Consider the following 54,761-nt stretch of genomic DNA (forward strand, 5'->3'; position numbering starts at 1 on the left):
TTTAAGTGTCCTTTTAATAGTTTGGATACAAATCTTTTATCTGATATGTGCCTTTTGCAGAAATTTTAATTTTAATGAAGTCCAACTTGCCGACTTTTTCTCTCATGGGTTTTGTTTTTGGTGTTGTACCTAAAAAAGTCATCATCAAACCCAAGGCCACCTTGATTTTCTCTTATGTTACCATCCGGAAGTTCTATAGTTTTGCACTTTACATTTAGTTCTAGGATTTGTTTTGGGTTAATTTTTTGGATAAAAGTTGTAAGGTCACTATCTACATTTTTTTTTTTTTTTTGCATGTGGACATCCAGGTGTTCCAGCAGCATTTGATGAAGAGAATGTCCTTTCAATTTAAGAAACAAACCAGATGAATATAGGGGAAGGGAAGGAAAAATAAGACAACGTCAGAGAGGGAGGCAAACCATAAGACACTCTTAATCATAGGAAACAAACTGAGTGTTGCTGGAAGGAGGGGGGTGGGAGAATGGGGTGACTGGGGGATGGGCATTAAGTAGCACGTGATGGACTGAGCACTGGGTGTTCTATGCAATTGATGAATCACTAAATTCTACCCCTGAAATGAACAATACACGATATGCTATTTAAATTGAACTTAAATTTTTAAAAAAGGGGAAAAAGAAAGAACATTTTATCATGTGCCTTTTAGCCATTTGTATGTCTTCTTTGGAGAAGTTTCTGTTCATGTCTTCTGCCCAATTTTTGACTGGATGTTTTCTTACTGTTGAGTTTTAAGTGTTCCTTTCTCCATTGTATTGTCTTTGCTTCTTTGTCAATAATTAGTTGCCTGTGCTCACATGGGTTTGTTCTGTTTCACTGATCAATTAGTCTGTTCTGTCACCAGTGCTAAGCTGGCTTGATGACTGTAACTTTACAGTAAGTGACGTAACGTAGTCTCAGTCTTCTCACTTTGTCCTTTTTGTGAGGGCTACATTTTAGAATCAGTTTGTTGATATCTGCAAGTTAACTTGGTGGAATTTTGATTGGGATTGCTTTGAATTTATAAATAAAATTGGGATGAATTGACATCTTAACAATACTGAGTCTTCCTATGCACCAGCATGGAACATCTTTCCGTTTATTTAGATTTTCTTTGATTTCTTTCTTTGGAGTTTTCTATTCTTTTCTCATGTAGAACTTACATGTATTTTGTTTGATTTATACCTAATATTTAATTTTTGCCAATGTAAATGCTAGTGTGTTTTAAATTCTATTTTTTTATTGCTGAGATATTGGTAATATATAAAAGCAACTGACTTGTACATTGAACTTACATTTTGCACCCTTGTTGGAATTACTTATGTTACAGGAGTTTCTTTGTCTTTTTTGGGGGGATTTTCTACATAGACAATCATGTCATCTGAGAACTTGAATTTTCTTTCTTCCCTTTCAATGTGTATACTTTTATTTCCTTTTCTTGTCTTATTACATTAGCTCAGTCTTCCAGTGAGATGTTGAATGTAAGTAACAAGATGGGCTATCCTTCCCTTTTCCCAGTCTCAGGAGGGAAAGCATCTAGTTTCTCATCAGACATTAGCTGTAGGTTTTTTTTAAAATAAATTATTCTTTATCAAGTTTATCAAGTTTTGTAGACTTTTTTCAAAAAAAGATTTTATTTATTTATTTGACACACAGAGAGAGATCACAAGTAGGCAGAGAGGCAGGTAGAGGTAGAGAGGAGGAAGCAGGCTCCCTGCTGAGCAGAGAGCCCAATGTGGGGCTCGATCCCAGAACCCTGAGATCATGGCCTGAGCCAAAGGCAGAGGCTTAACCCACTGAGCCATGCAGGTGCTCAAGTTTTGTAGACTTTTTAAAAAATCAAGTTTGAAAGTACTTTTATAAAAGGTTTCACACCTTGAAAGCTATAAGCAAATGTGAGTATCAGGAAATATTAAAATAGGCTGCATTTTTAAAATGCCTTTTTGAGGGGCGCCTGAGTGGCTCAGTGGGTTAAAGCCTATGCCTTCAGCTTGGGTCATGATCCCAGGGTCCTGGGATCGAGCCCCGCATCAGGCCTGCTTCCTCCTCTCTCTCTGCCTGCCTCTCTGCCTACTTGTAATCTCTGTCTGTCAAATAAATAAATAAATAAAATCTTAAAAAAAAATAAGATGCCTTTTTGATATCATATATAAACATATGTATACATAGAATAAAAATTCAGGGGTATGTAGACTTGAGTTCGTAAAAAATATTCCTGGGTTATTGGAATACTGATGATACATATAAATGCTATATACACACAAATATAATTTAATTATTAATTTTTAATACCATTTCAGATTTTCTTGTGAATATTTTGTGAATATTTAAGTAATAAATAAATAAGTGAATATGAAAATAAAAAAAATCAAGTTTATCCATTCCAAGTTTGCTGAGTTTTCATCATGAATGGGTGTTGGATTTTCTCAAATGATTTTTCTGTATCTATTGATATGATCATGTGATTTTTCTTCTTAGCCCTTAGATGCAATGGATTACATTAATTGATTTTCACAGGTCTCATCTTATATACCTGGAACAAATCCCACTTGATTGTGGTGTATGATTTTTTGAAAGAAATTGTTGGATTTATTGGATTTTATTTTTGAGGATTTTTATATCTGTGTTCCCAAGAGATTTAATCTATAGTTTTTCTTTCCTGTAATGTCTTTGTCTGGTTTTGGTATTAGGGTAATGCTAGATTTATAGAATGAGTTAGGAAGTGCTCCCTCTGCTTCTAGTTTCTGGAAGAGCTTTAGAGAGCTAGTATCTTTTCCTTCTTAAATGTTTGGTAGAACTTAACAGTGAAACCATCTGGGTCTGGAGCTTTTTCTTTTTGAAGGTTATTAATTAGTGGTTCACTTTCTTTAATAGATATATGAACTTTTTAAAAAAAGATTTTATTTATTTATTTGACAGATAATAAGTAGGCAGAGAGAGAGAGAGAGAGAGAGAGAGAGAGAGAGGCTTCCTGCTGAGCAGAGAGCCCGATGCAGGGCTTGATCCCAGGACTCTGAGATCATGACCTGAGCCGAAGGCAGAGACTGAATCCACTGAGCCACCCAGGCACCCTGATATATGAACTTTTTTAAGGGGACAAATAACCTTACTTTTTTCCCTTATTAGTAAAGCATATATGCTCAAGGGCAGTTAAGAAATAACCACATTTGAAATGCTTTTCTAAGTATATTCTCACTCTTATAAAAATATTATCACAGGATATCAAAGTTTGAAACCTTAATTTCCATTTAATATATGAATATATGTATTTTCATATCAACAAATAACAGTTCTAAGTCTTATTTTTTAATTAGTTGTCTTTCTAGTAAATCAATACCATCATTTGTTTCACCAACTTCCTACTAATTGGCACTTAGTGGATCTCAGTATTTTCCCCTTATGGACAATACTGCAAAGAATGTGCCTGAACGAGCCTCTTTGGACTCCTGCTTGATTCTTTGACAAATTACTGACTAGTTGCCTCAGGAGGCTGTGCCAGTTTATACCCCACAGTACAAGAAGGTCTGTTTCCTATGCTGTTGACCTGGTGAATGTAAGCAGCAGTTACCCCTCACGTGTGGTCTGGTCATTACATTTTATAGATAATTTCGTGCCCACAGCTTCTCTGAAAAGTAGGCCAGGCAAGTTTACCGTCTTGTTTTGCACACAAGGTAAGACCAGGCAGAGGCCAGCACAGCCAGCCAGTCTGCAAAGTTGCACCCAGACCTTCCCCATGAGGCTTCATCACCTAGCTTACTATCCCTCCTTCCTCCAGAAAACAAACAAACTTAGTTAAAGTTCAAACAATTGAAAACACAGGGGAAAGTGAAACCTTCCCTTTGGTGCTTCTCCTCGCCTCTTTCCTGGTACACCGCTATTTGCAGCTCTGCCAAGCCCAGGGGAGAATCTCTTCCCCTGATCTGCCAATCTTGGATGCCCACTGAGCCCACACAGACAACTAAAGGCTTTTCTGGTGAGTTGTCATGTTGCCCAAGGCCTGGGTCCCCTTTATTCTGTCCCTCATCTCTCCACCCCCTGGAGAGCCCCTCAGGGACGGACAAGCCCTTGTGAGGAGAGAGGCCATCCAGGTCCTGTCTGGTGCATGAATCCTTGTATGCACCCACACACACCTCGCCTGTTCATACTGTGCCTCTGAGGTCTACTTATATTGCAGGGTTTATCTTCTGACCTGTCTCCTCAAGTGTTACCACTGACCCTAGTGGTTTTTCAGCTTCTTTCTGTTCACTGATTGTTCCCAAGTGTTCCCTTCTTGTGGAATTACTTGTCCAGCTACCTGGTGGAATGTCCAGTTGGATTTCAGATTCCACAGGTCAAAAATGTAACTCTCTTCTCTCAAACTGGTTTATTCGTCTGTACTTCCAGTCCTCATAGCAGCAACCATGGAGCATGGGACTCTCCACTATCTCATAAAATGTTTTGGTGTCTTGCTGTTCCAGGTGCTGATTGGGTCTGGGGGAGACACCAGAAACACATGAGGTCAGCTCTTGCCCTTTGAGACAGATTTGTAGGTCATTAGGACAGACTGTGGAAGGTGACCAAGACTGACAAGGCTAAGTTGCCATGGGGACTCCAACCTCAGCTGGGGACACTAGGGAGTGTGACACTCAAGCTGAGGCTGGAGGGGAGCACAGATGACCAGTAGGTCCTGAGAGCGTCCCAATGACCTCCACATGTGTCTGTGCCCAACTTCACCACAAATAGGGTGCAGGCACCATTGCAGTGCCATGTGATGGGATCACAGCAGGAAGACCAAATGACATTGGGGACTGGCCAGCAGCATCTGACTGTGGGCAGAACTCACAGCTCCACCTGGAAGCTTCCTGTGTCTGGAGGGAGAAGTGAGTGACGTCCAAAGGAACCGGAATTTTAGAAATTGCTCTAAGCTTGGTCTGGGGACAGACTGGTACTCCAGCATCATCAGGGGAACATTAAGGTGTGGTGGAAATGTGAGACTGGGGGCAAGCATTTGGGATGGAGATCTGAGGGGTGGGGACGTATCTGATGTAGACTGAGGAGGGGATGACCCAGATGGTTCTTGGGTCACTGGTTGGGTGCTGGTGGGTGGCTCCAAACATTCTGAAAACCCATCCTCTCTTATCACCTTGGCCATGCCAGTATGGACACACAGATGGTGGTGTGGCTGTTCTGAGACCTGGCTCCTCTCTGGTTTGTGTTTTCTCATTGATCTGTGTTCTTGTTGTGCTGTTCCCACTCTCAGGGACACCATTTCCTCTTGTGCAGGTTCAATGTTCTTTTCTAGAGTTCAGCTCCTGGGTGGTCTTCTATGTGCTCCCAGGAGCCCCATGTCCATTGTCTGGGCACCCAAGGCAGACCCAAAGCCTCAGGGTCAGCTGCCCCTCATCCACATCAGGGCTACTCATACTCATGGCATGCCTCCTGCCTCTAGGCTACCCTGAGGTTTGACCTGTGGCTGCAGAACTCCACTGGCTTTTGAGGAACTCCCTACCCAAGTGCAACTTGGTGACCCAGGTCTTGAGTTGGGACTCCTTGTCTTGTGGACCTGGAATCATCTGGTTAGGATGGCTGTCTCTGAGCCTGTGCTTAAAGCCCACTCTCTTCTAAGCTTTTTGGGTGACTCCTGACTCCATCTCAAGCCACCTTTTCCTGGCAAAAGGAAGTCACAGTGTTTATTTATCAGTGTTGATTCCTCCTGTGAGCTCCTTGAGGGCAGAGGCCAGTGGCTCTTATTTGTGTCTGTACCATCAACCCTCTCATCTGCTTATTTACCAGCCTGATGACTCACTTTCCACCCATCCATCCATCTATCCACCTTATTTCCATCCACTCATCCGTCTACCATCCATCCGTCCGTCCATTCATCCACCTGCCCACTCGTCCACCACCTATATGTCCACCATCCATTCACACATTCATCCTTTCACCCATCCCCCCACCTGTTGATCCATCTGTCCACCCACCCATGCTCTCCTCTTCCATTGTTTTGAGTCCTTCCCTTCCCCCTCCACCCTTTCCTCTTCTACAGGGAAGGAGCGTTTCCGGGGTGTTTGAGAAACAGCTGTGGAGCTTGTGTGTCTGGAGTGAGGTGATAGGAAGATATGGCAGGAGAAGATGACGTCAGGGTGGAGGAGACCCAGGTTACGTAAAGCCTTGCAGGTCCTGATGAGGACCTTAACTGTGATCTGAAAGGGTTGGGAACCTTTAAGTATTATGAGTGGAGGGGTGATGAGCTCCATCTCACATTTGGAAGGACCCCTTAGCAGCTGTGTTGAGGAGACACTACAGTGTAGAGACAGGGAGCCCAGTTGGGAGGCCATTGCAATAATCCAAGTGTGAGGTGGTGGTGATGGCAGCAGTGAAGGAAGAAGCCAGTGGGGTCTAGATACATTCTCAGAGTAGATCCAATAGGACAGCTGTGGGATATGAGGGAAAAAGAAGGAGCAAGAATGACTCAGGGTTTTGGCCTGAGCAACTAGAAGATGGATTCCATTAATAGAGATGGAAAAAGCTATAGATAGAGCAAGTTTTGTTGGGGGGGATTTAAGGGTTCTACTTTGGACACATTACATCTGTGAGGTGAGGAGACATCTGAGTGGAGTCGGTCAGTGAGCTGCTGGACACAGGTCTGGACTTTAGGGAGAACCTAGGCAGTGGCACTTACTTGAGAATGTTGCTGTGGAAGTCACAAGACTGGTTAAGACCTCAAAGGAAGAGCTAGAGAGAGGAAAGAGAAGGGGGATGATGAGCCCGAGCCCTCTGATGCTAAGAGATCAGGAACAGGATGGCACCAGCGCGGGAGACTGGGAAGGGCAGGCGCCAGGAAGGTGGAGGGCCAGCTGCTGCTGATGGCGCCTTCCTATCCTCAGCTTAACCATGGCGGAGGCCACATGACTGTGACAGAACAGTTTTGGTGAGGTGGTCGAGACAGAGTCTTGGAAGAGGGTGAGCAGAGAGGACACATTGATACCCCATCAAGGGGCCAGGAAGTGGCAACAGCTGGAGGAGGAAGTGGAGTGAACCTACAGAGATAGTGTCACTGTTGATGGTGATGTCTAGTCCTGAGCACGATTTCGGTGTCACGGGAATAAGAGAAGATGAGTGCTGGAGAGACCTCCTATCGGGTGAGAATGGACGTCGAATGAGGGGCTGTGTGGGGTGTCCTGCATTGCTCCAGGCCTAGGTTGAAGGTTAGATAGTTGAGACCTTTGGACTGTTTCAGTAATTCCTTGAAGACCAGGTGGAAATGCGGTGGCCTGTTTACCCTGGATCTGCAGACATGGGAATCCTGTGCTCACTCTCAATAGGGACTCGTAGCAAACAGCTCGGCAGGTGCTGGAGCTTGGCATTTGGCCACAGCTTCCTTCCCGGGTGGGTGCTGGCCAGGAGGCACCTGCTGGGCCGGGAGATGCCAGGCCCTCCCTGGAAGCAAGGACCCCGGACACACCCGAGTCTCTGCCCATAGCTGGTTTTCATGCTTTGGAACTTCGGCCTCCTGGTGGCTACGAGTTGCCAGGCATCTTCAGGTAGCGGCTTGGCATGTTTTCCACCTGCAAGGAGCTGAGGTGTGGTGACGGCTCTGCCCCTCCTGGGCTATTCTCCAACACAACTCAGCTCCTGCAGCTGAGCCCCTGCTCAGCCTCTGGCCCTTCCCTGACCCACTTCCCCCAAAGGAACGTATTTTAGTTTGAGCTCTGTTTCTGACAAAAAGTTTGTGTTCTTTGGGCAATTGGGGAATCATTCATAAACCTCATGGCACCCAATCAAATTGATAGTTTACAAAGACTGCAGGCAACTTTGGTGGGAGAAGTTTTACGAGCTGGGAGACCAAAGTGCTCTCTTCCCAGGGGCATCATTAAAAGGAGGTCAGGCAAGGCTTCGGCAGGCTGAGCAGCCGCCTGGGGGAGGTGCCTTGCCAGGCCCCAGGCGACAAGAAGGCTGGGGGGTTCTGGCTCGTTAGGCTCAGGGAGAGTCAGGACCCGGGACTCCAGGGCGTCCTCATGGGGGTGATGACGTCTCTCCCAGTTACGAACCACAGCAGATTCACTCAGAGGAGCTCAGCTCAGAGGAGTCAATTAGTTTCAACAAGCAATTATGTATGTGGCTCGCAAGCTCCTGAGAGCTGTGGTGACGGCCGCACGGGAGCTGGAGCCAGGAGGCAGGAGCAGGATGGCGCTGAATGGGAAACTCCTGCATGAAGTTTCCACCTTCTGGAGTTTGAGCGGGGCTGGGGGGCCATGGGAGATGAGGTGTGCTGACTGCTTCCTGGCCTCAGCAGACCTTGGATTCCCTGGTTTCCGTGGGATTTTCCTGCAAGGAGCCTGGTGACCCCGCACCGTTCTGACGGGGTCTGTGGGCTGTGCCAGAGCCTCACACGGCATGACCGTGACATGTAAACACTGGTGTGCTGCAGATCACGTCGGGGGCCCACTGTCCTCTGCCTGTGGCCGGAACACAGCCTGGCCGTGCAAATGGCTGCTGGACCTCTCATTTTGTAGTGTGTTGGTTTTCAACCATTTCTGTATTCTCTCACTATCATATTTCAAAGGGATTAGACTTTTTGTGGTGTGTCAACTTTTTTTGATTTGTAGTAGGCTATAGATTGTGAGCAAGTATGTGACAACACAAAAATTTGACAGTCCTTGTGTTTGTTTATTTTTTATATTGAGATATAATTGACACATAACATTGTATTAGTTTCAGGCATCCTGCATAATGACTTACATCCGTATAGACTGAGAAATGATCACAATAAATTTAATTGACGTCTGTCACCACACACAGTTACAATTTTTCCCTTATGATTAGAACTTTTAAGATCTACTCTCTTAGCAATTTTCTTTTTTTTTTTTTAAAGATTTTATTTATTTATTTGACAGAGAGAAATCACAAGTAGATGGAGAGGCAGGCAGAGAGAGAGAGGAGGAAGCAGGCTCCCCGCTGAGCAGAGAGCCCGATACGGGACTCGATCCCAGGACTCTGGGATCATGACCTGAGCCGAAGGCAGCGGCTTAACCCACTGAGCCACCCAGGCGCCCCAGCAATTTTCTTTTTAATTAATTAATTATTCATTATGTTCGTTAGCCAACATATAGTAATTCTCAAATGTAAAACATAGTATTATTAAGTGTGCCTTACATCGGTGTGCAGACTTTTGTGAATCACACAATGAGTACACGGAAATGCCCACATTTGAAGTGGACGGTTCGATGGGTTTCTGTCAACGGCACACATCAAAGAAACCAATGCCCAGTCTAGAACCAGATGTGCCAGAACCCCACAGCCCCACATGCCCTTCCTCCCGCAGCTCCCAAAGGTAACCGTGGTCCTGACCACCTGCCACCACAGATTAGTTTTGCTTGTTTCTAGTATTTATGTAAGTGGAATCACACAGAATGTGCTCCCGTCTGCTTGGTGTTTCACTCTAGGTCCTCTCGTGTCTCACGATGTCGTATGCAACAGCAGTTCATGAATTCTCGCGACTCATCCACTCGGCTGTTGATGGACATCTGGGCTGGTTCTGTCTTTTGGTCAATGTAAGTAATGCTGCTCTGACGATTCTCATACATGTCTTTTGGGGAGAATATGCATGCGTTTCTTTTGGGTATAAATCCAAGAGTGGGATTGCTGGGCCAAAGGTCTGTGTCTGTTCAATTTTACCAGGCAACAGTCTTTCTTTCTTTTTTTAGGTATTTATTCATTCATTTATTTTAGAAAGCAAGAGAGAGCACACATGCAAGCACGAGTGGCAGAAGGGGCGGAAGAAGTGGGGAGAGAAAATCTCAAGCAGACTCCACGCTGAGTGCAGAGCCCAGGGTGGGGGTCGATCTCATGACCCCGAAATCATGACTTGAGCCAAAATGAAGAGGTGGATGCTTAACGGACTGAGTCACCCTGGTGTCCCAACCACAGTCTTTCTGGACTGTAGGGTGCTCTGCAACCTTGTTAGCACTTAATGTTGTCTGTCTTCGTTTTAGCCATCCTGGAAGATGTATCCCATTATGGCTTCAATTTACATTTCCTGGTGACTAGGAAGTTGGGCATTTCTTCATGCTCATTTGCCATGGAGATGTGAGTCATGTCTCTCTTGATCTTGGATTTGAGAGAGCAGGATAGGGCCTCCGTGGGACCCGTTTACCGCACTGGACCACAGGGCTACGTTCAGACGCTTCTGCGGAAGCCCAGCTGTGCACCCCTGTGTCACCTTGGAGGTGGTTGACCAGGCCGGCACCTCTGTCCCCAGCACATCCCCTGAAGCCTCCCTGTTTGAAGGGCACATGGTTGGCTCACAAGTCCTCTTAAATCTGAGGCAGTGTGGGGTCAGAGCACTGCTGCGGGTGTCTCTCTGCCAGAGGCTGCACGTCAGTGCTCACTTGACGCAGCACAGCCTTGGCCGGGAGCGGGACGGGTCCTCCCTGCAGTGGCTCCGCCATCATGCCCATGTGCACGGTGGGAGTGACCGCCACACTTGCCCTGTGGCACTGTGGGGACTGGGCACCCCCTCATTTGTCCCATGGGCAGCACACAGTGGGGACAGAATCCCCTTTGGTGGTGGGTACTAAGGAGGGCACCTGTTGCATGGAACCGGGGGTGAGGTGCATAAACAGTGAATCTCGGACACTGCATCAGAGACTAATGATGTATTTTATGGTGACTGACATAACACAATAACAATTTTTAAAAAAGAAAGAATTCCCCTTTGGTTGAAGAGACCGATGGTCACGGGGTGAGCGCACTGCAGACCCGTGACTGTGGGCCTCTGCTCACCTTCCTTCCCCCTCTTGAGTGAAACCACTCAGCCCGGCAGCCAGGAAGGGAAGCAGCCACCATGGCGGTGGCCAAGAGTGTCTTCTGTGGGACGCTCATGGGCGGACCAGCTGTTGAGCTCTTTGTGCTCCCGCGCGGGGGCGGGTGCTGTCCACCACGATTTCTAGTCTGAGGACCACTGAGCTGCTCTGAGTACAATTCTTTCAGAAAATATTCCTTTTGGCATAAAGCATCCTGTATGATTCTACCTTAGTCCCTGTGATCACGGTCACTGATTCATTCCTGCTGATGTGAACAGGGCGCCTGTGTGTGTGCAGTACGCCTTTGCTCGGCGAGCAGAGCGTGAGCCCTGGGCTGCTGGGTCGCCGATGTGGCTGGGACCCCAGGCCACAGGTGCGCCAGCTAGCTGGGTCCCGAGAGGCGGGGGGGAAACCCTGCTTGTCCCCTGCTGCTTTGACACCGGCTTCTATACCGTCCATAAGACGTGGCGGTCACTTAGTCCTCCAGTGGCCCTGCACACGAGCCACCTCGGACCTCAGCAGCTTGTCTGGAAACCAGCACAGCAGTATCTTACAGAGTGACCACCTCATACACTTGCCAGGTGACCCAGCAGTTCCGTCGCCTGGAGGTGACTCAGGAGAAGTGGGACGGCATGTCCACACGGAGACATTCTAAGTGTGTTCATAGCAGCGCCATTCATGATAGTCCCAAACGGAGTGTGACCCCGGGTCTGTCCCATAGAGGACATTCATGTTGTGGGTCAGCGCCCAGGAGCAGGCCGAAAGAGGTGACCATACACACCTGACGGAACTCAGACACATGCGTGGAGCGAAGGGGCGCGCCGGACTGCAGGCCTACGGAGTGGATCACCAGGAGAGGCAAGCCTGAGTGCCGCGGGGCCGTTTAGCCCGAGGAAGTGGGTCTGCCTGGGGGCGCCGGTGGCTACCACCATGCCGTAGGTTCCAGGCTTCACAGGAGTGATTTTACCATAAGAAAGATGACGCAGGACTAAAAGCCTCAGTGGCTTAAGACCATGATCACACAAAAGCCCTCTCTTGCCCCTCCGGAGGCTGTGGCCGCACAGTGCTCCCTGAGGCGTCTGAGGATAGCTGTGGGCTGGCTGGGCTCTCGCCCGGGCTTGGGGATGGCCTCGCTCTCTCTGGTCCTGAAGACGTCTGTGACCCAGGGCGCTGAAGGGCTGGATGAGGGCAGGTGGCTGCTGAGAGGACTTCTGTGGTTCCTTCTGGGCCCGCGGCGCCTCACACTAACTGGTGTTTGCACGGGATCCATCCCTCCGCCTTGGTGTCTGAACTGCCACGTGTGCCACCGAGTTTCGCTGGTTAGTATTTTGTTGAGGGTTTTCCCATCTATGTTCAATAGGGATCCTGGCCTGCGTTTTTCTTTCCTTGTGGTGTCTTTGGAATCGGCATCGGGGTAACCCTGAAATGTATGAGGAAGCATGGAAGACCCCAAACAGCTAGAGCGGTCTTGAGAAGGAAGAAGGATGCACGTCCTGACTCAAGCATACACGACGGAGTCGCGTGAACAGCGCGGTCCTGGTCACGCCGGGCTGCAGAGTAAGGAACAGCGCAGAGGACGTGGAAGCAAAGTCGTCCGCACACAGGCGGCCAGACGGATCTGCAGTGTGCCAGGAACCCCCTGGGGGAGGACAGCCACTTCAACAAAGGGTTTTGGAAAACAAGATCCACATGCACGAGACTGAAGTTGCATCCTGTTTCACACGGTGCATGTGCGGAAGCTCCAAGTGGATTACAGATTTAACCGCAGGACTTGGGACTGTGACCCCCTAGAAGTGAACACTGGGGAGAAACTTCATGACGTTGGTCTCGGCACGACTTCTTGGACACAGCAACAGCAACAGCACAAGCAACAAAAACCAGAAGTAGAGGAGTGGGGTGACATCAAACAACAAGCTTCTTACCAAAATGTTTTATTTAAATTCTATTTAGTTAACCTGTACACGCTGTATTATTAGTCTCAGAGGCAGAGGTCACCGATTCATCAGCCGCACACAACACCCGGCGCCCCTTACGTCACGTGTCCTCCTCGGTGCCCCTCCCCCAGCAACCCTCAGTTTGTTTCCTGGGGTTAAGGGTCTCTTATGGGTTGTCTCTCTCTCTCTGTTTTCTTCTTGTTTTATTTTCCATCCCTTCCCCTATGATCTTCTGTTTTGTTTCTTAAACTCCACATATCAGGGAGATCATACGATAGTTGTCTTTCTCCGATTGACTTATTTCACTCAGCATGATACCCTCTAGCTCCATCCGCATTGTTGCAAATGGCAAGATTTCATTCTTTTTGGTGGCTGCATAGTATTCCATTGTGTATATAGACCACGTCTTCTATATCCATTCATCTGTCGATAGACATCTGGGCTCTTTCTATATTTTGCTGTTGTGAATGTTGCTGTTACAAACATTGGGGTGCACGTGTCCCTTCGAATCACTATGTTTGTATTTATATCCTTGGGATAAGTACCCAGAGTGCAATTGCTGGGTCGTAGGGTAGCTCTATTTTTAACTTTCTAAGGAGCCTCCACACTGTTTTCCAGAGTGGCTGCACCAGCTTGCGTTTCCACCAGCATTGTCAGAGGGTTCCCCTTTCTCTGTGTCCTCACCAACATTTGTCAAACAGCAGGCTTCTGAACAGCAAAGGAAACAGTCAACAAAATGAAAAGGCAACCAGTGGGAGAAAACACCTACAGACTATATATCGGATAAAAATTCAATATCCAAAATATGTAAGGAATGTATACAATTCAGTTGCAAAAACCAAACAAAACCCCCGCCCCCCAAAACCTGATTAAAAATGGGTAGAGGACATGAGTTGACATTTTTTCGGAAGAAGACCTACAGATTGTCAACAGACACATGGAAAGATGCCCAACACCCCTCATCATCAGGGAGATGCAGATCAGAACTGTAATGAAATACCACCTCCTCCTGCCAGGATGTCTGCTATTAAAAAGGCAAACTAAGTGTGGGTGAGGTCACGGAGAAAAAGGAGTCCTTGTGCACTGTTGGTGGGAATGCAAATTGGTGCAGCCTCTGTAGAAAACAGTATTCTCAAAAAATAAAAAGAACTACTGTTTGACTCCGCAATCCCACTATGGTGTGTATGTGAAGGCGATGACCTCAGGGTCTTGAAAAGACTGTTTGCATTTCCGTGTTCATTGCAATGGTAAAGACACAGAAACAACCCAAGTGTTCGTCAGCAGATGAATGGGTAATGAAGATCGGTGCACACAGCCACACGTACACACACGTACACACACGTACACACACGTACACACACGTACACACACGCACACACACACGTACACATATACATATACACACATATACACACTCACACACATACAACACACATGCACACACACATATGACACACACAATACACACGTATATGCACTTACACACATAATACACACAATACACATGCATGCACATTTATACACACATAACACAACACACATGTATACACACATAATACATAGGTATGCACACTTATATGCACACATACAATAAACATACACACACACACACACACAGTGGAATATCATTCATCCCTAAACAAGAAGACAATCCTGCATAGGTGACCCCAGAGGACATCATGCTAAATGAAACAAGCCGGACACAGAAGGCCAGAAACTGCATGATTCCACTTACCTGAGGCACCTGGAAGAGTCAGATTCCTAGAGACAGAGTAGAATGGTGGTTGCCAGGAGCTGGGTGGTGATCTCTAGATTGGTTGTAGAGAAAAACATTACACCTCACATTATCCTGGTATGAAATTTCTTCCTAGTAATACAACTTCATTGTTATCAACAAGTTCTGTTTTTGTTAAAATTTTTCGCAACATGGGGGTTAAGGGGGTAGGAGAAGAATCAATGAAACAAGATGGGATCGGGAGGGAGACAAACCATAAGTGACTCAATCTCACAAAACAAACTGAGGGTTGCTGGGGGCAGGGGGGTTGGGAGAAGGGGGTGGGGTTATGGACATTGGGGAGGGTATGTGCTTTGGTGAGTGCTGTGAAGTGTGTAAACCTGGCGATTCACAGACCTGTACCCCTGGGGATAAAAATACATGTTTATAAAAAAAAATTAAAAAAAATTTGCCTTATAGTCCCCTCCTCTGTAATTTGAATACAAGCTTTAAAAAAAAAAAGGAATTTTAAAAGGTTAAGCAGTGAAAGGGCTTGGGTACAAATTTGGCTGACAGTTTTCTGGGCAAAAGACCTCTAGACCGCTGAGTGAACCCAACTCTTCTCCAGTTTACTTTTATTAATGTTTTGAGGACAAAGCGCTTGGGAGTGGATGGGAACCAGCCACTACGCGAAGGGGATTGGATGTCACTCCCGTGATATGTGAGACCCCATGAGTCTGACCATGCTGCCCTACAGTGGGAGGGCCTGTAGGGGCACCTGGCAGGGATCTCTTCCCAGAAGTCCTACAGTTCTGAGGAGATGAACTCTGCCGAGAGAGCTTGGAAGTGGGTCCCTCCCCAGCTGAGCCTCCCATGGAACGCGCCCCAGCTGGCATCTGCCTGCAGTCCGGCGAAAACCCAAGCAGAAGGGCCATGGAAACCACGAGCTAATAAACAGTTTTGTGTTAACCTGTGGTGACTCGTTACACAGCAATAGGAAACACAGATGATCAAGGGAAGGACGGTGCAGTGTAAGGCTGGAAATATTTCTAAAATAAGCAGTTATCAGAAAGGCATAGCAGGTTTTCTCTGAGAATAACCTGAGAGTAATTAGCACCTTTGCAGGCTACTCACATGCTCTTGGTCGTAGACAGATGGTCTGGGGGGCAGAAGCTGTCCCCAGACCACACTCAGGAACTTCTCAGATGCTCCTGTAAAGCCTGGACCAGCTGATTCCAAATGTCCTCAGGAGTGGCAAGTATCCACCTAAGACTGGGACTGACTTTTTAGGAAAACTGGCCAAAGTTGCCATGTGCAGTTATCCCTGAGTATAGGATGTTAGGACGGCAGATTTTTCCAGCACCTTGAAGGCACTGACTTCCACAGTTACTGCTGGAAACTCAGCTTTTTCCCCTTAATGTTCAGTTAGCCACTGTCTAGTGCATCACTGGTTTCCGATGTAGTGTTCAGTGGTTCAGTGGTCACGTGTAACAGCCAGCGCTCATCACAGCACATGTCCCGGTTACCCCGTTCCCCATCCCCCCCAGCAGCCCTTAGTTTGGTTTCCAGAGTCCAGAGTCTCTCATGGTTTGTCTCCCTCTCTGATTTCTTCCCAGTTTTCCCTCCTTCCCCTGTGGTCCTCTGAGCTATTCCTTGTGCTCCTCAAATAAGTGAAACCGCATGATAATGGTCTTTCTCTGCTTGACTTATTTCAGCATCATCCCGTCCAGTCCCGTCGATGCCAATGGTGGGTGTTCTTCCTTTCTGATGGCTGAGGAATACTCCATTGTGTATATGGACCACATCTTCTTTCTCTGTTCGTCTCTTGAAGGGCATCTCAGCTCCTTCCACAGTTTGGTGACTGTGGCCATTGCTGCTATAAACATTTGGGGGCAGGTGCCCCTTCCTTTCACTATGTCTGTATCTTTGGGGTAAATACCCAGTAGTGCAAATGCTGGGGCGGGGCAGGCCTAGGGAGACTGGCCTCCTGACGCTCACGCAGGAGTAGTGGCCTCTTCCTTCTCTGCTGCAGTGGCCCCTAACTTCACAGTGTGCAAAAGAAAGGAGTAGCCACTAGAAATACCCTAGTTGTAATGTAGGGTAGCTCTACTTTCGACTTTTTGAGGAATCTCCACACTATTTTCCAGAGTGGCTGCACCAGCTTGCATGCCCACCAACAGTGGAGGAGGGTTCCCCTTTCTCCACATCCTCGCCAGCATCTGTCATTTCCTGATGGGTTAATTTTAGCCATTCTGACTGGTGTGAGGTGATATCTCATTGTGGTTTTGATTTGTATTTTCCTGATGCCGAGTGATGTGGAGCAATTTTTCATGTGTCTCTTGGCCATTCGTATGTCTTCTTTGGAGAAGTTTCTGTTCATGTCTTCTGCCCATTTTTTGACTGGGTTATTTGTTTTTTGAGTGTTGAGTTTGAGAAGTTCTTGATAGTTAGTTTCTGGTTCCTTGGGAAGACATCTGCCTTTTTCCTGGTTGCTTTTTGAAAGTTTTTCTCTGTCTTGGATGTCATGTGCTTTTAGTATAATATGTCTGGGCGCCATCCGTCTTCGTTCTGCTCAACATTCATGGACTTTTATTAAATCTATAGATTTCTCTTGTTTATTAGTTCTGAAATATTCCCAACCACAGTCTTATCAATATTGCTGTATCTGGGGACAAACCTTTTCTGAAAAGGGTCAGAGAGTATGTGTTTAGCTTGCAGGTCTAACCCTTCCTGGCTGCCTCCCCACAAAGCATCACAGGCAACCCTGCTCTGCCGTCTCTGGTGATCAGTCTGCGTTTTCCAGGTTTTTAGGTGTCACATTTTTCCCATTGAACATGGTTTCTCTGGGACCACCTATGTCATCTGCGTCAGTAGCCCATTCCTCGCGATCACCAACAAACCCAGCATGTAGATGGGCCGTAACTTATTCATCCGCTGGCTGAGGGACACTTGAGCTAGTTCCGGTTTGGGCTGTCACAAGAAAGCTGTTATGCACATACACTTACAGTCTTTGGAAAGACTTTCATTTCTTTTGGATAAATACCTGTGAGATGGGCATTGTATGTGGGTTTGAGTACACTGTTTCAGGAAGTTCCCATCTAGCTCTCCAGAGTGGCTCTGCATTTACACTCCCGCCAAGACACGTGCTTTGGAAATATCTTCTCTCGGGCTGTGGCTTGTATTTTCCTTGTTTTAACTGCGCCTCCTGAAGAGCAGAAGGCTTAAATTCTATAGAAGTTCAGTTGATGATTTTTTTTTCTTTTATGGATTTTGGTTTTGCTTTTATATCTAAGAAATTTTTGCCCAGCCCAAGGTAAAAAAGATTTCCACAGATGTTTTCCTCTGGGAGTTTGAGGTTCTATTTAGCTCTATGAGTATGTATGTTGTGAGTTATGGATCAAAGCCTATTTGGGGGAATCAAGATATCTCATTTTTCCAGCCCTATTTGTTGAACAGACTATTCTGTTTACTAAATTGCATTTGCGCTTTTGTCAAAAATCAGTAGTTTTTATATGTGGGGCTCTGTTTCTGTAGTCCCTCTACTCTGATCTGCTGACCTGTTTGTCTCTCTTGATGCCAGTACTGTGCTGTCTCGTCACGGTGGCTTTACAATAAAACCTGAAATCAGACAGTGTTAGTTTTCTAAATCTGTGACTCTTTTTCAAGTTGTGAAAATCTAGGTCCTTAGGATCAGTTTGGTGGTTCCTAAGAGAAACCTGCTCAGGTTCCGACTGGGATCACATTGAATGTATAGATCAGTCTGGGGAGGATTAAAAAAATTGAGTGTTTCAGCCAAAGAATGTGGTTTACATCTCATTTCTTTAATGTTCTCAGCAACATTTTGTAGTTTTGAGCATATAGTTCTTGCACATTTTTGTAAGATTTACCCTTAGCTATTCTATTTTTTAATTTAAATTTAATTAGCGAAGGTATAGTACATCGTTAGTTTTAGATATAATGTTCAATGACTCATTAGTTGAAATAACACCGAGGGCTCATCATATCACATGCCCCCCCTTATTCCCGTCATACTGGAAATGGTATTTGAAAACTACTTCAACTTCCTATTGTTTGTTGCTGATATATGGACGCAAGCTGGTTTTTGAATAATAAGCTTTACTGTAGGCTCCCTGAGTTTCCTCTCTGCTTGCCCAGTCTGCCCCGGGTGAGGGTCTCAGCGGTATCCGAGAGGCAGACCCCTTCCTTCTGGGCTTTGCACTTTAGTCCTCTCAGCTCTGGCCGGACCATTTCCCCAGTTTCTGGGGCTTCGCTGCTTCTGTCCCCTCTGTCACTGTCCTTATCCTGTGGGTTCCTTGACCATCATTCTGGTGGGATAAGGAGGGGCCATGTGGTGAGCAACTGACCACCTTTAACCAGAAACTGGACCCTGACAGGGGGCTGGGGCAGGGAGACAGAGGAGGCCTCGGAGAGGGCCTGGGGTGGTTCGTGGGACCCCTGGTGGCAAGGTGTCCCGGGCCACAGAAGCTCCGACTCCTCATCTGCTGGTGGGTCCTCCTGTCCCTGGGGGCTCTGGGGCAGGGGGCAGGGCTGGCTCAGCACCGCAGGCCTAGGGAGACTGGCCTCCCGACGCTCACGTAGGAGTAGCGGCCGCTGACTTCTCTGCTGCCCCCAACTTCACACTGTGCGAAAGAAAGGAGTCGCCACTGGAAATACACACCTTCCAAAGTCCAAGAAAACAGAACACATGGAGCATCAGATGGGGCAGAGAGTCTGGGCCTCGCTGGCCCAGAGGAGGGAGGGTCGGACAGGATGCTCCCAGGGGATGCAGAGGGCCCACTCCCATGGCCAGGGCTCCCAGTGCCAGGGCTGCTCCCACTCCCGGTGCCAGGGCTGCCGTTTTTACCTGCTGCTCAGTCCCTGTGCCAGGGTGCACGTGGGCAGAGCGGTGTGTCTGGGTCCGCAGGAGGCTTCAGTGGCCCCCGGGAGTGTATGCCTGGAACGTGTGAATACGATGGATGGACAGACACAGGTGAGCACCCTGGGCGCTGGGCGCTGGGCTCTGGGAGGTTGCGGGTGTCCTTCTGGGCAAGACCCTCCTGGAGTCACGCTTGTGAGAGGGGCCAGGGCAGAGGGGACTGTCTCCTTCAGTGTCCTCGATGGGGGCCGGTGCCTGACGGGAGCAGATGGGGAGGCCTGGCGATCCGGAGAGATGGGAGGCAGTGTGGTCAGGCCCCGGGGGTGGTAGTGAAGGCTGGATCACAGGGTCCCCGTAAGGTTTGGGAGTTTTGCCTATGGACAATAGGGGTTTGATGGCAGGGTCAAGTGAGGGGGCAGGGGGTGGGAGACCAGGGTGGTCCCAACAGGGGTCCTGCTCCCCAGACCTGCCCCTCTGGGTGGGTGGACAGGGGACCTCCAGGCTCAGCGCCTCACGGAGCTCGGCCCCACCTTCGGCGCAGCTCTGCAGCCTCGCACACCGGCCAACTGCGCCGTGTCCGAGGTGCCCCAGCCTCTTGCCTGGGCCTCTGCCCTGGCTCCCTCATCCCCGGAATCCCGCTCCCACTCTGTGCTCTGTATCCCACGTTAGAAGGAGGCCAAGTCCCGTCAGAACATCCCAAAGGTGGAGCAATCTTCTAAAAACTCAAATTATGATTTTATGGGGCCCCAAATCCAAGAGCCCACAAGGTTCCCCCATCAGGCCCTTCTCGGCTCTGCTCTGGGGCTTCTGTCTTCAGTTTGGGGCACCCCCACCGACGCTGGGGCCTTGTCCCCGACCCTAGTTTTCAGTCTTCCGGCACTAACTAGTTGCCTGACTGGGCTGCGTATGCCGGTGCCCCTCCTCCAACACCCCCAGTCTCCGCTTCTCCCCCTGTGCTCGGGGTGGGCTCTCCCTCTGGCCCGGCTGTGGAGTTCTGTCTCCAGTGTGAAGACCAGAGCGCGTCTCCGCTTCACTTCAAGTGCTCGGCCTCGGCAGGAGGATGTGGGGCAGCCCTTCGTGCCCTGCCGGGGGCCCTGCATCCCAGCTCCTCCGGGCTTGCGGACGTGCCGTGTCTCCTCACCTCGCTGCTCCTGCGGGGCGTTACTCCACATTTGCTGGGGCTCCCTCATGGCCCCATCCCTGCACAGCACCCAGGCTCCACCTGGAGCAGATTGTGTCTCCCTGGCCTTGGGGGCCCTGCTGTGTGTCCGGCCCTGACCCGAGCTGCATCTGTTGCTTCTGGGGGACTAGTCCAGGCTGTGAGCTCCCCGGTGCAGCTGGTCTCTGCAGGACCGAGTGAGAGGCTGGCGCTCCAAGCTTGCTGTATTGTCAGACCAGTGAGCCGTGGTCTTTTCAGCCTAGTTTTTAGAGTGATCGCTTTGCAGAAATTTGATGTGGAACTACATCTGTTATGAAAGAGGGCAGGGTTGGAGTGCCTGGGTGGCTCAGGGGGTTAAAGCCTCTGTCTCCGGCTCGGGTCATGATCCCAGGGTCCTGGGGTCCAGCCCCGAGTCGGGCTCTCTGCTCAGCGGGGAGCCTGCTTCCTGCTCTCTCTCTGCCTGCCTCTCTGCCTACTTGTGATCTCTCTCTGTCAAATAAATAAACAAATCTTGAAAGAGGGAGGAGCTCGAGGTATCGGGCTTACGGGCACTGTGTGTGGGACGCTTGCTTCATCCTGTTGGCTGCCACGGCGGTGGCGTCTGTGCCAAGAGGCCAGTAGGGACACGGCGACAGCTCCTCCAGTGGACGGGGCGGCAGGACCTCCCTTGCTTGTCCTGCCCACAGGCCTGGCCCGCGGGACTACGTGGGGATGTGTCCCCTGTGCCTGGCAGCACCATGCCCACATGGGGCAAGCAGCCTCGGCGCTCGGGGTCCGGTGTGTTTCTGTGGCCCAGATACGGCAGCTCAAACTCCCTCGTCCATCTCACGAGACCAGCATTCTAGGTCGCCCCAACTAGCCAGCATGGTTGATGGTTGCCACCTGAAATCCCACCGGGCACCGTGAGATTGCAGACCGGCACAGGCTGGGGCCTCGTGACTCTAGGAGCCGCGGTGGAAACCCCATGGTCTGTCACAGTCGTGCCCCAGCTGGGACGCAGCGCCTTCTGACGCCCTGGCACCAGTGATCTCAGGAGAGTGGCCAAGACTCTGGGAGGTGGAGCCCTGCCCGCCTGCCAGTGTCCCCGTGACCGGTTGCTCTCTGTCGGGAGCAGGTGGAGTGAACAAGGCCAGGCCTGGAAGCGAGGCGCGGGCCCCGAGATACAGGCCTGTTCCACGCAGACCCAGCTGGTCCCACCAGAGACCCATCTCCTCCAGCCGTCTGCCCCAATGTGGCTTCCCTGCTCTGTGGACCTGGCATGGGATCCGCTTGGGCCTTGCTGTGCACGGTCCCTGGTGGCTATCTCGGCCACAGCTCCCACATGCACACTGTCACCAAGGGGAGACTGGGTGCGGGTCCACACCCAGCACGGGCCTGGCTGACTGGGGAGGGCAAGACCGAGGTCTCCCTCGAAGAGCTCTTCCCTGCTCTCCCGAGATCACTGGTGTCATGGCGTCAGAAGGTTCTGCGTCCCATCTGGGGCACACCCGCCCCTCTTCCTTCACACCCTCTCCCTGGGACTGTGCAGGGGTCTGGTGCTATGGCTGACCCGGCCCGGGGGCCCGTCCAGAGAAGGAGCGCCTGGTGGGGACGGCCTGGGGCCTCGGCAAAGAGGCAGGCCCAGGCCTGCAACCTGGCCACTCCATTTCTACCCTGGGTTGGGAGACAGAGGGGGTCCCGCCTGGAATGGGGGTTCCTGGCCGCCACGGGCAGCACGTGCAAAGCACAGCAGGAAGAGACCTTGCGAGGCACCTGGGGTGCGCGGCGAGGGCTCCGGACAGGTGCTCCGGACATGGGCTCGCTGGGGGTGACCCAGGTTGGGGTGCTCGTCCTGGCTGGCGTCCTGGGCCGGTCATGACGAGGGACAGGGACAGTCAGGACTCTGCCTTCAGCCCCTCGCCCTGTGGCCACTCAGGGGACACAGAGGCCTAGAGCAGGTCCGCGGGAGCCGGGGCCCCGAGGAGGCTCCTAGGATGGGACCCCCAGGGCCTGGGCTGCCCTCTGGGCCACCTTGCTTAGGGCCTCCTTGACCTCCCGGTTCCGCAGACAGTAGATGATGGGGTTGAGCAGCGGTGTGAGCACCGTGTAGACCACGGACACCAGCTTGTTGAGGTCGAAGGCGTAGAGGGCGCGCGGCCGGGCGTAGATGAAGAGGGAGGCGGAGTAGAAGATGACCACCACGGCCAGGTGCGAGGCGCAGGTGGAGAAGGCCTTGCGCCGGCCGTCGGCAGACGGGATGCGCAGCACGGTGCCCAGGATGGCGGCGTACGAGAACACGGTGAGCAGCAGCGGCCCCAGCAGGATGAGCAGCGCCAGGAGGAAGTCCACCAGCTCGGCCGCCGACATGTCGGAGCACGCCAGGTTCAGCAGGGGGGACACGTCGCAGAAGAAGTGGTTCATGACGTTGGGGCCGCAGTAGCCCAGGCGTGAGATGAAGAAGACCTTCCCCAGGGAGATGGCGAAGCCGGAGAGCCAGGAGCCGGCGGCCAGCACGCGGCAGAGGCTGGGGCTCATGACCGTGGGGTAGTGCAGGGGCCGGCAGATGGCCACGTAGCGGTCGTAGGCCATGACGCCCAGCAGCGCGCACTCGGTGCAGGCCAGCGCCAGGAAGAAGTACAGCTGCGCCATGCAGCCCGCGAAGGAGATGCGGCGGAAGCGGGGCGCGGCCAGGCTGAGCAGCATCTTGGGCACGGTGACGGACACGTACCACACCTCCAGGAAGGACAGGTTGCTGAGGAAGACGTACATGGGCTTGTGCAGCAGGGGGCTGACGCGGATCACGGCCACGATGACGACGTTCTCCGTGACCGTCAGCGTGTAGGCCAGCGCGAAGAGCAGCAGCAGGCACACGTGGACGCCCAGCGAGCCCGGGAAGCCCACGAGGACGAACTCTGTCACCTCGGAGTGGTTGTCCCCGGTGGACATGGTGCACGCCGCCTGCTGGCAGAGGCGGTGGGTCAGAGGTTGGTTGGCGGGCGGGGTGTGGGTGGAGGGGCCGTCTTACTCTGTGTCCCCCAGGACTGCTGAGGAGGACATCCATGGGCGCGTGTGGTGCGGGGCCTGACACGGATCACGGCCTCTCATGGGATGCCTGTTCCCCAGGAGAGGTCAGCATCGCAGGTAGTTGGAGGGATGCAGGAAGCCACCCCGGGTCCCCTGGACACCCCGGCCAGGGGAGCTACGTATTTCCTGACACTCCCAGAAGCCGACGCCGCTGCACGGGCCTGGGGGTCCGGCCCTCCACCGCTCACCCCTGGGGCAGCTCCTGCGTGGTTCTGCCCAGGCCACGCGGATGCAGCCACAGCCTGCAGGGAGGTTCTTGGGCCCAGACTTCCTGTGCCCCCATCCCTGGTTCCAGCCCTGGCTGCAGTGGCCGAGGGCAGGACTGTGGGCAGCTTCCTTGTGGCTCCAAGGAGCTGCTCTCACAGGACTGGAAGGGCCGGACCCTCAAAACAGAAGTAGCTTCTTCACCCCTGCCCTACCGTGGTGGGTCTCCCCCGTCCTGTGGACCCGTGGGCTTGCTGGCTCAGAGGCTCCCCAAAGTGTGGCCGAGTCCTGTCCAGGGTCCCCTGTACTGTACCTCACATCAGCCTGTGCTCTCTGTCCCAGGAACATTCCCGCAGGTCACAGGCTGTGCTGCCAGATTTCCAAAAACCCATTTAAAACCCAACGTGCTCGTGTGTGCTGTGGCTGGGGTCTGGGCTCTTACCTGCTCGCCGAGCGCCTTGGGACACGGCCCAGGGGACCCGCACACCAGACGCGAAGTAGCCGCTGGCTGAACAGGGGCTGATGCATGAGAGAAGGGGTTTGGAGGCAGAACCCCTAGATCCCTGCTCAGGCTCTGTTGAGCATCTCGCTGCTGTGAGCCCTCAGAGGGCACCCCCCCACACCAGGCCTGTCCCCTGAGGCCTCCTCCTGAGCGTGGGACTGACTGGGGTGCGGCAGGTGGCCCTCCTTCCCGGACGGAGTGGATGCCCCAGGGCACGGCTACCCCGGCCCCTCAACCCCTGCCCCTTTTTGGAGAGGCCCTTGAGCCCGGAACCCGGCAGGGTGGCTGTCCCTGTCCCCAGGCCCCAGTTCATGTCCCCTTCTCAGTTCCCGCCTCCTCCCAGAACCAGAACTCCCAGGATTCCTCCCAGCCTCTGCCCTTGAGTGGCCACAGACCCCCGTCCTCTCTCCCCCACGTGCTGCCCAGGACCTTCTTGACGCCTGCAGTTTCCCATGGTTTTCTTCCTGCAAAGATGGTGAGAGGCAGCGGAGCCCGGAGCTCCAGGGCCCGGGCTCTGGGATGGGCAGCTCAGGTTCACCCTCCCCAGCCTCCTGCGCCTGGGACACGACATCTGCCTCTGACCCCTCAGCTGTCCCGTGGGGCGTGGCAGGACCTTTGCTGGGCTGTCCCGGTCTCTGCAGCCAGCAGGAGGGGTGGGACGCATGGGCTCTGAGGGCCGTGGGAAGCCTGCACACCTGCTATGCTCACTCAGGGCGCTTGGTGGCCCCAGAGGGTGCGGTGAGGAACCTTGGTGGGGTCGGCCTTTTGTAGTGGGGCCTGGGGTAAAAACACCCCTGGGTCCCTTTATCCCTCCTCCACGATGGCTCCTGGTGACCCCAGGACTCTCTGCTCAGACCTGCCACGGATCAGAGTTGGAACAATGTCTGCCCTTGTCCAGGGCAGAGACAGAACAAAAGTGTCACCTTGGCTGCAGGGTGTGAGAACAGCGTTTCCTCGGGAGCCCCGAGTCCCACAGACACGAGGACACAAACAGCAAGTCCCAGGCTTCGCTGTGATGCTCCAAAGCCGGTGCCCCCCAGACGTTACCTGGGAGAAGGCCCACGTTCCCTCCCCCAAACTCAGATGCACTCGGGGCACCCAGGCGTCCGAGTCAAAGCCACAGCAACCTCCACACCCAGACCCACAGCCCCTAATGCAGTGATCCACACAGACACCAGGTTCCTGCCAGGTAGACAGACACCTGCGAACCTGAGTGTCCCCAGCAGACCCCGACCTGGCACAGACATGGGCACCGAGGCCTCGGACAGACACAGGTGCCCCACCACACGCTGCCCTGCTCAGGAGACAGATGCCAAGCCTCCCGCCCGAGGATCAGGACCCACACCCTCTGCCACAGGAGCACGAGTAACGGCTCTGACACAGGGTTCAACCCCAAGCCCCAGACGCCCTGCCCCTCAGAGAGGTGTTCAGACAAGCTTGCTGCCCTCCCCATGTGTGGGCACGCACAGGAACAGAGGCTCCCACAGGCAGAGATGCCAGTTTTAGGTGGCAGGTCTGCCTTGGAGCCCGAGCCCAGCCCCACGCTCTGCTCTCAGCCCCCAAGCCTGACTCCTCACCTAGGGAGGACAAGGTCTCAGCGCTCTTCTCTGGCTTTCCTGAGGCCGCAGTGCTGCTCTGGGCAGGAACTTAGCCAATGCAGGTCACTAGCTGGTCCTGAGTGCTGAGAGGGGCTCAGCACGACCGTGGACGGAGGCTGACCACGGGCCCCCTGGGTCTCTCCCTCCCAGGGCTGCCACACACCCTGGGACCATCTTGGTTCTGGGCAGAGCTTGGAAGATACAAAATGGGATAACACCGGCTGCAAAGACCCCTCCTCCCCAGTAAGGAGCCCTCCAGGCGGAGACGGCAGTGGTGGTCGGACAAGCAGGGGCTCCTTTCCTGCCCTCATTTCACAGAGCAGGAGTCAGGTTTGGGGAAAAGTACCAGGGCCCGGCCCGTCCGTGGCTGCGGGGAACAGCCCCTCTGCATGGGGGGAACCCCCGCAGCCCCGGAGCCCGCACCGCCCACCAGCAGGTCGCCGCTGTGTTTCTAAAGGGTAGCTGGGTGGCGAATGGGAAGCTCACCTCAGCTGTCGCTCCCTCCTCACTGGAGAAGAGCTCGGGGGAGCCAGCGCCAGAGGCTGAGCAGGGCTGGGCAGAGGGAGCAAGTCTCCTCCCCGCCGGCCCCTGCCCCCTCCCCCGCCCTCGCACTGCCCTGCCCGCCCCCCTCGCCGTCCCAGGGGTGGTGCATCAGCAGCTCCTCCTGGGAAGCTCCTCAGGCCTCTGGTCAGGGACCCTCCTCCCCTGGCACCATCCATGTCAGCCAGAATGGCCAGGATGGGCGGCCATGTGCAGCCTGGACCCCTCCCTGGCTGTCCGCACAGACAGAGGGCAGTGTGGTCTGGGGGTGGGGGTGGGATGTGAGCACAGGCGGTCCCCCTTACCCCCCAGCAGGTGCTTGGTGCAGCAGAGGGCCCTAGCCAGAAACCTCTGCCCCTACCCCTGAGCGGGGCTGTGGGTGAGAAGCTGGCCCAGGCCGCGTCCCACACCCGCTGTCCTGAGTGGGCTCCAGGCCGCGTCCTGAGTGCGTGGGACTGAGGCTCCAGTCCTGTCTCGTGGCACCTCCCTCCCTGACCTCCAGCTGGACACTGTGAGGGCCCAGGGGGTGGACAGGCAAACCTCTTCCTCGGCTGTGAAGGGGCCCAAGCAGCAGCTCCCTCTGTCCTGTGGGACGTGGGAGGAGGGTGTCCAGGACCCCACACCGGCCTGCAGTCCTTTCCTGCCACATGGGGTCCTGTGTCTGCTGTGCTCAGCCACAGGGGACAGCTGACCAGCCCCTCAAAGGTGGGGTCCTGGCCTCAGGGGAACTCGGATCTCTGGGGCTGCCCCATCTCGGGGCCCAGGGTGGACAGGTTGGCCGTGTGTTCCTGGGTCCTAGAGTCACTTTACAGAAGCCTCATTTACTCATTCACCCTTCAGTTCAGGCGGGCCGGACTCTGGGGCACCCAAGAGTCAAGCTCCTGTGTGTGGAGCTCTGGTGCTGGAGGGACGGACAAGGGGGTGGTGAGGCGTGCTGCGGCCGGCAGGGACCGGGGCGAAGTCCGGGGTGCGGTTTGCAGCTGGCACAGGGTCCTGGAGATAGCCCGGAGGAGAGCATGGGCGGAGGGAAGGGCCACTGCACGGGTTGTGGGGGCGCGGGCTCCACGTGTAGGGGGAGGGGGCGCGGGCTCCACGTGTAGGGGCAGTGGGGGGAAGGGGCATGCTGGGACGGGCCTGGTCTCAGAGAGCTGGGGAGGGGTCGGCAGCTGAGCTCTGGGGAGGGTGCACGGTCTGGGATGCCCCTGAGACATGCGGGCTTCTGGGCAGAGCTGGGCTGCTGGGGAGAACAAACTGGCGGGTCCAGATGGGCTGCACTGGGGCCCCGTCCCGTCCGAGCTAGTGAGCCCTGTCGAGGGGGGTGGTGTCGCTGGATTTGCTGCAGGATGTGGGGTTGGTGGTTTTGGAGGAGAGGGCGTCAGGTGTAAGTGTTCTGGGTGTGCAGATTTAGAGATGAGGGAGGTTAGGTGGTGGCGTGGACACATGCATCTGGACCCCAGAGCCTCCCTGGAGGTGGGTGTTTGGGGTCCCCCAGGGTGCGAGGCTGAGAGTTGGACCAAGGACTAGGGCCTCCCGCAGATGAGGTGTGGGGTGAGGCAGGAGCAGGCCAGGCTCTTCACTGCTGTCCGGGGGAGGGGCTTGGAGCCGGAGCTGGGCTGTGCGGGCTGCCATCTGGGGACTGTGACTGTGGCCCGAGCAAGTGACCAAGGGAGGACACTCAGCTAGGCTGCTGGTCCGTGTACCCACACTCTCAGGCCTACACCATCCCTTCCCACTGGGCCCTGGGTCTGGGGGGCCGCTGCGGCTGCCGAGCAGGGCTGACCACACTCTGAGCCTCACTGCTCTGTGTTGCACCTGGGCCAACCAGGCTGCTTTGCAGAGAGGTGCCTGGGGCCTTCCAGGAGAAGCAGCTCTCTTACTCATGTGAGTGCCCCAACCCCTGCCCTGGTCTAAATCTGTCCTCACCTCCTCGCCGCCCCCACACCCTCCCAGGAGCGCTGCCCCACAGCCCCTCTGCAGTAGTGAGATCGGGGACTCTGCTGTGTTCAGTGGGGAGTGTCTTGCGCTGCTGGACCTCTTGCTGGTTTGCTGACTTGGTGGCCGCTTGGAGATTTTCTTCTTGGGAACCCCAGCACTCGCGGGCAGCACACCCCACACTTCCCCAGCTTCCTGCTTCCCAGGGTCCTGTTTCCTTGCATCATCTCAGCCCTTTCCACAGACACCCCTGGCTTCCTGTGGCCCAGAACTTCACCTCTGGATCCAGGCTGTGGAGGTGAAGGTCCTGCCCATTTCTCACCTCACTCACACCAGCCCTGGTCCCACCTCAGCGGGTGCCCACACCCGGGCCTGCCACCCCTCCCAATCGCCGGGGCCAGTGTTCACTCCTGCAGAGTCCCCAGTCTGTCCCTGCAGCGTGATCTCCAGCAGCCCCCCCGCCCCCGGTCCTCTGCCCCCTCCCCCCAGGCAGGCTTCCCAAACCCTGTAGCCCTCAGCCCCTTCTCAGGAAACAAGCCAGGGGCAGGGACTCTGACTTCCTGCTTCCCCCACAGTGACCTTATCTTTATCCACACGCATCCTGGGGGCTTCCCGGCTCCAGGCTGTGCTGAGCCCCGGACCCTGCCTGACTTTGCTGCCGGGTCTCCGCCTTCTTTCTTCCCACCTTCCCTAACAGCAGCAAGGACACAGCCCCGGCCCCTGTCTTAGAAACCGAAGGGGAGGAAGCCCCGGTCCTGCAGCACCCCCACCCCGCTACCCCCTGGGAGCGGCACCTGCGTGTCCTCACCCTACTTCTTGCCCACCCTAGTGCCCCTGTGAGCTGGGCAGGAGGACTCCCCACCTGCCACTGGCCTTGGAGAAGTAGAGAGCCCACTCCTGACCGTGCCCTCTGCTTCGGTCCACACTGGCTGGCTGGTGGGTGTCCCCTGCTACTCCAGCAGGGGCGGCGGGGTCCTGCCCTAGCGGACTGGGCTGGTGCTCCCGCCCCTGTGGGGTTCCAGGTAAATTTTAGGGTCACTTGTCAGGGTCAGCCTCCCTCCTTCAGTAGTTAATTTGGGGAAATTTTATGTCTTTGCAAGATTGTGCCTTCTGACCCATAAACTGGGTGTATTTTTCTTCCTCGAACTTTGCTGTGATGTTTGTTTTCCGTGTAAAGGGTTCCACGTCTTTCATTAGATATTGAGGTATTAATATTTAATATAATATTAAATTAGATATTTAATATTTTTGTTGCTTTTTAAATTGGAGCTTTTTAAAAAGAATCCCTTTTCTGTTTGTTGCTTTTTGTTTATTAATTGTGCCCTGTGAGCTTGCCAAACTGCCGTGAATTCTGCTCACTTATCTGAGGGTTCTTCTGGATTCCTTTCATTCCCGGTGGCATCGTCTGTGGGCCATTAGGGCTTTGCCCTCATTTCTAGTCCTAACGACTTTCTTCTCATAACCCACTGCACTGGTGAAGGCCCCCAGGGCAGGGCAGGGCAGAGCCTCTGGAAGTGGGGAGGGCAGTCCTGTGCTGTCTCTGGTCCCCGACCTGGTTTTGGGGAGCAGGAGATGGGCTGTGGGTTGTGGTTTGATGCTTGTTATCAGATTAAGGGACTTCCCTGCTACTTCTAGTTTGCAAAGTATTTAGTAAACGCAATACATTTTTTTTTAATTTTAAAGATTTTATTTATTTATTTGACAGGCAGAGATCACAAGTAGGCAGAGAGGCAGGCAGAGATAAAGAAGGAGGAAGCAGGCTCCCTACCGAGCAGAGAGCCCGACACGGGGCTCGATCCCAGGACCCTGGGATCATGACCCGAGCCGAAGGCAGAGGCTTTAACCCACTGAGCCACCCAGGCGCCCCAATACATTTTTTAATATAAAAAATTTTGCCTCTCTTAAGAGGATAATACACATTTTCTCCCTCAGTATTTCAGTGTGGCAAATTATAATGGTGGATTCTCTTTCTTTCTTTCTTTTTTGGTTTTATTTATTTATTTATTTGCCAGAGGGAGACTCCGCGAGAGCGGAAACACAAGCAGGGGGAGCGGGAGCGGGAGAAGCAGGCTTCCCGCAGAGCAGGGTGCCCGATGCGGGGCGCGATCCCAGGACCCCGGGACCATGACCTGAACCGAAGGACCCCGGGACCATGGACCTGAGCCGAAGCAGCCGCTCAAAGACTGAGGCCCCCGGCGCCCCGGTGGTGGCGTTTGGAACGACCAGCTCCGCAGTCCTGGGGCGAAGTCAGCACCATTATTGCGCTTCACACACGTCGCGATTCTGTGGGCTCTGGGCACAGGGTTTTCTTGGTGAGGGACGCTCTGTCCTCAAAGCCAGCACCGTCGAGGTGTCCCGGTGCGCACCAACAGCGCACACCTGCGCGGTCCGGCTGGTGTCGACGCGCACCCGTGAGCCACAGCGAGCAGAACGCGCGTCTCCATGCCCCGGAGTTTCCTCCGCTCCGGGCGGCCGCCACCTGCCACTGTCTGTCGGTTCGCGTTTCCTAGAAATGTGTGAGTGGAGAGTGTGGGCGGCACCGACGCGAGTCCTACAGCCACGTCGGGAAGCTGGTCCTTCCTCGCTCCGACCGCACGGCCCGCCGCCCGCCCTAGGTCCTTGCTGCCAGAAGTGGACCTGCGCGTCCCGCGAAGGACTTGCCCGGAGCCCGTCCCGGCGCGCTTGGGGAGGCCCCGACTGTGCACGCGGGAAGTCCGCGCGCGGGTCACGCCCCGAGCTGTCGCGGATCCCGCGGGCCGCGCGCTCTGGGCTGTGCGTCCGCGGAGCGCGCGGCGGCCGTTCAGGCGGGGCCCGGCAATCACGCCCGCCCCGGAGCGGCCGCTTCCAGGCACCCCCGCCCCCTTCGCGAGCCCACTGACCTGTTCTCCGTCCCGGTGCATTGAGAAGGGCCGATCCGTGGGGCCCTGCGGTGCGTGTCCGTGGAGATCGCTGTTCCACCCCGCGTCACCCCCGAGGTCCGGTCCTCCAGGCGGCTTGGTGTGGACCAGGGACTCCTTCCTCGCTGCTGGGGCGGGTCCCGCGCGGACCGCAGCGCGCCGGCGGGCCGCGGACGCGCTCGGGAAGCCGCGGCGAACCTGCTGCTGCCAACACCAGCGCACGCGACTCTGTGTGGAAACGACTTGTTGCTCCGGGGTCGGGCCCGCAGCGCAGCCACCGAGTCAGCGGCAGTTCTAGCTCCAGGGTCGGAAAGGCCGCGCGGTTTACAGTGGCCGTGGCTGTGGTGCCCACATCCACGTGTCTGGGACTTAGTTTCTCGGCGTCTCACTGATTTTTAAAAAGCCATCCTGGGTTCTTAGGGGTGTCCTACTGCGTTTCTAGTTCACGCTTAACCGGCTAACGAGGGGGGCAACTGGCCATGTCCTGCGGTGGCGCAGCTGTGCGTCCTCGACGGTGAAATGACTCCGCGTGCCCATTTTCGAATTGAGTACTTTTTCATGTTGAGTTTTGGGGACTTTTTTTTTTTTTAAATACTTTGAATGCAAGTCTAGTGTTGAATATGTGATTTGCAAATATTTCCCTCCAGTGTATATTTCACAATTCTTTCACAGAGCAAAGGTTTTAAATTTTTACAAAGTCCAATTTAATTTTTTGTAGAATTTTGCTTTTGGTGTCAAATTAAGAATGCCTTGCCTCATCGTAAGTCCCAAAGATTTAATCCATTTTTTCTAGAAGTTTTGTAGTTCTACATTTGACATTTAGGCCCATGACACTTTTCGAATTAGCACTTGTATAGATACGAGGGTTACGTTGAGTTCATTTCTTTGTAGAAATTTTAAATTGTATTGCATTTTTTCTTGAGATTTCCCCCTGCTCATTGTTGGTGTGTAGAAATGCCCCTGGTGTTTGTATTTGATGTCCTGTCCTCTGAGCCTACTGAACCCACTTACTACTACTACGAGTTTTATTTTTGTAGACTTGGAAATTTCTACATAATTATGTCATCTGTAAATAGAGATATTTTTATTTCTTCCTTTCCAACTTGTATGCTTCCAGTTTCTTCTCTTGCCCTGTTGCTCTGGCTGGAACTTCCCGGGCTGTGCTGAGGGAGAATGGGCATCACCACATGGAGTTCCTGATCCTAAGGGAGGACGTTCAGTCTCTCAGGGTTAAGGGTGATTTAATTGCTGAGAATTTTTGGTAGATGCTCTTTATTTGAGAAAGTTCCCCTCTGTTCCTAGTTACCTGAGAGTTTTTCATCTATCCCGAGTGGGTGTGAATCTTGTCCGAAGAGCCTTCCCCACACTCGATACGATCATGAGATTTGTCCTCTTTGCCTGTTGCTGAGATGCATCCGGCTGATTGATTTTCGATATTGAATCAGTCTTGTGTGCCGGAATAACCCCACTTAGAGTGAATTATTCTTTCTATCTACTGGGTTATGTTTGATGGAGTTTTGTTGAGGATTTCGCATCTAAACTCATTAGAAATATAGGTCTGTGGTTTTCATTTTCAGTGCTGTCTTCCGTTGCACTTTCAGGTTGGGTTATAAAACGAGTTGGAAAGGGTTCCATCTTGTTTTTAGAAGAGATTGTGTGGAGTTGGTGTATTCGTTTTTAAACGTCTGGTAAAATTCTCTAGTGGAACCATCTAGGCCTAGAGATTTCTTCCTTAGGAATTTTTAGACTTTATTTTTTAGAACAGTTTTAGATTTGCACAAACCAGAGAAGCTAGCACAGACACCACATTTACATTATCTACCTCTTACATTAGTATGTTGTATTTGCGACAGTTAATGGACCGACATCGACACGTTATTATAAACAAAAGTGCATAGTTTGCTCAGATTTCCTTCACTTTTACCTAGTGTCCTTTTCCTCTCTTAGGTCCCGTCTAGGACTCCCGTGGTAGCAGGCGTCTCCTGAGGCTCCTCTCGGCTGTGACGGTTTCTCATACGTTCTTGGTTTTGGTGACCTTGACAGTGTTGAAGAGTACTGCTCAGGTATGTTGTAAGAGGCCTTTTTACTGGAATTTCTCTGATCTTCTCCCCATTAGATCGTGGTTATAGGTGTTTCGGGAGGCAGATCGCAAAGGTGAAGTGCCATTTTTGTCCCACGTGACCCAGAGCGCACATCTTAAAATGGTGCGTGGCTGTGACGTTGACTTTTTTCACATGGCTGAATTGTGTGGTCAGGCTTTTTCCATTGAAGAACTGTTCCTTTTCTCCCCTTCTGTATTTCAGTCTTTGGAGGAGGACGTTAGGCAGGCCCACATTTAAGAGTGGGAAGTTAGGTGCTCCTTCTTTGAAAGCAGAGTATCTACACAAATTGGAATTCTTCTGCGTGGGAACGGTGTCTCTTCTCCCTCTTCACGTATTCCGTCATTTTTTATGTCAGTATGACTCGTGGGTGTGTATTTTACCCTTTGGGTCATAATCCGGTATTGACCGACTGGTCATTGCTCCAACTGCCCCAGCTTTGGTCTTTGGGAAGTCTTCAGTCAGCCTCTGTGCACGTTTGCTGTACCTCATCACCAATGTTTCAATTTTCTGTTATTTGTTTTTTTAAAAGATTTTATTTATTTGAGAGAGAGAGAGAGAGAGAGAGATCACAAGTCGGCAGAGAGGCAGGCAGAGAGAGAAGAGGAAGCAGGCTCCCTGCTGAGCAGAGAGCCCGATGCGGGGCTCGATCCCAGGACTCTGAGATCATGACCTGATCTGAAGGCAGAGGCTTAACCCACTGAACCACCCAGGCTCGCCTGTTACTGTTTTTTTTTTTTTGGATCACTTTTATTTTCTGACATTAGAAGATGCTCTGGGCCACCTTACTTTTTCCTGCTCCAGTCTTAGAACCAGCTGCTTCTCCCAGGTGTCCAGTTTCCTTTTACTGAGGATGATGTTAGATGCCAAGTTCTGGGCACTTGGGTATGCTCATTGCTACTGGGACACCCCTGCTTCCAGGCCCTCTCAGTTGGCAGAACAAAGAAATACATGTGTGTATGTACAAACCTGTGCACACATCTGTACAGAAGTACACACACACCTTTACAGTATTTCTGTATGGAGACATCTGTACCCATATCAAGTTGAGCACAAGGTCTTCACGACATCTCCACCTCTAATTAACCACCGTGTGGTCCTTCCAGCCTCCTGCCCTTGCTGGTATGTAAATGCCAATTCCAGTAGTGAGAGTTCTGGATTCAGAAGCATTTTAATGACAAAAACTTAGTTTCTTCATAGTTTCTGTTATCTATTTCATCTGGCTGAGTTTTAGTAGTTTGTGGTTTTCAGGGAATGGTCCATCTCTTTGAAGATGTTGAAGTTACGAACTTACAGTTGCCCACAGTATTTCCCTCCTGCCCTTCTAATGCCTGTTGGGTCTTTGGTCCGTCACTTTTCCCATTCTTGGTATTGATTTGGGTCACTTTTGATTCTTGTTAATCTTGCTAGAGGTTTATTAATTTTATTTTATTCTTCAAAAACCAGCTTTTTGTTTCGTTAATTTTTTATTTTTTTACTTTTTTTTATTGTGTTATGTTAGTCACCATGAAATCATCATTAGTTTTTGATGCAGTATTCCAAAAAATTTTTCTTGTTTTTAATTTCATTGATTTCTGCTTTTGTCTTTATTATTTCTTTCCTTACAAATACTTTGGTTTTATTTGGCTTTTTTCTCTGTAGATTTTTGAGGTAGCACTTTATCGTACGGATGGAGATCTTCCCTTTCATGTGCATGTTAAACACTGTAAACATCCCTCAGCATTACTTGAGCTGTGGCTCACAATGTTGATATGCCGTTTTCGTTTTCATTTGCTTCTTTGTATTTTAAAAATATCCCTTGAGACTTCATCATTGACCCATGGTTTATTTAGAAGTGTGTTTTATTTTCAAGTGTTTGCAGATTTTTCTGTTGTCTTTCTGTGTTATTGAGTTCTTATTTGAATCTCTTATGGTCAGAAAATATATTCTGTATGATTTAAATTCTAAGGTTTGTTTTATGACCCAAGATACAGCTTTCAGTGAATGTCCCATGTGTGTGAAACAAATGTGTGTTCTTTAGTGTGTGTGGGTGGTTCCGCAGATGTGCAGTAGGTCTGTTGGTTGGTGGGTTCCGATCTTGCACATCTTGCTGGTCTTACCTCCAGGAGTTTTGTCAGTTGCTGTGAGTGACATCTTGAAGTCTCCAGCGAGAATTGTGGACTTGTCTATTTCTTTTTTCAGCTTTATCCATTTTTCATCATATATTCTGAAGTTCTGTAGTTTGGCACATACACATTTAGGATTGTCCTATCTTTTTGGTGGATTCACCCTTTTTATTATTACACAATGTTCTCCATTCTTCCTATAATTTTCTTTTATCTGAAATTTTTCTCTGATATCAATACAGCTACTCCTGCCTTTTTGGATTAATGTTCACATAAAATACTTTTTCTTAAAAAAGCACGTATTTGGATCATTTAAAAAAATTTACTTGGCCAACATCTGTCTTTTGTGTATTTAGAACATTTGCATTTAAATTGTTACAAATGTCTTGGGGCTCATGCCTGCCATTTACTTTTTATTTCCTCTTTGTTCCCCCATTTCTCAGGGGAACCCGAGTAAGTAAGGAACCTTACTTCCTCTCAGGTGCCTGTTTCTTTCCCTTCTCTCCCTATGAGTCACATGAACATTTTTCAGACTTCTAGTTTGATATATTTATAATATTTTTGAGTTTTGTGTAATTTTCTCATTGGTTAACTTACATGTAATTTACATATGATATTCTACGTAACTTATAACAGCCTCTGGTGTTACCATTTTTTTAAAAGATTTTATTTATTTATTTGACAGACAGAGAGATCACAAGTAGGCAGAGAGGCAGGCAGAGAGAGAGAGAGGGGGAAGCAAGTTCTCCACCGAGCAGAGAGCCTGAAGCGGGGCTCGATCCCAGGACCCTGGGATCATGACCTGAGCCGAAGGCAGAGGCTTTAACCCACTGAGCCACCCAGGCACCCCTGGTGTTACCATTTTAACACTTCAAGTGAAATATAGAAACCTTACTTATATTCAGGTTTTTTTTTTTTTTTTTTCTTTTTTTCCCCCTCCTGCTTTAAACAGAACTGTTTGGAGTATTTCCTCCATATTCACTGACTCTACTTCAGGTAGGGTTATAACATAAAATGTGATTAAAGAAACTGCAAAGTAAACAGTATATTATGGTCACTTCGACTTTTACCCATTTTGTTGTTCTTTCCTTTCTGAAAGTCCCATCTTTTTGTAATCGTCTGCTTTCAGATTGGGGGTTTTATTTAACCATTATGTAACAGTATGTATTCTAGCATGACGTTCTCTTGTTTTCCTTCATTTGAGGATGTCTTTATTTCCCCTTAATTTCTGCGGGATAGTTTCACAGACAAAGAATGCAGGCTTGACACATGCTCTCTTTCAGCCCTTAAAATGGGTCTTTGGCTACCTACTGGTCTCCATTGCAGATAAGAAATTTGCTATTACTCGTATTGGATTTCCTTTATAATGTGCTATTTTTCTTTGGCTCCTTTTAGTATTCTTTTATTTCTTAGTTTTCAAAATTTTACTTATGATGTGGTTTGGTGTGAATTTCTTTGGATTAATCCTGCTTGGAATTTGCTCAGCTTCCTGAATCTGTACATCTATGTCTTGGGAAGTTTTCAGCCATTGTTTCTTCCCATTCTTTTCTTTCCTCTCCTTCCTAGATCTTCAGTGATAAAATGTTAGTTCTTTTGTTATTGTCCCAGAGGTCTCTGAGGTTGTATTAATTTTTTGTCTATTTTCTCTCTGTTGTTTACATTAAGTAAATACTATTTATTTGTCTTCAATTTGACTGATGCTGTCCTCTGGCGTTCTCATTCTACTCTTGAGTCCATTTAGTGGTTTTTATTTATTTATTTGAGAGAGAGAGAGAGCACACGTGCACAGGAGTAGGGGGAGTGGCAGTGGGAGAGGGAGAAGCAGACTCCCTGCTGAGCAGGGAGCCCAACGTGGGACTCGATCCCAGGACCCTGGGATCATGACCTGAGTCGAAGGCAGACACTTCACTGACTGAGCCACCAAGGCGTCCCCATTTAATGAGTTTAAAAAAAACTTCAGCTGTTGTATTTTTTAGTTCTATAATTTCTATTTGGTTCTTTAAAAGAATAATAGCTTTATTGAGCCTATAATTTATGTATCACAAACGTATCCTTTAAAAGTCTATAATCAGTAGTTTTTAGTAGACTCGTCACCGCTGGCTGATTTCAGAACATTTTCATTTCCTCCAAAGGAAACCCCGCACCTACTAGCAGTCGTTTCCAGTTCTGTCCTCCTTCCGGCCCCGGCAGCCGCTAATTCCCTTTCTCTGTCCGTGGATTGGCCCAGTTGGGACATTTTATATAAATGGAGTCATACACGTGAACTTTCGGTCTGACAGCTCTCGCTTGGCCTGATGTTTCCAAGATTCATTCCATTGTTGCCAGTGTCAGATCTTCCCTCCTTAGGATGGCTGACTCATGGCCTGTGCTGTGGACAGTCCAAATATGCATTCATCAATTGATGTACATTTGCTTGCTTCCGTTTTTTGCTTATTATGAGTAATGCTGCTATGAACATTTATATACAGGTTTTTGTGTGGACATGACTTGATTTCTCTTCGACGAGTGCCTAAGAGTGGGACTGCTGGGCTGACATTATGAACAGCTGCCAGACTGTTTTCCAAAGTGGCTGCAGCGTTTCCCAGTCCTACGAATGTCCAGTGTTTCCACGTCCTCACCAGCAGTTCATTTTTATAACTTCTATTTCTTTCTTGAGATTTCCTGTTTTTTTTTTCCATTTGTTTCAAAGGAGTTTGCAGTTTATCATGGAAGCATCTTTTGTGATGGCTACTTTAAACCCTCGGCAGATAGTTCTGAGACCTGCACCAGTTCATTGTATTTTATCATCAGATTATTTTTCTCCTGGTTTTTCAGATGATGGGTGATGTTCACTTGTACTCTGGACTGCGATGTTAGGAGACCCTTCCTTGTCAGCAGGTTGTCATCCTGTTTAAGTTCAGAGGATATGAACTTTTGTGGCTGTAGGTCCAATGACAGTTCATCTTCTGGGGGCCTTGCAAGGCTATCCTGGCCTGTCTCATTCTTCTGGTGCTGTGGGTCTTCCACTCAGACCCTGCTAGTCCCCAGAAGTCTGGTGTTACTGTGTCACTGTGTCGGGGAGCCAAGGCCACTGGGCCTGGGGTGGAGGGCAAGACACACAGGGCTATGCTGTCGCTGTGGCTGTGGGCAGATCAGACCTGTCTGACTGTGAGGTCTCAGTAAAGATACCCTGTCAGCAGTTAGCACTGTGGGAGGAAACCCACAGCCTGGGCCCCTCGCTTAGATCTGGCAATGCTCAGGGCTACCAAGGTCATTGGTTGCCCTGCTCAGAGACAGAGAGAAAGGCCCTAACTGTCCCCATTGGTTCCTGGAGGCTCTGGGTGGCTCCTACTTCAGTATGTCTGACTCTGGACTATAATCTCTGCATTGTCCCTGTGGAGCAGCAGGAGCAGGCTGAGCTCTGGGGGTCACAGGGCCATGAAGACAGTTCTCTGGGCCTTGGGACTGGGGACCCTTCTCCTCACTCTCAGGGCAGTCCCCATTGGTAAGTTTCTCCTCCCCACATCCGTGGAAGTTTCTGGAAACCATGGCTCTGCAGAGCCTGAGACCCTGGGGTGTGGGGATCTCCTGCTGTGACTGGCTGTCTGTTGGGTGCTTGCTTAGCCCCAAGGGGGATGGGTCATCCTGGGGCCAGTGGGCATGTGGGCTCCAAAGTTTGTGTCCCTGGAGACTCTTGTTCTGAGAAAGACTGAGGAGATCTAACTCCATGGTGAACCCGGGGTGCAGGGCTGGGCCAGAGCCCGGGTGGAATGAGGGGACAGGGCTAGGGTCCCCGTGACCCCATGGACGAGAGGTGCTGAGGGGTCTTGCAGAGCGGCTGCTCCATCCGCTTTCCCTGGGGCTGCGGAGCTAGCTGTACTGGGCCATGAGGGTGACCATTCAGCTTGTGCTGGGACACAGAAGAGACCCAGTTCTAGGGAGTTGCAATAGCAAGGTGGGGGTCACAGTGGTGTGGGTCCAGTGGGTCCAGAAACCAAGAGGCAGGAGCATGTGTAGGAAGCTATAGCGAGGGGCTTCTGCCAGACGGGCCAGCACGGAAAGGCTGCTGGTGAGAGAAGTCCCTGGGGGAGCTGCACACGCTAGCACGGGGCTCTGACTGGGTGAGTGGTCGTGCTGGCGTCAGACGGTGTGTGCGAGCGCACGTGTGTGCACGCGTGTGAGTTGTGCAGGGAGACAGGAGAGGGTGGCAGTGTCCAGGGCCCTGGAAACTGAAGGAAGGACATTTCACTGGGCAGGCTGTCCCAGGGCCCGGCCCAGGTGGCCTCGGAGCCGGCCAGTGAAGGCGCCGCAGGTGATGGTGGCAGGGGTCTGTGGCCAGTGATGCCATCGGGCGGGAGTGGCGTGGGAAAGCTAGAGGGGACCTCGTTTTGTGTGAAAGACGCAGACACACGGTGCACAGTTTGGAGGGGGATGCGGAGGCTCTGGGGTTGTACCAGCGCTGAATGAAGACCCTCCAGGGTCGGTGAGACGAGTGGTGAGGGGGACATGCCTTCCTCTGGGTCTGTGTGCAGGAGTCTGCCCTCTGCCTCCTCCCTCTGTGAGGCCAGGATGGGCCCTAGATGTGGTCTGGGGTGGCCCAGGCTGGGACCTAGACTGCTCGGTGGCTGCTGTTGTGTTTCTCCCACACCAGCCCAGGAGGGGGTCATGAGAATGGGGGATCAAGGGCTGTGCAGGAAAAACCGGGGTGCAGAGGCCTAGACGGGGCGTTCTTCTGGAAATGTGTCCTGGTCCTGGTAGGGTGGTCCATTTGGTCCTGGTCCAGGGAGCTGCCAAGGCCTGAAACCCGAGGAGGAGGCCTGCTTGGCGGGCAGAACTGGAAGGGCAGGTGGCCGGGGGGTGGGGGGGGGGTGGGGTGGGGGGTGGGGGGGGTGAGCAGGGAGTGGAGCGCGGTGCGGGGCGTGCGGTGGGCCTCAGGCCCTCTCGTGGAGGTGGGGGTGGTGACTGGGAGGTGTGGTGGGTGGTGGGAAGGACGGTGGAGGACAAGGGGCCTTTCTTGCCTGGGGGGGCCCCAGAGGGCTCGGGAGGGAAGCAGAGAGCTTGACTGGAGGGGGCTGTGGAGGGGAGGACACAAGGCTGCCTGGGGGCAGTGGGAGGGTCTCCGTGTGACCCCACCCCGTCACCTTTCGGGACTGCGTCTACTGGGGGCCTTGAGGGACCTGACTGCGCTGAGGCCTCAGAGCAAGACCTTGGAAGTGGCTCCAGGCAAACATAGTCGTCTTCAGACCCCAGCTGCTCCCTCCCCCCAGGCCACAGAGGCGGTTCCGGCCCCTCTGATGCTGGCCTGTCCTTCTGCAGGCGGACCACGCGACCTGAGGCTGGCGTACAGACACAGTCCCTGCGACGGAGTGGTGCTGGTCCGCCACAAGGAGCAGTGGGGACACGTGTGCAACCAGGAGTGGACGTTGGCAGAGGCATCCGTGGTCTGCAGGCAGCTGGGCTGCGGCCATGCGGTGGGTGCACCCAAGTACGTCCCGTTGCCCGGGGAGATGGTGCGGCCGTGGCTTCACAACGTGTCCTGCAGGGGTGATGAGCCCTCCTTCTGGGAGTGCAGCCTCGGGGCCTGGACGCAGAGCGAGTGCCCTCATGAGTGGGTGGTGGTGGCTCTGTGTGCAAGTAAGTCTGCTGGAGGGGCCTTGGGGAGGGGGAGAAGGGTGGGTCTGGGGGAGGGGAGAAGGGGTCAGGGAAAGGGGGAGGGTCTGGGGGAGGGGGGAGGGTGAGTCTGGGGAGGGGAAGGAGGGGTTCTGAGGGGGGGGAGGGGCTCTGGGGTCTCTGGCTGGGGCTCCTCACTGGGCGTGAGAACCGCCCTCACCTGTAAAGCCTTCCGATCTCCATCTCTCGTGAGTCCTTTATTCCTTCTCTTAGGGTCCTTTGCTTTTCTTCCAACAGATGCTTATTTGCAGGGCACTATTCTAGATGCGGGGGGCGGGCAGCGGCGCGTAACTCAGACTAGACCCTGCTGCAGGAGCCTTTCCTCTCCCCCGGGAGGCAGGGAACAAAGGAGCAGGGCAGTGGTGTGGGAGGAGCAGGGAACACACGGGCGGGTGGGGGCTTGAGGACTACCCTGTCTTCTAGACACTTTAGGCCGAAACATGATTTCCAAAATGAGGAGGGGGCAAATGCTTTCCCTTGGAGGTCTCGCTTGAGGGTTTTCTGCTGTCTCTGGCCACTTAGGTGGCCGAGAACCTGTGAGGTCCCTCTGTAGCATCCCGTCTGTGAGGCTGACCCACTACGCCCAGCATAAAGCGAAAACGCAGGGACCTGTGAAAGCAGCAAGGTTTTCAAGACAGTGACAGGCCCAGGCCCCTCTGAGCGGGGGGGCCTGCTGGGTGGGGGGCCTTTGGGACCACCTGCTCTCAGAGAGGGCCCCATGCAGCCCAACACTGAGGCCCTGGAAGGAGCAGGGCTGGGCTCGGGCTGGAACCCAGGCCCAGTGTAGGGAATGCCGCGCCCAAATGGAGTCTGGTTGTTGAGGCAGGCCACAGGCAACGAGCGGCCAAGCGGCCGGCAGGGTCCCCACCTTTAGCCCCATGGGCCTGTGGTTCTCAGATGGCACCTTTCGGGAGATCCGGCTGGTGAAGGGCCGCAGCCCCTGCTCTGGGCTCCCCGAGATCAGGAATGTGAACGGGGTGGATCGCCTCTGCGGCCTGCACGAGGAGGAGGCCACTGTGTTCTGCCGGGAGCTGGGCTGTGGGCCTGTGCTTCAGGCACCCCGCCGAGATGTGGGTGTCGTCGGGAAGTACATGACGTGCAGGGGCACCGAGCCCACCATCCGGAACTGCAGGCTGAACAACAATCTGCGCAGCGGCTGTGACTTCCAGCAGGACGCGGATGTGGTCTGTACAGGTGAGGCCCCGCGCGCACCGCCCGAGTCCCCAGCGCAGGGCCCTGGGGCAGTTGCTGCTGGGAAGGGTCTCAGCCCTCCCCGCCCAATCGCCCCATCTCCTTCCGCCATTGGGCCCCTTGCTGTCTCAGAGGGATCAGGTCGGGGCGGCCTGGCAGGCAGAGAGGAGAGCCCTGTGCCGGGACCATCTGGCGTTCTCCGGCTCGGAGCTGTTTGGAACAGAGGCCTGGAGGTGAGGGCGCACAAAATGCTCTTGGATGGCCCACGGGGGCCTCCCCAAGGGCCCCGTGTGTTCTCCTTGCAGAGGTGTCCTGGCTCAGAGCCCCCAGGCCGGCGGGGGGCCTGGCTGTCCTGCAGCATTTGAGCTGGTGGAGTTGAGAGTGTCGCGTGTGCCACGCGAGCCGGCTGGCTGGTAGCTGTCCCTCCCAGTCCTGCCTCAAACGGGCAAGTGAAGCGGCCCTCAGAGATGCTGGCTCGGTTCTGGGAATGAGGAAAGGCTGAAGTGAGGTGGATGGGACCCTGTCTAGGGTGCCCCCAAGAAGGCAGTGACCTGTGGCAGGAGAGGTGTCTTGACCGGGCCTCCAAGACTGTACAGAGCCTTAAGGCCCCTGTCCTGGGCAGGCAGAGACTGTGTGACACCTGTGAGCCCCTGGAGGAGGTGGCTCTGTCCTCTGGTCTCGGGAAGTGAGCAGTGACCCCTGCTCTGCTCTAGGTAGATGGTGTCTGGGCCCTTGGCTCTCCGTTCCTGGCCCGGGCTTGCAGACCTACTGCTTGGGCCCAGGTGCTCGGCCCTGGCTGGAGCCTGTTGCAGTCCGGGGAGGTGGCTGAGCGGTTTGCCTGAGAGCATGACTCCTAACAGAGTTTGTGTCCCCCCCCCCCCCCCAGGGCACACGGAAGCTCGGCTGGTGGGCGGTGAGCACCCCTGTGCCGGGCGTCTGGAAGTGAGGCGTGGCCTGACCTGGGGCACCGTCTGTGATGACGACCTGGACCAGGCCACGGCCCACGTGGTGTGCCGGGAGCTGCAGTGTGGCTCGGCCGTGTCCACGCCCGGGGGCGCCCACTTCGGTCGGGGCTCTGGGCCTGTGTGGACGGAGGCCTTCCGTTGTGCAGGCAACGAGTCTCTGCTGTTTCACTGCCCTCGGGGGCCGGGGCACCAGTGTGGGCACGGCCAGGATGCCGGGCTCAGATGCTCAGGTGAGACTAGGAGGGCCAGCCTCCAGTAGGCTTCCCTGCCGGCCCCCCTCAGTGACTCCCTCTGGGGGCTCTAAGCTAGGCTCACAAAGATGCCTCTGGCCAGGAGGGTGTGCGTGTTCTGGTTGAGGAAGTGTCGCCTCTGGGTTGAAGGAAGGGGAGGAGAAGGTTGTGCCCCCACCCCCTGCCCCCAGTTGCACACCACAGTCTTCCAGCCCGTGCCTAGAGGCGTGATCTGGCTGCTGAGGGTGAGGAGGGGAGGGAGCTAGTGAGGCAGGCAAGGGCATGGCCGTGGCCACCGCCCTGGGTACAAAGGACGGAATCAGGTCTGTGGGGGAGGGGGATGCTGACACCCGCTCCCCTCCTCAGAGTTCCGGCTGGTTAACGGCAGCAGCAGCTGTGAGGGGCGCGTGGAGCTCCAGGTGCAGCGGGCCTGGGCCCCCATCTGCGCGGCCCACTGGGACTTAGCAGACACCACTGTCCTCTGCCACCAGCTCAACTGTGGCAGCGCGGAGGCCACACCCCCAGGAGGCCACTTTGGGGGCGGGGACGCTCCCATCTGGCCTGATGTGTTTCACTGTGTGGGGACAGAACCCTATTTGTGGAATTGCGCAGTAGGCACCCTTGGGAGCGGGGCCTGTGCCCTGGGGAACGCGGCTGCCGTGGTCTGCTCAGGTGGGTCTGCAGGAGCCCGGCGGGCAGAGGGAGGCTGGGACTGGGCGGGGTTCTGCCAGGAGGTGGTGGTCCCCTCCCCTTCACAGGCGGAGAGTCCCTCCCCCGACCCCCTGTCTGGTCGTCCTCCCCAGGTCTCCTCCACGCCCTGCGGCTGAGGGACGGACAGAGCCGCTGCGATGGCCGCGTGGAGGTCTCCCTGGACGGGGTGTGGGGCCGCGTCCTGGACGATGCGTGGGACCTGCGCGGCGCCCAAGTGGTGTGCAGGCAGCTGGGCTGCGGACTGGCTGACCGGGCCTACGATGCACCTGCGCCCCGGCGCGGGGCCGTCCCCGTGGGGCTGAGCCACGCGCGCTGTCAGGGCACCGAGACCCGCCTGACCCAGTGCAACGTGTCCGCATCCCTGCTGGTACCCGCGGGGGCCGCGCGGGACGTGGGCGTCGTGTGCTCGGGTGAGTGAGTGCCCGGGCCTCCCGCCCATCTGCCCTCGGGCCGGCCGCCCTGACTCCACGCGTGTCCCTGCAGGGAGCCGGCGGGTGCGGCTGGCCGCGGGGCCCCACCGCTGTGCGGGGCGCGTGGAGGTGCTGCACGGAGGCGTGTGGGGCACCGTGTGTGACGATGGCTGGGACCTGCGGGACGCCCACGTGGTCTGCCGGCAGCTGGGCTGCGGCCAAGCCCTCCGCGCCCTGGGGGCCGCGCCCTTCGGTGCGGGCTCCGGGCGCATCTGGCTGGACCAGCTGGGCTGCAGCGGCCGCGAGTCTGCGCTGTGGCAGTGCCCGTCGCGGGGCTGGGGCCAGCAGGACTGCGGGCACAAGGAGGACGCGGGCGTCGTCTGCTCAGGTCGGTCCTGTTCGTCCAGTGTCTTCCTGGGGCAGCTGGGTACCAAATGTCCGCGCTGCCCGAGGGCGTGACACGGCGCACACTTGCCTTCCTCGGATTCCGCTCGCCCTCTTCCCGGCTGGAGAGCTCCACCCCGCCCCCGAGGGTGCGCTCAGGCGGCGGCGATACTGCGTGCGCTCTTCACCCTGCTGCCGGAGGGGCGCGGGAAGGGGGTGGGGGACAGGGCGGGACAGGGAACCCCAGGGCGGGTCTGCTCTGATGCTGCTGGCGGTCTCTCATGGTTTGTCCCTCTTTCTGATTTTGTCTTGTTTTATTTTTCCTCTCTTCCCCTGTGTTCATCTCTTTTGTTTCCTAAATGCCAATACGAGTGAGATCATGTGATTATTGTTTTTCTCTGATGGACTTCGAGTAGCAAAATACTCGCTAGTTCCATCCGTGTTGTTGCAAACGCCAAGATTTCATTCTTTTTGGTGGCTGAGTAATACTTCATTGTATATATGAACCACATCTTCTTTATCTGTTGGTGGACATCTAGGCTCTTTCCATAGTTTGGCCATTGTGGACATTGCTACTATGAACGTTGGGGTGCGGCTGTCCCTTCAGATCACGACATTTGTATGTTTGGGGTAAATCTCTAGCAGTGTGATTGCTGAGCCATAGGGCAGCTCTATTCTTAACGCCTTGAGGAGCCTCCCTGCTGTTTTCCAGAGTGGCCGCACCAGTTCACATTCCCACCAACAGTGCGAGAGGCTCCCCTTTCTCTGTATCCTTACCAATATGTGTTATTTCCTGACTTGTCAATTTGTCCATTCTTACTGGCATAAGGTGGTATCTCATTGTGGTTTTGATTTGTATTTCCCTGATGCCGAGTGATGTGGAACATTTTTTTCATGTGTCTTTTGGCCATTTGGATGTCTTCTTTGGAGAAATGTCTGTTCATGTCCTTTGCCCATTTCTTGACTGAATTATTTGTTCTTTGGGTGTTGAGTTTGATAAGTTCTTTTAAAAAAAATTATTTATTTGACACAGAGAGACCACAAGCAGGCAGACAGGCAGGCAGAGAGAGAGAGAGGAGGAAGCAGGCTCCCCACTGAGCAGAGAGCCCCATGCGGGGCTCGATCCCAGGATCCTGAGATCATGACCTGAGCTGAAGGCAGAGGCTTTAACCCACTGAGCCACCCAGGTGCCCCATGATAAGTTCTTTATAGATCTTGCATACTATCGATATGTCACTTGCAAATCCTTTCTACCATTCCATTGGTTGTCTTTTGGTTTTGTCCTTTGCCGTGCAGAAGCTGTTTATCTTGATAAAGTCTCAACTGTTCACTTTTGTCTGTTTCTGTTGCCTTTAGAGATGTGTCTAGTGAGAAGTTGCTATGGCTGAGGTCACAGAGGTTGCTGCCTGTGTTCTGCTATAGGATTTTGATGCATTATTATCTCACATTTGGGACTTTTGTCCCTTTTAAGTCTATTTTTTGTGTATGGCGTAAGAAAATTGTCCAGTTTCATTTTTCTGCATGTGGCTGTCCAGTTTTCCCAACACCATTTGTTGAAGAGACTGTCTTTTTTCCAATGGACATTATTTCCTGCTTTGTTGAAGATTAGTTGACCATAGAGTTGAGCTCTCTGTTCTGTTCCATTGATCTATGTGTCTGTTTTTGTGCCAGTACCATACTGTCTTGATGATGACAGCTTTGTAATAGAGCTTGAAGTCTGGAATTGTCATGTCTCCAGCTTTGGTTTTCTTTTTCAACATTCCTTTGACTATTTGGGGTCTTTTCTGGTTGCATACAAATTTTAGGATTATTTGTTCCAGCTCTGTGGAAAAAGTTGACAGTATTTTGATAGGGATTTCTTTGAATGTGTAGCTTGCTCTGGGCAGCGTAGACCTTTTAACAATATTTGTTCTTCCAATCCATAAGCATGGAATATTTTTCCATTTCCTTGTGTCTTCCTCAATTTCTCTCATGAGTGTGCTATAGTTTTTAGGTATTTTACCTCTTTGGTTGGGTTAATTCCTGGGCATCTTACAGTTTTGGGTGTAATTGTAAATGGGATCAACTCCTTAGTTTCTTCTTCTCCAGTTTCATTATTAGAGTATATAACTGATTTCTGAGCATTGATTTTATATCCTGACACTTTGCTGAATTCCTGTATGACTTCTAGCAGTCTTAGAGTGGAGTCTTTTGGGATTTCCACGTCAAGTATCATATCATCTGCAAATAATGAGAGTTTGACTTCTTCTTTGCCAATTTGGATGCTTTTTACTTCTTTCTGTAGTCTGATTGCTGAGGCCAGGACTGCTAGTACTATGTTGAACACTGGTGGTGAGAGTGGACATCCTTGTCATGTTCCTGACATTAGGGGAAAAGCTCTCAGTTTTCCCCATTGAGAATGATATTCACTGTGGACTTTTCAAATATGACTTCTATGATATTGAGGTACGTTCCCTCTCTCCCTACACTGCAGAGAGTTTGATCAAGAAAGGATGCTGTACTTTGTCAAATGCTTTTCCTGCATCTATTGAGAGGATCCTATGGTTCTTGTTCTTTCTTTTATTAATGTATTGTATCACACTGATTGATTTGTGGTTGTTGAACCAACCTTGCAGCCCAGGAATAAATCCCACTTGGTCGTGGTGAATAATCCTTTTGATGGACTGTTGCAGGGAATGATCCAAATATTTTGGCACCCAGGTTGAGACCTGGTTTGTGACCCCATATGTGATCTGTTCTGGAGAATGTTCCATGTACAGTGGAGAAGAATGTGTATTCTGTTGCTTTAGGATGGAATGTTCTGAATGTGTCTGTAATGTCCTTCTGGTCCAGTGTGTCATTCAAAGCCCTTGTTTCCTTGTTGATCTTCTGCTTAGATGATCTGTCCATTGTCCCCTACTACTATTGTATTATTACTCATGTGTTTCTTTAATTTTGTTATTTACTGGTTTATATAATTGACTGCTCCCATGTTAGGGGCATAGATATTTATAATTATTGGATCTTCTTGTTGGATAAACCCTTAAATTATGATATAGGGTCTTTCCTCATGTTTTTTTACAGTCTTTGGTTGAAAATGTAATTTGTCTGATTTGGGATTGTTACTCCAGCTTTCTTTTGATGTCCATTAGCATGATAAATATTCTCCATGCCCTCACTTTCAATCTGCAGGTGTCTTTGGGTCTAAAATGAGTCTCTTCCAGATAGCATATCGATGAGTCGTGGTTTTTTTAATCCATTCCAATACCCTGTGCCTTTTGATTGGGGCATTTAGTCCATTTACCTTTGGAGTAACTATTGAAAGATATGAATTTAGGGCCATTGTATTACCTGTAACGTCCCTGTTTCTGTATATTGTCTCTGTTCCTTTCTGGTCTCTGTTACTTTTGGACTCTCTCTTTGCTTAAAGGATCCCCTTTAATATTTCTTGCAGGGCTGGTTTAGTGATCACAAATTCTTTTAGTTTCTGTTTGTCCTGGACGATTTTGATCTTTTCTTCTACTCTGAATGACAGTCTTGAGGGATAAAGTATTATGGGCTGCTAAATTTTTCTCATTTAGCACTTGGATTATTCTGTATTTTGAACGATTTCCAAGGACGGATTTCTGGACAATTAACTGACACCCGCTAAGATCCTACAGCTGGGGATTCATTCTGGTCCCCTGAGGTTAACATTTCCCTGCCTCCCTGGGGTGGGAGATTGTCATGGGGACGTGTGATTGAGGGGTTAGATGCCCGTGAGCAACATTGATCCCGGTGCTGCGACCCTCTACGTTTTGGCTCCTCCCTTGGAAATTTCCCCTGGCCTGACTGCTCTTTTCTTCCAGGGTCAGTGGCTCTGAGGCTGCGAGGTGGCATCCACCACTGTGCTGGGTGGCTGGATGTGTTCTACAATGGGACATGGGGCGCCGTGTGCAGTAATGCCCTGAAGGACATCTCCTTGTCCATCATCTGCAAGCAGTTGGGCTGTGGGGATCAGGGCTGGCTAGAGAACAAGCCTGTCCACAGCAGCTTGGGCACCTCCTGGGTGGATGACATCGAGTGCCGCAGGCTGAGGAACTCCACGCTGTGGCAGTGCCCCTCGGCGCCATGGCACCCACACTCCTGTGCCCCTGGAGAGGAGGTCTGGATCACCTGTGCAGGTGGGACATGGGCGGTTTCTGAGAGCTCACCCACAGGAGCTGGCACTGATCCTGACTCAGGGCCTGGCATCCTGTGGGTTCTACAGACTTCATTCTGAAGCTTTTCAGGGCAATTACAATGGGATGGTGACTATGTAATCCAATAGGATTGTCAGAGAAAATGACACAGGATTCCGGGGAGACCCTCAACTGCTCATCCACCCACAGCTGCCCAGGTACCCTTTCGCCCATTTCCCTGTCCACCCTTCATCTTGGTCCTGCCCTGCAGTGACCACAGCTCCCTTTTCCAGAGGAGGGTATGCTGCGTGTGCGTGGGGGCAAGGACAGCTGCTCTGGCCGTGTGGAGCTCTGGCATGCCGGCTCCTGGGGCACTGTGTGTGATGATTCCTGGGACCTGGCGGATGCAGAGGTCGTGTGCCGCCAGCTGGGCTGTGGCCCAGCTCTGGGTGCCCTTGCAGGGGCCGCCTTCGGGCCAGGCTCGGGCCCTGTGTGGCTGGATGAGGTGGGGTGCCGTGGCAGCGAGTCGTCCCTGTGGAGCTGTCCTGCAGAGCCATGGGGACTTGGAGACTGTGGACACAAGGAGGATGCTGGTGTGCACTGCTCCCGTGAGTGGGCAGGGGGCAGTGGGCCAGGCAGGGTGGGAGGGATTGCTGGGGGCTGGGGTGGGCGTTGCCAGAAGAGGTCCTTGGAATATCCCCCAGAACGTGGCCCTAAGGCTGTACCTGAGCTGGGTTCCTCTGGCTGCCTCTGTGGCTGTCCCATGGCATGTTGGGCTCAGGCTGAGTGGGACTGGGACACTTGGCTGAGGGTCTGGGCTGCCCAGGGCTGTGGCTGCTTCCCCTCCTTTGCCCTCGGATCCCTCTGATTTCTCCTGCAGGTGACAGGGGAACCACGGCCTTGCCACCGGCACTGGCACGGACATCGGGTAAGTGTGTTCTCCCCCAAGTCTCAGCTCATGCCCTCCTGTCTGGTCCCAACTCAGAGGGGCCCTACAATGGGTTCTGCACAGAGGGGTGCCCTGGAGTTTCCTATGGGTGCCAAGGCCCCAGGCAGCCCCTCCTTAGGTTGGTTGGGCCAAGGTCTGGAGGACCAGGAACACCCTCTCCTCTGAGGAAGAGGGCCAGCCTATATGGAGGGCCAAGCCAAGCCCAGGCCTTGACCAGTCATTTCTCTGGGGTCTTTCTTTTACCGGCTGGGGGGGTTTGACCTGGGAACACTCTCACTCCCTTCTGGCCCCCTCCCTCCTGTGTCCCCTCCTTCCTAACCTTTGCCCTGTGACCTCAGGACTATCTCTAGGAGAGGAGCACAAGGCCCATCTCTCCTGTGGGTGTCCTCCCCCTTCCTGAGAGGCTCAGGTGGTCCAGACCCAAGGTCACAATACCCCAGGCACACAGGGGAGACCCCACCTCTCACTGTCCCCACAGGCCACCCCTCAGCCCCTTCGCCTGCCCTCAAGACCGGGAACCTGCCCATGACGTTTTGCCTTGTCCTCGGCACCCTTCTGGTCATCGTTTCCCTGGTCCTGGGGGTGCAGTGGTACCGTGGCAGAGCCCACAGGGGTAGGTGGGTGTGGCTGGGAGCATGTGCTCTGGGGATGGGGATGCCGGGGGTGCACACTCCGAGACCCTAGCCCTTCACAGGCCCCTTCTTTCCTGGGAACTGCTCTGCATGTCTGGTCTCATCCAGAACCCCACTGCATGGTGACTTCTCAGTGACACCCTTGGGCCCATGAGTTTCCGGGGTCAGGGAACTGTGGACCCTGCTCTGCTTCTGAGAGGTGGCCTGGGTGTGAAAACAAGTCCCCAGGGTTGTCCCGATTCCTTATGCCATCTGTGTGGTGGGGTTGAACAGCCATGGGAGCCCAGGGAGATGTGTGGCCCCTTGTGGGAGACGTTGCTCTTGGTAGGCCAGGCTACACGGGAGACCCCACAGGGCCAGCAGGGGTTGGGCTCAGACGGAGGGAGGGTCTCTTCTAGGGGGCTCTGGTGTGGCCTTTGCAGGTTCCAGAATGTTGGGGAGTCTGGCCTCGGAAGCTGTTTATGAGGACATTGGAGCTGTCCCCATGGGGGAGAAAGACGAGGGACCCAGAGTGTCCCAGGACCTGGCCCTGGAGGAGGAGTATGACGATGCAGCGGAGCCGGAGCTGGGCCCTGAGGAGGAGGAGGAAGAGGAGGAGGCACCCCTGAGCCCCACCGGTGTGCACCTCTGCATGCTGGCATCTGTCGCGCTCTTCCTTCTGTACTGCTCCTATGTGCGGGGCTCTGCTCTGGCCAGTGCCTACATTTAAAGACCCTGAGAGCCGTCTGCCCGTGTGTCCATGTCCCTCACTCCTGCGCCACAGGCTGGGATGTCCCTTCAGAGCTGCTCCCTCGACAGGAATCTTCTTGTGGGGGATGTGGAGTTTAGAGAGGGTCCTGCAGTTTCCCTTGGGTTTCTTTTCATGGCTGCCCCCAGGGTCCCTCTAGTGCCTTGTCCTGTTCGGCTGCAGGGGGCCTGAGCAGACAGGGTGGGAGGGGGTACAGTGTGACCCTGGCTCACCCACTCTAGTCCTCGTCTGGCCTTTGGTTTCAAGTGACACACCAGGGCCCAGAAGTGGTGGGGGCTCGGAGGGGTGGCCAAGGGGCCCAACGTGCGTCTTTCTCCTTCAACACAGGTGGGGCTCCTTGTAGCCTCGGCCCCAAAGCTTGGCCTGAGACAGAAGACACAGCATGCCCTGGGACGTGATGACAGTGAGCTGGCCATGGCGACATCAGTGACACAGGGTGGGGGGGGGATTGGGGAGGAAGCCCAGGCCCTGGGGGGCTTTCATTGTCCTCACTTCAAAAGGAGATGTCATTAAAGTCCCTTTGAACTCACTCATTCATGCATTAATTCATCTCAGGAGCATTCCTCAGACCACCTCTCCCAGCCCAGGTGCAGTTCTCAGCGACCCCCTCTTCGCCGTGGTCCCGTGTGGGCGCGCGTCTTCCGCGATCCGCACCCTCAGCGTCCTGCTCACGTGGGTCTCGGGCGTGCATCGTCGGCGTGGGGCGTTGTCGGAGCGGGGCCCGGAAGAACCAGCTCCTGGAGCACCGCCTCGCAGAGAGCGCAGGAACCGGCCCCGGTGTTCTGCCGTGTCGGGGTCCCCAGCGCTCACAGAGGGACGCAGCCCTTTGTGACCGCGCCCACTCTGGCCATAGCCTCCCACCCTCGCTCCCTCCCACCCTTCCCCCCGACACACCCTCCCCAACCAGGTCCCCGACCACACCCCGACCACATTCTCCCTGACCACACCCCACCACGCCCTGACCACACCCTTCCTGACCACACGCTGGCCACCCCCTCTGCATCTTTGCACTGGACATCCCGCGGGCCTGGGGGTTGGGGGAAGGTGCAGCAGGAGTGCGTCCCTGGGGTCAGGAGGGAGAGAAGGGAGCTGGCAGGAACTGGGGACATCCCTCTGGGGGTCTGGGCCTGGGACAGGGGACCTGGAAGACGCGGAGAGCAGAGTAAGGGTGTCAGCTGAGCAGAGAGGGTGGGAGTGTGCAAGGTTCCCCCACGTGCGCCGCGCTTCCCCGGTGCTTAGTGCTGCCCGGGCTGGACGGTGCCCCCTCCGGCTATGTGCCGAGCTCTCTCCCAGGGGCCCCCGCCCTTTCAGTCCCTTTGTAGGGTTCTGATTAGGCGGCTTGTGAGTGAAGTGCATTGGGGGACCCACTCGAAGCAACTGCGGGTCCCTGGTGCCCTGAGACCCGAGCTGGGGGTGCCACTTAGTGCTGGGAGAGGCTGTGGCTCAGGAGCTGCTGCCCAGAGGGTTCTGCGGATGGGGGCCTCCTGCCCTCTCCGGGCTCTCCTTGCCTCCTCCGTACTCTCTGAAAACCTGAGCGGCCCTCTCGAAAACTGGTCATCTGGCAAAGCTTTGGATGGCAGCCATTACTGATCTGATTCTGTTTATAAAACAATACGCGTTTCTTACCACAAATGCAAAAGCTTATAGAACCAAGAAAGAGGTTGGAAAACACTTGTTCTACATCCAGAAATGAATACCTCGGCATCCTGATCGACATCCACGAGACCTTTTCTATGCACTGATGCGCAGCTATGAGTGCGGTTGACGCGGTGCATGGTCCGTGTCCTGCGTGTTTCCCACCGGAAACGTGCAGACGTGTCCGTGTTAAGTGTCCGATGTCTGCCGAGTAGCCCTCCACACGTGTCTTCTATCATTTATCCCCACTCCGTTTGCACTTGTGACGGCTTTCCGAAGCCCCCGTCCTCACAAAGAGAGGTGTGTGCACCCTTCATGATGGCTGACCACAGTCAGGCATTTTTTAAGGGTTCCGAGCAGATTGCTGTCTGTCCACAACGCCCCCGGAGCTTGGATTGACCTTTTGCGCGGGGCAAGGGAAGGTGGGGCCTCCAGGAAGCCTCCAGGAGCCTCACACCTGGGTGTGTGGGAAGCTCAGCCCAGGCCTCCCCACCTGCCACTGGCGCTGTGTGGGTGTGGCAGGGTGGCCCTGGGCGGCTGGGAGGTGGGCGGCGCTTCCTTCCGGAACTGCTCCCTGCCGAGCTGCAGCCCACCTCCTGCAGGGGCATGGGGCCCCCTCTCCGTGCCCAGGGGGCTGCAGCGGTGGGAGACCCCTCCTCCTGGCCTGTTGGATGCCCCCTCCAGGTGAGTGTGCTGCTGTCCACAGGGCCCTGGGCTCCAAGAGGTCCCCGAGCGGAGGGGACCACAGCACCTGGGCCCCAGAGAGACGGGCTGTCTCAGCCCTTTGCAGGCAGAGTGAACCGTCTGTGTTCAGGTGAAGAGCCGAGACCCTCACTCTGTGGAGATTCCTCAGGAAAGGATCCTTGGGCGTTCATTTTTGCTAAATCTTTAATTTCTTAATGTCATGGACACCATCGAAATAAAGTGTGAGCAAACTTAGGAAAATTAAAATTAAGGATCCAAATTGAGACGGAAGGTGAATATTTGGTCTCTAATTCTTGAAATTTCTGGACCAAGGGTCCTTGAGTGCATTTTTGCCATGTATAGCCTTCCTGTGCTCTCGCTCCGGAGGCCGTGCCTGGGGGTCACTGGGTCTGCTAGGGAGCAGACACCACTGGGAGGCCCTGGCGCATATGCCCCCTGCCCCCACAAGGGCTCTGAGTGCCCTGGTCGGGCTGTGACTAGGCACCAGGGTTGAAGACTGACCAGGCGGTGCACGTTCCAGTCAGGCACGCAGTCCCGGCCTGGGGAAGGGGCCCTAGGCCCCCAGGACAGAGCTGAGGGTGCTGTGTTCCTCTATCCCTGGCCCCCACGTGGCCTGAGGAGGTGGGAGGGGAGCCTTTGCTGTCACAGTCTGCGCGGGGCTGGGACCTGGGAGACGCTGAGGGACGAGACGGTCCTCCTAGTGCACGGGTCGCCCCACCCCCAGACTTCCAGTCCTGGCGCACCACGTTCGCTTCTCTTCTGTTGGGTTGGAATGCCTCCACTTCTGTTTCTGAGTTTAGGAACTTGAGGCTTTTCTAATGTTTTCATGGTCAATCTACATAAATGTGAATTTTATTTACCTTTTCAAAAAATATTTTATTTACTTAACAGGGAGAGAGTGAGGGAAGGAACACAAGTGGGGGAGGGGCAGAGGGAGAAGCAGGCCTCCTGTGGAGCAGGGAGCCAGACCGGGACTCGATCCCAGGACCCCGAAATCAGGACCTGAGCTGAC

General features: G+C 53.3%; 2 protein-coding genes across 2 annotated transcripts; one reads left to right on the plus strand and one right to left on the minus strand.

The window, feature by feature from the left end:
• Window positions 1-22,429: 22,429 nt before the first annotated feature.
• LOC116572845 (olfactory receptor 226-like) lies at window positions 22,430-23,386 on the minus strand. The gene has a single exon (XM_032312211.1). The coding sequence runs from the start codon at window positions 23,384-23,386 to the stop codon at window positions 22,430-22,432; it is 957 nt and encodes a 318-aa protein (XP_032168102.1).
• Window positions 23,387-38,566: 15,180 nt separating this feature from the next.
• On the plus strand, window positions 38,567-52,110 carry LOC116573426 (scavenger receptor cysteine-rich domain-containing protein SCART1-like). Its single transcript, XM_032313534.1, has 14 exons — window positions 38,567-38,885; window positions 40,697-41,014; window positions 41,948-42,244; window positions 43,128-43,436; window positions 43,803-44,108; window positions 44,240-44,557; window positions 44,631-44,945; window positions 48,769-49,083; window positions 49,230-49,298; window positions 49,374-49,688; window positions 49,961-50,008; window positions 50,508-50,642; window positions 51,084-51,278; window positions 51,737-52,110. The coding sequence occupies exons 1-14, from the start codon at window positions 38,819-38,821 to the stop codon at window positions 51,805-51,807; spliced, it is 3,078 nt and encodes a 1,025-aa protein (XP_032169425.1). The 5' UTR covers window positions 38,567-38,818; the 3' UTR covers window positions 51,808-52,110.
• Window positions 52,111-54,761: the final 2,651 nt, after the last annotated feature.

This window comes from Mustela erminea, chromosome 14 (genome assembly GCF_009829155.1).
Source record: "Mustela erminea isolate mMusErm1 chromosome 14, mMusErm1.Pri, whole genome shotgun sequence".
Taxonomy (NCBI): domain Eukaryota; kingdom Metazoa; phylum Chordata; class Mammalia; order Carnivora; family Mustelidae; genus Mustela; species Mustela erminea.

Coding starts and splice junctions, on each gene's coding strand:
- LOC116573426 (XM_032313534.1), top strand. CDS start 38,819: ATGAAGACAGTTCTCTGGGCCTTGGGACTGGGGACCCTTCTCCTCACT. Junction 44,946..48,768: donor CGCGGGCGTCGTCTGCTCAG/GTCGGTCCTGTT, acceptor CTTTTCTTCCAG/GGTCAGTGGCTCTGAGGCTG. Junction 50,643..51,083: donor CCGTGGCAGAGCCCACAGGG/GTAGGTGGGTGT, acceptor TGGCCTTTGCAG/GTTCCAGAATGTTGGGGAGT.
- LOC116572845 (XM_032312211.1), bottom strand. CDS start 23,386: ATGTCCACCGGGGACAACCACTCCGAGGTGACAGAGTTCGTCCTCGTG.